Source organism: Spinacia oleracea, chromosome 6 (assembly GCF_020520425.1).
Source record: "Spinacia oleracea cultivar Varoflay chromosome 6, BTI_SOV_V1, whole genome shotgun sequence".
Classification (NCBI taxonomy): domain Eukaryota; kingdom Viridiplantae; phylum Streptophyta; class Magnoliopsida; order Caryophyllales; family Amaranthaceae; genus Spinacia; species Spinacia oleracea.
In genome coordinates, this window is record NC_079492.1 from 65,678,882 (window position 1) to 65,750,970 (window position 72,089).

Sequence of the window (72,089 nt, forward strand, 5' to 3'; positions counted from 1 at the left end):
GATGTTGTCGTTAAGATGCAGATTTTGAACACTAGGAAGGTAATGGTCTTTATATATATATGTGAGCTTGTTCATTGACAAGCATTTTTTGATCTGATACGTTTGGTTTTATTTTATAGCAGCAACCGAATGTGATATGTCGAGTTGAAGCATTTTCCACCTTGTTAGCTACATTTGATGAATCTAGGAGAGAGGTAGTGAAAAGCATGGGGTTTGGGGACCATTGGATTTAAAATTGACCTATATACCGCGACAGTTTTGCTACTGGTTGATTACTAGAGTTATTGACGGTGTCCTGTATTGTGGCGATGGTACCTGTATCCTCTGGGTCCAAACCAGATCAGCTGTGTCCTTGGGCTTCGCGAATTCCATGGGTCTCAAGCCATTGCTGATATGGCTGAAAGATAATGCAATGGAGTTGGAGTTGAAGCGGGTTGGGACCTTGTACGAGGAAAAAGAGACCATTTCGGTGGCCACAGCAGAGGCATCTCTGTTAGATTTTGATGAAAGGGGGAACTTTTATGCGCTAGTAACTGATAAAGAAAAGAGGGAGTTCAGGATCGCGTTCTTAATAGTTGCGTTAGCAGAAATACTGTGCACAACAACGAATGCACAACAATTGTCAGGACCTTTGCTACCGTGCTTGACTGTGGCGGATGAAGCAAAGGACTATAATTGGTGTTCTTTCGTACTGGACTGGACGCTTGATGCGGCAAGAAAATTCCAAAATAAGTTTGAAAAAAACTAATTTGTTGTTGGACGTGGGGGTTGTTTTTTATTCTTGATGGTAAGTAATATTTGTTTCATACCACTAGTAATTGTTAAATTTATCATGTTGTGAATGTTTATCTGCTATACAGTGTTATTACTTGGATCATCTGAACCGACCTCCTCTGAGTTGGGGTGTGTATCCCAGGATAAAGGTTTGGACCCAAGATGATGTTAAGCTTGCTTTGGAAGACGACAAACTAGAAACAGACGACTATGGTGGACTATGTTAGGTTATGATTCATATGACAAAACATAAATCATGCGGAAAAACCATAAAGCCAGGAAAGCATATTATTCACACATAATCATTTAGCATAGTTTAGATGCATATACTTTGTTGCGTGCCCTCCCTAGCTGCGCCCGAACCGAACAAGAACAAGTCTTTAGGACTCCAAGTGTCGTCCCTCCGTAGATAGTCCACAGCACGTCCGGATCCGCCTTAAGCTTGACCAACTAGAATCGCCCTTAAGGTTGCTTAGGAATTTCGGCTATTATGGTGCAAGTGTATGGCTGATTTTTCTTCAAAATCTTACCTTTAGAATACTTCAATTGTTTCTATAAATTATGACCCTAGGCACCTATTTATAGAGGTATGGAAAAGGAAGTATAATCCTACTAGGATTTGGATTTATTAATTAGAATCCAACTTGAACTCTAAATAATAAACTTAATCTATTAGGATTAGGATTTAATCAATACACGAATTTCGATAGGATTTGGATTCGTTACAAACATGAGCATCGTATGGCCACGAGCATCGTACCACCCGCACAGGCCTTACGGCCCACACGAGCAGCCGCTGCTCGCAGCCCAACAGCACGCTCAGCGTGCCCGCGCCAAGGCCTTGCTGGGCATGGCGAGGCTGTGGCAGCTCCATGTTGGGCGCTCGGCTTGCTGGGCGCGGGCCTGGCTTCGTGTTGGGCCTTCGTCTAGCAAGCCTCGTCCGATGCTAATTCGTACGATGCGCTTCCGATTAAATTCCCGTTCCCGGAATTTATTTCCCATACGAACAATATATTTAATATTTCCGATTCCGGAATTAATTTCCGTTTCGAACAAATATTTAATATTTCCGATTCCGGAATTATTTTCCGATTCCGATAATATTTCCGATTCTAACAATATTTCCGTTTCCGGCAATATTTTACGATCCGACAATATTTCCATTTCCGATAATATTTTCCGATACGTACCATGTTTCCGTTTCCGGCAACATCTACGACTTGGATAATATTTATATTTCCGATACGATCCATATTTCCGTTTCCGGTAATATCATCTTTTCCGGAGTATTCATTTCTTGCTTGTGACGATCTCAGCTCCCACTGAAACCAAGATCCGTCGATTCCGAATATCCATAGATGGAGTATTTAATGCCATTAAATACTTGATCCGTTTACGTACTATTTGTGTGACCCTACGGGTTCAGTCAAGAGTAAGCTGTGGATTAATATCATTAATTCCACCTGAACTGAAGCGGCCTCTAGCTAGGCATTCAGCTCACTTGATCTCACTGAATTATTAACTTGTTTAATTAATACTGAACCGCATTTATTAGACTTAATATTATATGCATACTTGGACCAAGGGAATTATTTCCTTCAGTCTCCCACTTGTCCTTAGGGACAAGTGTGCATTTCCTAATTCCTTTGTCGTTCGATGCTTGCTCTTGAACATAAGGTAAGAGTTGTCATCCTTATTATGTCCAGAGGTGTTTCTCGGTTTCAGAGTTCAACTGATCAAATAAATAGATAATCATAGCCTATGATTCATCCGAGCACGGCCATGCATTTTACAGTTTCTAGCTCTCCGAGTGGCCTTGTACAACTTTTAAGCATCTCATCCCGATTTATGGGAGGACAATCCCAATCTTGTGATCTTGAGATTAGACTTCGTTTGATAGGTGATTACCTGAGCTTTGCCTTTATAGCCTCCTTTTACGGTGCGACGGTTGGTCAACGTCAAAGCAACCAGTTCTCAAACAAGTAATCTCAAATCACTCAGGTATTGAGGATTTAGTGTCTAATAATTTTAATGAAATTTACTTATGACAGATTTTCATCTCTTACAGTAAAGTTTCATAGGTCTGTCCGATACTAGTCTTCCCAAAGTAAGTATCTATGCAAATGATTACGACATTGGCATGTCCACATAGTTCAAGAAACAGAACTACTAGTCATCTTGCATTCTAGTCGTCTAACGTTTTCTATGCGTCCATTTTATAGAAAACTCCGACCAGGGACCATTTTCAACCTTTGACATTCAAGTTCACTTGATAGACATTTCTTAGTCACAGGACTGGTCCTAACAGTCTATCTTGAATATATCGTCAAATTTGAAGGGACTCATCATTTGATACTAAACCAAGATTAAATGGAATATGAAAATACATTTCATATATGATAAATGTTCAACCCTAATGTTTTACAACCATGGGCCTCAAACCCATCTTTAAAACAGTTCATGGAATTTCAAAGCTATGCTTGATTTCCAGTGCCACAATGTGAGCGTTGTTTCTCACTTGTTGCATAGGTTTAGTTATCATGCTTTGCCAATCTTAATATCCTTTTCATTGAATGTTCTTTGAGATAGGATGATAAGATATTTTGAGTATGTTTATTTTGTGATCTAGTCTTTCTAGCTACAATAGTGGTTCTACGCATTTTGCAATGAAGAATCATCAAGTCAGCAGACATATGATCCACCCAAGTTCAGTGAAGAACTCCTTAACATAAACAACCCTGTTTTATTTCTTTCTTAGGCAATAAGTACTTTTACTTCAACTGTTTAGGTTGCTAGTGATGCTTTGTTTGGATTTACTTATCCAAGCAGTTCACAGATATGTGGAAGACTTTCCAGCTGTATCTTAAAACATAGAAATTAATATTTAATTTCCCACGCAACAACTCATGGTCTCCAATCCATGTTTCCATTTCAAAACACGATGCTCTATAGCTCGTCCTTGCCAATGGTTAACTCCAAAGGGATCTTTCTTGATCCTTTGCCAGTGTTTATGCGTGTAGCATCAATATTTAGCATATATATCTTTATTTCCTTGAATCAAGAACTAATCCTATGTACCTTTTCAAGTACCATAAGTTTTTTTTGATCTCAATCTGGTTGATCTTTACTTAGATCAATAGAGATTGGTATATGTTCGTCATGCCCAAAGTCATACGATACGTTTTTGGCGATCCTCATATTATATCATACATGATAAATTCTTTTGCAGAATAATTCTCAATTGAATTCTATTCATGTAACTTTAGCTCATTCAATTTCAGTAGATACTGATTCCAGCTAAATTCTTTGACATATAATATAGGTTAGGACTCTTATTTAGATCCTTTGATGTTTAACTTAGTAAATGCTTATACATAGTTCAAACATCTTTTACTTAGATTTATTCACATGGGTCGAATATCTCCAATGGAGTCTTTCGTGTTTGATTTAGTAAATGCCATTACTTAATCTAAAACAATATTATAAGATCTTTGCAAATAGATCTTAATGCCCAGTATGTACTAAGTTTCGCCATGGTCCATCATTGATAAATAATTTTCAAATCTAAGTCATTAGCATTTGAATGTTATTTCACAATAGAGATATATGTGTGTGATACGCATAGGACCAATTAAGTTTTACGTACTCCCACTAAACTTCTTATATATCTATAAGAATTATGTACATTTTATGAAACTAAAATACTTATTGGTTTCACTAAAATACATTTCCAATTCCCAATTTCTTGCTTAAATCTGTACTTAGATTTTATAAGCTAGCTTTCCTTTCAAGCATTTATTTGGATCCACAAATCCTATGACATGTCATGTACATAGTTTATTCCAACATTTGATTGAGGAATACGTTTTGTCATCCAGTTGCCATATGTACCAATATGCAATTATTGCTTGAATTATAGACTTGAGCATTACGATTATGCATGAGGTTTCAACACAATCCATGCCATGAATTTGCTTGTAACCTTTAGCAACTGATCTAGCTTTGTGTGTGAACACAATTCCATGTTTGATGGTTTTTATCCTTAAAATAAACTTGCAACCAATAGGTGTGAAACTATTCTTGCAAATCAACAAAATTTCAATTTTGTCATCAAAATATTGGTTATGTTTTATGGCCTTTAACCATCTAAAACATTTGAGTCTATATATGGCCTCTAACCATTTTAGGGAATCTATATTTGGTCATAGCTTTCTTCCAAATCACAAACTTATTAATGACAAACTCATTAATGACAATAGTTTGACTGCAAGTTGTAGGTTTCTTCACTATCTAATAGAAGAATCTCATAGTTTCATTGACCTGAACTCTATGTTTCTTCACTATCTAATAGAAGAATCTCATAGTTTCAGTGACTTGAACTCCATGCCTACTTGGGTATAGAACATCAAACAATAGAATATCAACAACCACTTGAAAGTCCTTTGAATATTCTGTTCTCCTTGAAGCACTTGTAAAGTCTTCTAAGAGATGTCTATTCTTTAAAGCCACTTCTAAAGTCCTTAAAGAATAAGTTCGGATTTTCTGAAGCACTTTGAAAAGCCTCCGGAATGTCCGTTTATGTTTGTTGTTCGCCTCGAAGACTTTCGAGGTCTATTTTCTCCCACTTGTCATTTTGGAAACGAATCTCCAAAAGGACATTATTTCGAGCAAACAAACATGATGTTCTCAAAATACGTGGTAGAAACAATACCCGTGTGTCTCATTTGAATAAATCACAATGAAACATACATCTATACTTGGGCCTTAGTTTGTCGAATGACAAACACTAAGCTCCCACTGAGTTTAGCAACTCTCTAGATATATATTATTGAAAAGATATTCTGAAATTACTTTTCAATAGCTTTGACGAATTTGGTTTAGTTTGGTGGTAGTTGAGCATTTTGTTTAGAAATTATAGGATAAATTCTTTATGATTATCATTGATCGAATCAAGTACTAATTGACTTCAATCATTCCAACTTAGATATGTCATATCTTATGGAGCTAGATTGTGAAATTACAACTCACAATCATTGATGATCATTTTTGGTCTCAAGTAATCATTAACATGATCTATCCTTGATCTTTATGATTTCTTGCGAAGTGGATTTTATACTTCTGAATCTTTGAACTAGCCAAACAGATTCAAACTTATATCACTTTGAGTAAATAAACCTATGTTCACTCAAATCCATGCGAAATAATAAAGTCATAAAATCTTTCTTTAGCTTTGAACTCTATTGTCTAGGCGTTCTAACAATAGTTCATATCTTTTGTTACTTTCAACAGGTAAGACTAGCTTGTCTTGAATTGATCTAGAAATCAATCAACTTTCAAACGTCCATCAAAATAGAGCTTTTGAATGTTTAACTTGTTGATATGGTCTAAGTAACAATGCTAAAGGTTTGTGGAACTCAAATCAAAAGGTTGATTTGAACCTAGTAAAGCTTTTATTGTTAAAGAGTTGTTTGTTTTAATCAAGCATATTGACTCAACCCGTAAATGACCATTTCATTCAAATAAACAAACAAACATTATTTTTGTTTTTCTTGAATGTGAGTCTTTCTTGTTTGAAGTAGAAGTTTAGGTATGCTGATTATGGGAAAAAATAGCCATTAAGTTCCAGCCTTTGAAAGGACTTAAAACAAACTAGATGACCCTACAACTAATGTAGCAATGCCATGCTTCATTTCCCACTTGTAGGTCATTAGTGTAGCCTAGCTTCCATTGTTTGAGTTATTACCGAAGTAAGAACCTCAAGCGGTATATGATACCAAGGAAGTTTGATTGCTAGGTCACTTCTGTTTAAACATTAACTTTTAGGTAGAAACGGAATTGTAAATTCCTTTCATTTGCTCCTCGTTTTCCTATTTCTTGTACCCTTTCTTATAGTTTTAAGAATTGAATTCTTTAGTGTTGACTTTTATACTTTGTTAGACATGTCCAATGTCAATCCAACAAGGTTCTTACCATTTTATGTTGAATATTAAGTTTCAACTAGATGATCTTACCAGAAGCTTCTTAAGTTCTCTAAGCATCGATCTATTCGAATGTCTAGGGACTAGACTCATTCGAGAATTAAATGGACTAAGATTTTAGGTTGCTAACCATTGGTAAAGCTGAGCGTTTAAACTCAATGCTTTATGATCTCAAAACTACATTGTAATTTGAGTTCACAAGCACCAATCGGTTTTCCATTCGACTTGATACTCGAAAACAACCATAAAAGTCGCTATAAGAAACGTACATTTAAATTGCTCATTTTCTCTCTTTTCCGTGAATCATTCTTTGATTCACTACCAATCGAGGAAATTTACTGTTACCTTTCTAAAAGGATTTACTGCAGTGCAAGATATTTAATTATAAACAATAATTAAAACATACATTGAAGCATGCAAAGTCTAAACATTTATCATGAATAATAACTTGAAAATTAAAGCAATCATGCAATTCAAACAAGTTATTAGCATTTTATTCGAATTTATTGTTCCGGCAGGTGTGAATAAAATGATTCCAAGATCCTAAAACCATTGAAGAATTAAGCACATTATGTATTTTGACTCAATTCTAAAACATTTTAGGTAAGCAAAAACCTTTTGCTAATAGTCTAGAAACTACTCTTGGTTGATAGGTACGTCTAAGAACTTATTAGGTAAACCTATCGATTTTGCCACGACATAAAAGGACTCCTTACTTATATCGTTGAGTTTCACCAAAACTAACATGTACTCACAATTATTTGTGTACCTTACCCCTTTAGGACCAATAAGTAACACCTCGCTGAGCGAAAACTATTACTAGATTGATGTAAAGGATATCCAAGCAAGTGTTTATTTTGGCATGGCACCTTTTAACTCAATTTTTAAGTTTGGAACTTAAGGCTCTTACTATGTTGGTTAGATTTTATGTGAACTAAAATCCTTAATCATGCAACATAATCAAGCCACAATCTCATGCATAATTAAGACATATTTAAAGCAATAGATAACTTAAAGCATGCATAAGATAAATGTGATCTAGTATGGCCCGACTTCATCTTGAAGCTTCAACTTCAAAGTCCGTCTCGAAAATGGTAACTTCGTCTTGAATTTCACCGTGGGAGGCGTCATTTTCTTCAAATAGGATAAGCTATAATTAAACTATTTACAACTATTTGATGGTACGCAGACCATATTTAAATTGAAAAACAAATTTGGTGCATTAGACCAATTACATTCAAATTAATGGTACGCAGACCATATTTTCTATCCTATTTGGGCCATACTAGTCACTTCATAACCTGCAAAACAGTACATATACAATATATACCATTCACCCATTCATTATCATGAATGGCCTACATAGCTGGTTAGTAAAACACGTTATGCATCACATAAATATTTGCAGCAATTAATTAAGGGCACCAATAATCTACCAATTATTCAGTCCTTATTAATTCTAATCAAGTTGTTTAACCTTAAAGGATTTGTAGACCTAATCAAGAGTTTATGACTAAAAATTCTCCCACTCAAACCAATAAATTCATATGCTTTACTAATTTTAAACATAAAAATGTATTTCTAGTCTAACCGGAAACATACAAATTTAATTAAAATTTAAAGCTCATATAGATTTATAATTGAATCCATTAATTTAATTTATTTCAGTTGAATTAAACGAATTTAAATTAATTCAAGATTTAATTTTAGTAAAATAATTAGTATAAATAAAATTTATAATAATTATAATATTCAAAATTAAAATCCAAGAAAACAATTTAAATTACGAATTTTAAAATTAATTAAAATCGTTTCCAAACTGAAAATTAAAAATTAAATTCAAAGCGCATCAATCGGGTCAAGACGAGGCCATGGGCTTGCGCCCATGCCCCGTCGAGTCCACGAGGCAGCACCGCCCCTCACGAGTGATCGCACAGCAAGGCACGAGCAGCTGCCACGCGCAAACGCAGCAAGCCGAGCCACGCTTGTGGGCAGCATCGCTCGCTGCTTCGTAGCGCAGCAGTTGCTTGGCGAGGCTGGGCGAGGCAGCGCTCGTCGCTGCGAGGCATCCCTCGCTGCCCGCGCGCGCACGCCTGCCTTTCTCGCTCGCCTTGCTTCTTCGCCCATCCGCCCATGCATCATCGCAGCACTCGACGCAAGGCAGGGCTGCTGCCTTGTGCTCGCGTGCTACTCGCCTTGCTCGCTGCATTCGTACCGCATGGGCGACGAGCTCCCTTGCTCGTCGTCGCATGCCCGCACTATACAACACCCCTTAAGGGTAACACGTAGCGTACATTGCTTTGTGCGTGCAAGTTTTATGAGCGAATTGCATAAAAATTAAAACTTTTATTTCCAAAATTAATGACAAATTAATAAATCATATTAATTTCATAATTTTAGGGCGAAAAATTGAAAATTTATTAATCAATTAATTTCCGATTAACATGGATTCAAATCTAGGTCATAAAAAATTTAAAATTTAACAAAAATTAACAATTTTTATGGTAGTTTTTAATCATTGGTACCTAATTAAATTATTAATTAATTATGAAAATCAAATTAATTCTAAATTATTCGAATTTCAACAAATTAATCATAATTACAAATTAGGTTGTATAATTAACAAGGCTAGGCATTCAGACTTGTTAAACATATACTGTAGGTCAATCAAAAATTCAAGATTTATCAACAAGAATCGCAAATATTTAATTTAATATCTTAAATTTACAAACTTTTGCGTTCGAAAAACTAAAACCTCCGAAAAGTCATAGTTAGGCTCTGAATTTGAGAATTCTGGGTTCGGCCGAAAAATTTAGAATGCCTTTTAGATGCGGAATTGACACAAAAATCACTCGATTTGGATGAGTAACGAAGAAACTGCCGAAAAACTGCGTACATATAATTAAATAAACGCAATTTGCAATTAATTAACAATTACGAAAATTAATCACCCCTTTTAATTCTTTGCAAATTTGTAAAATTTAACCATATTATGCAATTTAGATTATGAAAATAATAAGAGGCTCGTGATACCACTGTTAGGTTATGATTCATATGACAAAACATAAATCATGCGGAAAAACCATAAAGCCAGGAAAGCATATTATTCACACATAATCATTTAGCATAGTTTAGATGCATACACTTTGTTGCGTGCCCTCCCTAGCTGCGCCCGAACCGAACAAGAACAAGTCTTTTGGACTCCAAGTGTCGTCCCTCCGTAGATAGTCCACAGCACGTCCGGATCCGCCTTAAGCTTGACCAACTAGAATCGCCCTTAAGGTTGCTTAGGAATTTCGGCTATTATGGTGCAAGTGTATGGCTGATTTTTCTTCAAAATCTTACCTTTAGAATACTTCAATTGTTTCTATAAATTATGACCCTAGGCACCTATTTATAGAGGTATGGAAAAGGAATTATAATCCTACTAGGATTTGGATTTATTAATTAGAATCCAACTTGAACTCTAAATAATAAACTTAATCTATTAGGATTAGGATTTAATCAATACACGAATTCCGATAGGATTAGGATTCGTTACGAACATGAGCATCGTATGGCCACGAGCATCGTACCACCCGCGCAGGCCTTGCGGCCCACACGAGCAGCCGCTGCTCGCAGCCCAACATCACGCTCAGCGTGCGCGCGCCAAGGCCTTGCTGGGCCTGGCCTTGCGCTGGGCCTAGCGAGGCTGTGGCAGCTCCATGTTGGGCGCTCGGCTTGCTGGGCGCGGGCCTGGCTTCGTGCTGGGCCTTCGTCTAGCAAGCCTCGTCCGATGCTAATTCCTACGATGCGCTTCCGATTAAATTCCCGGTTCCGGAATTCATTTCCCATACGAACAATATTTAATATTTCTGATTCCGGAATTAATTTCCGTTTCGAACAAATATTTAATATTTCCGTTTCCGGAATTATTTTCCGATTCCGATAATATTTCCGATTCTGACAATATTTCCGTTTCCGGCAATATTTCCGATTCCGGCAATATTTCCATTTCCGATAATATTTTCCGATACGTACCATGTTTCCGTTTCCGGCAACATCTACGACTTGGATAATATTTATATTTCCGATACGATCCATATTTCCGTTTCCGGTAATATCATCGTTTCTGGAGTATTCATTTCTTGCTTGTGACGATCTCAGCTCCCACTGAAACCAAGATCCGTCGATTCCGAATATCCATAGATGGAGTATTTAATGCCATTAAATACTTGATCCGTTTACGTACTATTTGTGTGACCCTACGGGTTCAGTCAAGAATAAGCTGTGGATTAATATCATTAATTCCACCTGAACTGAAGCGGCCTCTAGCTAGGCATTCAGCTCACTTGATCTCACTGAATTATTAACTTGTTTAATTAATACTGAACCGCATTTATTAGAATTAATATTATATGCATACTTGGACCAAGGGCATTATTTCCTTCAGACTATCGGTGAGAAGTGTAACCTAATTTTGCCTTTGAATTGTAATTATGGAGGTAATACTGATATTATGGATCCTTCTTTGCAGTCTATAGATGTGGCCTATGGGGAGCCACATCCCAGGCTTCCAAGGGACTTTGGCGGACATGGCTTCCAAGGAACTTCGCAAGTAGATGTAGACGTGGTTGCAAAACAGGTATTAACTCATCATTAGTCATCGTTAGTTAGTATGGTTTCATATTTGTGGCTATGTGCTTAATTGTTTAAAACCCTGTATGTAGGTTTTGGAGTTATTGACCCCATCATTAGATAGGACAATAAAGGAGGCTATTCAGGCAGCTATGCATCAAGAACGGAATGGAAAACAGACTAGCAGTTGGAAAATTAATGATTTTGTGGATCAAATAGAGCGGGGCATGTCTAAAACAAGTGGATCTATTAGTAAAGCAAGGAGTAAGTCAACGGATGAAGATGAAGATGACCATGATCGCCGCAAATATAGTGATGAAGACGTAAATAATGAGGTTGTTATTGATAGTGGACATAAGCGCATCTTGAAATCACGCGTATTAGATGACTTCCTGGTATCCCCGAAGTTTCATGTACTAAAGCCAATGGACAGACGGGTGTTGATTTTTGTCAGAGCGTGGAAAGATGATTCTCGGTAAGTATGCTAATTATTGTATGTTTGTGTTTGAAGTGTTCGAGTGACTTGTATATTTGTGTTTGTTTACAGTCCTGGCCGGGTAGTTATTGCATGTGATGGAATGGATGCAAATTAGAGGGATTGCTATGGGGTTGTGGGGCCGAAAGCGCGTGTTAGTGATGGGTATGTCCGGATGGCTTCTGTCATGTATACGAAGGCATGGGAAACAAAAAATTTCGGAAGAAGCAAGCGCATCATGCTTGACCCCAGCTATGCAGTATGTTTTCTATTATGATGAATTGTGATTGCAAATGGATTGTGTTTGTTACTGATTACTTTTGCTGCAATAATTCATTCAGCTGAGGATTATGTTAAAGAAGAATGACCATGCGGAAAACGGTCGGAAGTATGGCAAGGCTTTGCTGAATCACCCATTGTCTGACATTGGCAAGGTGAGTAAAGGCCATGTACTTCTGTGTACCAGGTTTTTGGTTTAGTTTAGGGATATTGTAGTAAATAGTTAAGTATGGATTATTAGTTGACTATGGCCTATGGGTGGTCTTTCAGTTGTTCGTTCCCGTGTTAGAAGCGCCTCAGGATAATCCTGGAGAAAGTCATTGGTGGTGCATTGCTTTCGACTTTAAAGCGAAGGCCATATGGATAATTGACTCATTGTACAGTGACCCATACTCACAGCACGCTGACATTATATCAAACCTGGTAAGTCTTGTTCCAATAAGTGGTGTTTGTATGTACATTGCCCAAAATGAATAAGTCAAGTTTTTGTCACAGATCCATGCAGTTAAGGTGCTTGTGCAGTTAAGTGATTCCCGTTGGCAGGTAGGGAAGATGTCTAAATGGGAAAAGCACATTGTTGAGGTGCTTGAACCTAAAGACAAGTAAGTCTTCTTTACTATAAAACTCAGTAACCTTTGTCAAATGGTTTCTTGTCCTTTATTTATAATTGATTTTCAAATGGTTTGTTGTGATTAATTGTGTGTGATTAGTTGTGTGTATGTGCTCTACAGCTCGTCATGCGGCGTGGTGATGTTGTGGGGTATTAAGATATGTGTTAGCCGATTTGTTAGCAGGTTCGGAGTGGTGAGTAAGCTATAATTAAGCTTTAGAATTTCTGTCTATGACAGTGGTAAGGATTATCCTTGTTTGTTAACGTTGTTTTCCTTGTTCATTTTGATACAGTCCAGAATTATAAATGCAAGGACGAACTTGCTACTTGAAGATGCCCAGTCAGACCTCAATGAAATCAAGAGCACCTTTGATCAGCTGCTCCCAAAGGGAAAGAAGCGAAGGGGAGTTACATAGTGATGTTCTAGTTTGTTGGTAAATTAAAACAATTTGTGTTGATGCATGTAAAATAATTGAATATCATGCCAGTTAAATTTTTAGTTTGGGTAGTTGTGACTTGTATTTTGTAACAGTTGTGACTTGTATTTTGACTTGTATGACTTGTGTGACTTGTATTTCCTAACAACTTTTATGACAAGCACGGATTATGGCTAAAGTTCCATAGTAAGTAATATTCCTTACATTCATGGTTCATATTTATTAAAGGTCTTACAGTAAAATTGAAATGAAGATGATATTAATATTTGTGAAACGAAATTAATAATCACAAATTAGAATGAAATGGCTTGGATAGATGTTGATATTAAATAATATAAATGCCCGAAACCCTAAGTAATACTTAACGTAATATAAATGTCGTAAACCCTAGTAACCCTAGGTAATACTTAACGTTGATAATAGCAGATGTTTAATTAAACAATGAATAACGTAAAACATACTAGTAATTATATTAATAACGACAATCGTCTTCTCCATCATCACTAGTGGACATTCCTTCTGTGGATTTTGATACAACGTCGTCGTCCCGTACACTGTCGTCGTCACTTTCATCACTAGTAGTCGACATTCCTTCCGTGGAGTCTGCTTTGTATTTATGTTGATAACGACGCCTCGCATCTTCAATTGCGTACACGTACCCCACGGGGTAGTCATCTACACGAAATGGGATGTCTCGTACCAGATTTAGATTATCCTTTTCACTGCACCCATTTTCAGTGAGCATCAATTTCAAAAACCACTTGTACTCACCTTCATGATCGACCAAGTGATATGGGTCAAACGATATAAGTGGGGAGAGCCATTTAACAGTGGTTTCTACATCCTTTGTGACTAAGAACTGTCGTCCAAGAAATAATAGTCCCCATGGCCGCTTTCCGTCTCTACACCCATCTTGTTTGAGTAGGTTGTCAACCATGGCAACCCACTCCTCTGACGGCATGAACAACTCAAATAGACGACGCAAATACCTTTGGTATAAAGGGTACGGTGAAAAATCTTTTAAGGTTTGTTGTAGTGTAACAACGTTGACGCACAGGGCTATTTTGCATAGATCCAACAAGTAAAACATAAAACAGTATGCCTCTTTGCGGAAGTATCGGACTTTACCTAGCTTTAATGGAGTTAGAAATGGGTAATGTGGGTGGAAAAATATATCTTGAACCGCAGCAAGATCACGACGCGCAATTGTTGCTAGTTGGTGGGAGAACATCATTCTTTGGCTTCGCTTGTACAAGAACATGTCACGAATTATTCCGTTTATGTCATGTTGCCCATCATTCTTGAGTGCCTTCACTTTCTTCATTAGTCCCTTCGGTGTTTCGATCTTCTTCCGGGAACTCGTGTATAACTTTGGTACTTTGGTATTTTAGTGAGGGATGTCATTGTTATGATAACAATGAGTAACAAGAAGAGTACGTGAATATGATTAAGAACTACGTGAATATGATTACTAAGAAAAAGAAGACGATATTATTTGAATATTCCCCAATTGAAACGAACTTATAAAGATAACTCAAGTAGTACATAAATTAAGTAAAGTGATGGTCTATAACTTAAGATAATTCATGATGGGATATAATTAACTTCATTTATTTTGGGATATAGTATATAAATTAAGTAAAGTGATGGTCTATCACTATATATAATTTATGACACCAAACCCTATAACTAGAGATAAATAGGGTTTTTTCAAGTAATAAAGGATGTGTCTTGTTGTGTATTTAAGTTTAGTTTGTTGACAAAGTAGGACTTGGCGCAACATAGAGAGGAGGGCATGGCTATTTTACTACACAACCCTAGTCAACAACAACTCATTAGTCTATGACAAGGTGTCTTATCTCGTCAAATAAATGTGAACGTACTCTTCTTTACAACTCATTCGTCTACACTCTTTAGTGACAAACTAAGAGATAAAACTTATATGATGGTGTATAGGGTCTTCTTTAGGACGGCTTTAGAAACGTACGTCTCGTCAAATAAAATTAAAGTTAGTCACACTTATCTATGTGCAAGTCGTGTAATTAATACTAGGTGTCTCGTCTCGTCAAATAAATGTAGAGTTAGTCACACTTCCTTACAACTCATTAATCTATGTTTACACTTTGTCTCAAGATATAAAGTAAGAATATAAGTAGATAAATATGAAATGATCAAACAGTCAAGTTTTTAACCTTATAGCCATAAATTTGTAGAGTTAGTCACACTTCCTTACAACTCATTAATATATGTTTACACTTTGTCTCAAACGGTCAAATTGTGATATATTCTATGAATATGGTTGACTAGGGTTGTGGAAACTAGGGTTGACTAGGGTTGTGATATATTCTCTCGACTTTCGTAATAAGTTGTAAGAAATATCTAGTGTGCAACTAATACTAAAGGGGTGTCTTGTCTCGTCAAATAAATGTAAGGCTAAAGCTAGTCACACTTTATTATTGTAGAGTTAGTCACACTTCCTTACAACTCATTAATCTATGTTTACAACTCATTAATCTATGTTTATAACTCATTAATCTATGTTTACAACTCATTAATCTATGTTTATAACTCATTAATCTATGTTTACAACTCATTAATCTATGTTTACACTTTGTCTCAAACGGTCAAGTTGTGATATATTCTATGACTAGGGTTGACTAGGGTTGTGGAAACTAGGGTTGTGATATATTCTCCCGACTTTCGTAATAAGTTGTAAGAAATATCTACAGGGGTGTCTCGTCTCGTCAAATAAATGTAAGGCTAAAGCTAGTCACACTTTATTATTCGTATTAAATGGTAAGGACTAAGCTAGTCACACTTTCTTATTCGTATTAAATGGTGTCTTAACTCATCTCGTCAAATAAATTTTAAAATAGTCACACTTATCTAGGTGCAAGTCGTGTAATTAATTCTAGGCACACTTCCTTACAACTCATTAATTTATGTTTACACTTTGTCTCAAGATATCAAATAAGAATAGTAGAAAACAGTAAGTACGATTCGTTAATATTATCGAATACTTTGCTTAACTAGGATTCAATAAATTAATACATTAATAAACAGTAAGTAAGTAAGATTCAATAAATTAAATAAGTAATTCGTAATAAGTATTAATTTCCCGAAATATACCGAGCTTAGAGCTAGGTGCAAGTCGAGAAATTTGACCTTAATTTATGTACTATATCCCATCATAAATAAATGAAGTTAACTACTACTTGATTTATGTACTATGTACTACTTGATTTATGTACTACTTGAGTTATAGAACATCACCTTACTTAATTTATGTACTATGTACAACTTGAGTTATCAATTGTGGAATATTCAAATAACATCTTGCGTAGATCTTGTTTTAGATCTAGTTTTATGATTTTTATGACGGTTGTAAAGTGAAGACTAGGTCAAAGTAAGTCACACTTTCGTAATAAGTTGTAAGAAATATCTAGTGTGCAACTAATACTAAAGGGGTGTCTCGTCTAGTCAAATAAATGTAAGGCTAAAGCTAGTCACACTTTCTTATTCGTATTAAATGGTGTCTTAACTCGTCTCGTCAAATAAATTTTAAAATAATACTCACACTTATATAGGTGAGATAGGGTCTTGTTGAAACCAACTATAGGATTATTATATAGATTCTTAATTCTAATGTTTCCGTTATTTTGCCTCGTGTAGTTATTAATTTAATTACGTGTACTAATTCACAAGGTTGTCGTGTAATCAACGTACATTACTAGTTAGCTTTGGGTAATCAAGGTTGTCGTGTAATTAATATTAAGCGGTGTCTTTGCTCGTCTTGTCAAATAAACTTAAAGTTAGTAGCACTTATCTAGGTGCAACACGTGTAATTAGTAATAGTATCTCATCTCGTCAAATAAATGTAGAGTTAGTCACACTTCCTTACAACTCATTAATCTATGTTTACACTTTGTCTCAAACGGTCAAGTTGTGATATATTCTATGACTAGGGTTGACTAGGGTTGTGATATATTCTCCCGACTTTGGTAATAAGTTGTAAGAAATATCTACAGGGGTGTCTCGTCTCGTCAAATAAATGTAAGGCTAAAGCTAGTCACACTTTATTATTCGTATTAAATGGTAAGGACTAAGCTAGTCACACTTTCTTATTCGTATTAAATGGTGTCTTAACTCGTCTCGTCAAATAAATTTTAAAATAGTCACACTTATCTAGGTGCAAGTCGTGTAATTAATGCTAGGCACACTTCCTTACAACTCATTAATTTATGTTTACAATTTGTCTCAAGATATCAAATAAGAATAGTAGAAAACAGTAAGTACGATTCGTTAATATTATCGAATACTTTGCTTAACTAGGATTCAATAAATTAATACATTAATAAACAGTAAGTAAGTAAGATTAAATAAATTAAATAAGTAAGTCGTAATAAGTATTAATATCTCAAAATATACCGAGCTTAAAGCTAGGTGCAAGTCGTGAAATTAATACTAAAGGGGAGTCTTGTCTTGTCTCGTCAAATAAATACTTAGGGGGCGTCTTGTCTCGTCTCGTCAAATAAATGTAAAGCTAATGCTAGTCACACTTTCTTATTCGTAATAAATGGTAAGGACTAATTGGAATTAATACTAAGGGGGTGTCTCGTCTCGTCAAATAAATGTAAAGCTAATGCTAGATGCAAGTAAACTTTTTCGTAATAAGTAAGTAGTAAGAACTAACTAGGTGCAAGGCGTGTAATTAATTGTAAAGCTACCCTAAGGGAAAATTTTACGACCACTTTTTAAAGCTACCCTAGCAAGTCAAGACTTTACAACCACTTTTTAAAAACGTATCCCCTTTACTCACTACAAGAAAATGATGTACATAGTGACGCTTTGTCTGTGACGCTTTAAAGAAGCGTCACAATATATTTGCAACTCCAGAAACTGGGAATTATATATTGATGGTTTTACGCGCCTAAACAAAGGCAATATACCAAAATAAACACGTTTTACTCACGTGTTCTCACTCCCCTCTTTTCAGTTTTCACACACCATGATATCATCCTCAACCTCCCTCTACTCAGACTACTCTCAACTGAATCGCCCTCCCTCACTAGCTATTCTTCAGCAGAATCCCATATTAATCTCAAAATGATCCCAAATTATTCTCTGCAAAATGATCTCTTCAACTCAATTCTCTCTCATCCCTTTCAAGTGTAAATGGGAAATCTGGAGAAGCACATAATTCTCACTCTTCACCGCTATTTCATGTTTAATTACAAGCTTCTTTGGATTTCAAGATTTGATTTTGTAATTGCAATATTGAAGTTTCATTTGAACCCAATCGCAACACCGTCAACATAGCCATCGCCGCAAATTTCACTGGTAAGGTTTTATTTATTTACTAATGTTTTATCTTAGATCAAGTTGATTGTTCAATTAACTTCTGCAATTGAGTTTTAGGGGAGAGGTTTTGATGAAACAAGTATGGGGTTAAGGAGGGGAATGCTTTTATGGGAACCAGGGACACAAAAAATCTACAGATTTTGGGCTTTTGAATTTTAAGGGGAAACATATGCTAATTAAAATTTCTGCAATTAGTTTTTCTTTGTTGTGAACTTCCATAGTGAATTGAGTGTATATTGTGAATATGAGACTTTGGCTTTTTAGTTATATACACAGATTAAGCATAGGCTTCGTTTGTGTTCCTGGTTGTGCAAGCACAGAGCTATTTCATTAGGGTTATTATCTAGTTGAACTTGTAGAAGTTAAACTTGTTGAAGTAGGGGTCTATTGAACTTGCTGAAGTTATACTAGTTTGATACATTGCATATTTTATGTCCTGTGATCTTTTCAGGCCAGAGAAGGCAATCTGCAAGGGGTTGCGCAAGATTAAGATTGTTTGCCATGTTTTGCAAGCTAGGAGAAGTCAGCAAATATTTCTTCGAGGTTCCAATTGACAAAATTAGTTGTTTTTACTGTCATATATGTGGCATGTGTGTGGGTCTTAAGTTCTTGCTTCTACTGCAGGGTTGCCGGACAATCTTGGTTGACAAAGACAAAATCCTAAGTTATATTTACTGGAGTTTTTCAACTGGATGTACTGTCTGTTTCATGATACTGTCTTAGATAATTAATGAATCTCTTTGAATTTGACTTGATTTCTCCGGATGTTGTGGGTTACTGGTTTAGTGGAATCCTTCGCAGTTGGATCTGCTTAGTGACGATCTGGTGAACCATTATTGTTCAAGTTGGAGTAGGGTTATTATCTGGTTCAGTATATCAAAAATTATGCGTATGACAAATTGCAGTAGAAATTGTTTGATTTTCGGAATGTTTGAAGTTTTAAGTTTGCTTAGAAATTGTTGTGTTACTTGAAATTTAGAATACATTGATGATGAATTTGTTGTCTAATATACTCACTTTATTTGATTTCTTGATGTCAAATGAGCATATTGGGTCGTTGCAGCATATAACAAGTGCTTGTAAGAGCTCTCCTAATAATTAATTTCTGTTATCGATTCAGTGTTAGTGATAATTTACTTGGTATAATTAAATTATATTAGTCAGAAAATTTGTCAAACATTTTGGGACTAAGGCTTTGTTGTTGTGTAGTCAAAAAATTTGTAAAGCAGATTTATTTGCATTATATCTCAAAATTACCACTGCTTATGGTTCGATTCCTTATGTTTGAGTAAGAAAAATAGTTACAAAGATTAAAACACTTCGATTTCCAGGCTTCAAAAAAAAGTTTCTCCATTTGAAAATGATGATGTAATTTGTGAATTTTTTTGAGCATTTTGACATAAGGATTGGAACGTGTTGGTTGTGGTTCTACTTGCTGTCAATATTAGGCTTCTCCTAGAATTTAAGGTCTCCGTTGTACTGCAGGTGCATGACTCTTTTTCTTGTCAATTTTTGGGGTGATATTTAAGTGAATCTCGTTATTTTTGTTGGCAATTAATATTAGGAGGCTTAATGTTTGGTGCAAGTGTTTTGGTGTTGTAGAAATTTTTCTCCGATATATGAATTACTCTGATTTCACATGATTTTTAGTTCTGGTGTGCTCTGGGGTATTTGCGACATTGTTGCTCAGTACATCACTCATTCCACTGCACATAAACGTCTTCAAGTTTTGGTAAAGCTTTCTTCTTTTTTGGAATCTTATTCATTTTAAGAAATTGATGCATTTGGGTAGCTTTAAATGATTCGATTTATTTAATGTCGTCTTGAATTGGGGTTTTAATTGTGATTGTTAATTGAAATAGGTTTCATACTACCTTTGATGGGTAATTTTTATGAATTTGGATAATTTCTGACAAAATTAGGTTTTTTTTGGCCAAAAATGAACAATTTGTACAATGTCTAATCTACAGTGTTGGGTTATTTTTGTTCTTGGATTTCTCAGTCAAGTAATAGGAAAACCAATTTATCAGTTGTTTGTTTTTCGTTCTTGCTTATGTGTGGCTTAGGACTACAGACATATGCCCTTGTACAACCAAAGGCAAGCTTGTGAAGATATAGACTTGAGTAATAAAGGTGGAGGAAAACAATTGTCAATTTTTTTTAATTAAAATCGGCATAGGTAGGGTATGACGAGTAGTCACATTTTGAAGAATAACAAACTTGATTGCGTTGAATTATATTCCTTGTTTGAGAGAAAAAAAAACAGCAATGAAAACTTTGGGTGCTTCCATTTGCGGTCCTAAAGACAGCAATGACAGCTCTGTTTTCCTACCAGTAATAGGTTGTCCTTATAGAGAGACTTATAAAGGGATAGGAAATCAATTCTGGGCACATAATTTTAGTAATCAGGCAATCAGGCATTGGCAATGAACATGATATTTTGCAACAGATATCACTTCCAATTAGTCGATTACATTTTGAATAATTTATCAGCCAAAGGAGTTTGTTGTTTCATGGGGTGCTAATATCAGCAGGTCTTTTGTGGTTGGTAGGACTTGCTATGATTTTCAAATGCGACTTTGCTATTGTAAAGGCCTTGCAAGAAGGGGAGAGAAGCTTGAATATATTGTTGTTGTACTTGAGGAAACTCCACAACCTGACTACACATGACTCGCCTTTCATGTAATATTGTCTCTATTTGTCTGTTTACTATGAGTATTTTTAGGCTAGTATAGGTGGTATAGCTGCTGATCAGCTAAAAGCTTTAGCTTATGTCAAAGCTAACGTCATAATTTATTCTTTTATGCATATAGTGACTAGATATTTTTAGCGGGGTGGAGATTTCTAAAGCGAAAGTTTATGTAATTGACCAACTTTTTTATTGTCATACGACTCACACCTACACGACGACCTTTACAAACTTACTAAATTAGCACTGGACTCAAAATTTACTACAAAGAATGCTTACCGTTTGAGGGTTTTCTTGATATAATTATGAAGTTGGAAAGAGGTCCATCTATGTCCCATGCATATTCCCCATAAACCAATGTCCTTCAAGCCCCAAGGGTCCCCATTATTTCCCCAAGCCCTCCCCCCCCCCCCCCCCCCCCCCAAGTGCATCGAGCTGTATTATGTGTGATTTTACACATGGCGTCAGATCACCGTTTATGGCTTTCCTCACTGATGTTCTTATCCAAATTTTCATCTCATACACTAATCTCACTTTAACACCCCTGTAACATTCTCCATCTCCCCTGCTCATGAGTCATGACGTTATTTTACTTTATTTTTATCTTTTAATTTGTTGATATGTGTTTCTTTAAGGCCTTGATTTCTTGAATTTCCTTATTTTCTAAAATTCATTATTTTTTTGGATCAAATTTAATTAAAGTAGGTACCATGTGATTCATCTTTAATTTTCAGTTTACCTTCATTTTCTTTTAAAAGCAAGATCTGTTGAAACTCTAGTTACCCCTCTTGTTATTTTTGTCGGGCAATGCTTGTGGACAAATTGATTTTCTCGATAGACTTTGCATTCCCTTGCTTTACTAGATAAGCCTACACTTTGAAACCGCTAAAAGTTGTATGTATTAATTAGTTTTTTTTTATATAATCCTTCCCATGTGGGTTCTTAATTTCTATTTTACGTAGTAGGATGGTGATGAACATTTCTTTATCAATTGAAAGTGTATTACTCTCACTGGCTAGCATATTTGGCCTGAGTTTTGTTGCCCCATTCGGTCATTTCTGGTGTGTTTGTCGTGTCTTCCTCTTTGGTGCAGCAAGACAGTGAATTGATTTCTCATAGCCCTGATATCCTAATTTCATGTTAGTATTTTGTTGATTTTTACTACTAGTAAACATGTTGATCTTAGTAAGTTCTGTCCTGTTCCTGTTATTGTTCAGAATCGTGATCCTTCGCTTCCTGGTTTTTTTTTCCTGTTGCACAATGTTTGCTTATACGTAGTGCAAAGTAATATGGAATTCTTTGCAATAAACTCAAAATTTATTGCAAGGTAAAGTAATATGGGAGTCTAACAGAGTCCTTTCCTTGCTAGCCTAGTTCCTTAGGTGTTTTTCTTCTGTTTTTTTAGATAAGTAACCAAAGGCCTTAGAAGTTTGTATTGTAGGCAATGCAAAAATCCGAAGCTATTACATCCTCTACCTCACTAGGAGCACTCACAACCCAAACTTTAAGAGTAATTAATTGGATTGAGGTGAGTCATAGTATGTGCTGCCTCATTAGCTTCTCAAAAAACATGAAAAAAAACAACTGAATCAAACAAGCTGGATAAATGCTTAATCTCACACAGTATAGCACCTGAATATGATCCATCAATCTGACCATCCTTCAGCTTCTTTTCACAACAGTCAAATTGTCACACTCCACCACTATTCTTCTTTCACGACATTGCCCAACCAACTAGAGACATAGAGCTATGCCCTTAGCTTCAGCTACATCTACTGGCCACGAGTGCTTCTCATGAAAGCAAGCTGCTCTCCTCACACTTCTACTACAAAAAAGGGAATAGAGAACTGTTGAAATAGGCTTTAGAGGACGCCTGAGGACCGTTCTCCTGCTAAGCGATCTCTATAGTTTAGAGGACAGTTGGAATAGGCGTTCTATATACATATGAATAGAGTAGGGTGGTCTTAGTTAACCGTCCTCTATTCCCTTCCTTAAATCAGAAAATACAGAAGGAATAGAGAACGGTTGAGACACTTAACTGTTATGTATTTATTGAAATAGAGGACAACTAGCTTAGATAGGCGTACTCTATTCCTCCTTTTTTACGTAAAGATAGAGGACGATTTTCTTAGATAACCGTCCTCTATTCCATCTTTTTTTTATAAAAAAAATATATATATATTACAAATTCTAATTCTGTATATATTACAAATAATGGCCAAATCAGCTCTAATTCTAATTCTAAAACCATCCTCTATATATTACAATTAGAATTTCAGAATTAGATAACCGTCCTCTGCAGTAGCTTTAGTAACGCAAGGGAATCAGTTTCAACCTCAAGGGAGCTGTAGCCTGCTTCATAAGCATACTCATGCCAAAACCGTACTGCTTCAGCTTCAGCTTGAAGAGCTGGTAGAGCAGCATCAATCCTCATGCCTGCAGCCATTAGCACGTCACCTACTTTGTCTCGGACCACCATACCCAACCCTGTCATTCTCACCGATGTAGCAGCGTCTGTGTTCAGCTTGTATGGAGTAGTTAGCGGGCCCTTCCACCGGCTGCTAGTTTGCTCACTCACAGGAGAAGGGGCGAGCTCTCGTGTATTAGTTGCTTCGTGTTCACCAAGCATGCCAACTTGCCAAGGGTTCTTGAGCAGCTAGCATTGGGTCAGTATTAAGTTGAACTGGCAGCTTATTGAAGCAAAGAATACCATCAGAAGAACAGAGTAATATTGGAAAAGGCGGTAATAACCTACATTAGTAATTTAGTACTTACCCAACTCTTAGAAGAATATCCCATTCAGGAAATTGCTCGCCATTGCTATTACAAAAGCGGGAAACAGTGAGAGCTAACTGTCAAAAAAAAATGTGAGGAAATAAATCACTTCATAAAAGGTTTCTGTCTTGCATTTCATTTTATCAAATCTCGCTGAGTCATTGTGAAGTTATGGAGGAAAAAAAATTGATGGCAAACCAGTGTTTGTTTGTTTGCTACAGGGCTCACAACTTAAAATGATGACTAAAGGAAACCATGTTACAACTAACAACTCAGCAAATATATTTATATAGTAAGCTAGCAAGACAAACACAGACACCAATCTTTGCACATTTTCGGCATCTGAAAATTCACACTCATGAAGTAAATCAGAATAAGAGGAAGCTACCTTTTCTCCGCTATCATTGCCGAAACCCTGATTTCAAGCCCAACAAATTTTGCCTCGGGGGTAAGAGGTATCTTTTCGTAGCTCAAAAATCGGATCTATTGTACGTCATATCAGAAGAATCCAAAATCATGTACCTAAAGTAAAACAACAAGAGTACACGTGTTACTAACAAAGTCACCAAAACCAGCAAAATCTCACCCATTTTCCAGAGCCACAATAGAATAAGTGGTAATAAAACATGAAGAAAAAAAATCTCCATCCTCCAATATCATCAATTACAGGTTGCAACACCTTAAATCATTCAATGAAAGCAAACATATGCAACAGAAAAAACACAAAAACTCAACTCTTAGCATCCCATCAGCAATTAAAAGTATTTTGTCTTTAACAACAACCACGATCATTTTAGCTATATAGATAACATAAGGACCCCTTGCAAGAATTTTCCCCTTTATTTCTTCGCTAATAAATTTTAAAATAATTCCACGTGGCATGTAATACTCATGTGATGTATGTGGGTGAATGGAATCAAGTGGTTATCTGTAACATGGAAGTTCGAGATATGGCTGGTATACACTTCAATAGCATCACAATATAGGAGCTGAAATTTGAGCCTCAAGGATGCGAAGTAGAACTTGTGATATGTTTTGTGTTAACTTTAATGATAGTTAGTTGTTATCTCTTAACACTATAATGAGTGAAACCACAAGTATACTTAGAAAACTGCACACTGAGTGTTTAATGGTAAAACCTAGGCTGTGGGATGAAAGCAATGCAAACCTCACTTTTTACCATGTCTCATTGCATATATTGTACTTTTGAAAAGCTTACAGTTGAAATAAAAGTTGAAGATCTAGTGGTGGAGTGATTTCACTTAACTGTTCCCACAACTAGAGGAACTTCAGTATCTGAATTCAACCAACAACTAATTCTTCTGAAAAAACCAAATCAAAGGCACTTTTATATCACTAGGTGAGGACTTTGCGGACTTGACATCAAGGCCTTAGTAGACCTGCATCATCCAAAAAAGGGGAAGAGAAAATCAGCAGCTGGTAATAAAACATAGCATAAAATCAAACTATCATTAAGTGATCAACGACGAAAAGATGTCGGCCATAAGACACTGATTAGCGGGTGTTACAGATGTAGAAGAAGCTCCAACTACAAGAGAGAGGTGCAATGGGAAGCCATGACAATAATACCACCAAAATAAATATATGTACAAGGCAATAAAGGCAAAACAAAATCATACATCACATATCAGCATCAAAGTTCAGTAAGTGGGATTGTCGAGAAAATACCATTGATCTAAAGATGCATTTTTAACTTGGAAAAGACTATAGATCACTGTAAATTCAATATTATTTCACTCACTTCATTTTTCTTTTCCCCCCTATTTCTATCTCTTAATCCCTGGAGCCTGCTTGTGTAGGGTATCAACCATGGCTACTACTCCAAACCAAGACATCTATTACCCTACCCCCTCTTTTTTTCTGTAACTGATAAATTTCAACTTTATTCTTCCCCAAACATGTTAACTAAAAGAAAATCAGTTTCTTTTTTTGTAAAATAGAAATTTTATTACAAAGATGAAGTAAAACAAGTAATATCCAAACAACGAAACAACTCCCACATTTTAAGGTGCACAAACCGCAACCTTGGAAACAAAAAAACCCAAAAGCAAAACTACAAAGAACAACAGCAACAACCAACGCCAACAGCAACAGCAAAAGAACGCTGCAACCACTACGACGAACTGAAATAGGCCACCGGAACACCAGACCTGACCTGCAACATCCCTCTGCACCTGACCAGCACCTGCCAACCTAAACCAGACCAGCATGCAGCCTGAACCAGAGTAGCCCAAGAGCCTGAACCAGAGCACCCAACAAAACCAAGGACAGGAGGACATCAGCTAGCAGAGCACCCTCACCAACAACTAAAGCAGATGGAGATCAACACTCACAACAACACAAAACAAAAGCACAACCAGACTACAGCAACAGTACAAAACAGCAACGCAACACAGAAGGCAAAAAGAAAATCAGTTTTATTAGACTAGAAGTTCGTAATCCATTCTTCGTCAAGCAATTCGACTATAATTCTACCAAATATTTAATACGTATAAGGAGTTTACCACAGAAATTCCTTACTCTTTTCTAATTTTGCAATTAACAAGGTAGAATTCTTTAATTCACAATTCTAGGTTATTAGTTGAATTAATAGTATGAAAAAACAAAATTAACCACACTAACCTCAGAATTTGGAAGCCGGCACCCACCGAAGGTTGGGAAGCAGTCGGAAGGCGGCCGGTGCAACAGAGCGGTGGTGTAGATGTGTAGCGGCGACTCTGCGTGCGTGGACAGCTGCTTAATTTTGTGGGTTTTTGCGGGAGTATCAATCTATCATGCTTCAGTAGGGTTTTAATTGAATAAGCATAACAAATTAATTTAAGTAAAAATATTTTTTTGTTTTTTTTTCCTTTTAAATTGTTTAATTTTTTTTTGATGCAAAAAAAATGGTTTAATTTTGTTTAAGTGAGGATAAACGTCTTTACTCAAATAAAAAAAGAAGTTTATTTTTTTTTTTGTTGTAAAATAATTTTGTAAAAGAGTACAAGTCGGTTATATTGGACACAACTTTCTATTATATTAAGTATTTAAATTTAAATAATTATTTTAATATAGAATACAAGACGGTTAGGTAAGGTGACCGTTTTCTATTCTTTTCTTCACACAACTGTTATGGGAGAAATGCGTTCTCTATACTCCTATAAAACGTTTAACAAACTTAACAGTTCTATATTTAGCGTTTTCTATTCCCTATTTTGTAGTTAATTCCTTCATGGTCACGAATTACCACCCCTAAGCTGCACCATACCGCCTCACTTATAGCTGCATCAGTGTTTACCTTTAGCCACCCATGATCAGGCGTTGTCCACTTGGCATTTGCTCGGTCTTGCGCCTGCCCAACCTGCAATCCCTTACTTGTCACTTTGAGCTCGTCTTTCATCGAGTGAAAAGCATCAAGCAGGTTGTGTGCGCCTGCAATTAGTACCCTAGGGGTTCTTCCCTCCCCACCTAATCTCACACAGTTTTGCTCAAACCAGATGTTCCACAAAACCACAGCTATAACCTCCACTTGCTCCTTATTTATACACTGCAACACCCATTTGAACCAATCAGCAAAATGTAAAAAATAGCGTCAGTCCGCTACGTTTTCTAAACCCGTTGTCTCCCATATAACAGCAGCCCACAAGAACTCTTGTGTAATCCATCCTCATCCCCACAGTTGCATCTCAAACAGGTGACCCCAATGTTCTTAATTCTTTCAAACCTACACAAGTGGGAAAAGCACGATGATAAGCTCTCCAAATAAAAGATTGTACCTTAGGTGGTATATTGTTCTATTCTTCTATTTTGCTTTCCCGTTGGTTGCAGACAGATTGCTTCTGGTGCATTTGTTGCTGCTGTTTCAGATTCGTTTTTTTTTTCATTTCTGTTTTGCTTTTATCTTGAATGCAGGCAGATTGCTTCTGTGCATCTGTTGCTGTTGTTTCAGTTTTGTGCTTCCCTTTTGATGCTTCTAGTTATTTTGGTTGGATGTTGGTATGTTGTTTGTTTACTCTCCCTTTTATATTTTAGATTTTAGTCCCAAACTATGATGGAAGAGTTGTGAAAAATATTTACAGTTTACCAGATGATATATACTTTTCCATTATGTGTAATTTTTTCATGAAAGTATTTTCTCAAAGAAAATAGTGTTATAATGCCTTTTACATTTCACATATACGACATTATTTTTCTTTATATGTAGATTAATGATGATTCAGGTGGCAAAGCTAACAATTAGATCAAGATATCAAAGCTCCGATCTCAATCACATGGATTTAGGAAATACCTTGGTTAGGAAAATTTCCAATTAATACCTTTTGTGAAATACTACCTTTCCATTTTGTAAAACACCTACCTTTTGATACACATTTTTCCATTAGGGAATTTTCCCCTTTGGGATTCTAAAACTGTAGGAAAACTATATAAACAAAGCTCATTTTCCTTTTTCTTCTGCATACTACACATAAATCATGAGCAGTATCTATATTTTGTTAAACACGATAGGTAGTAAGTTATAAAAGTGTGTGTTGATATGGTCGTAGTTGGAGTATTATTCACGACTGTATAGAACTTCTAAACTAGGAGCTGAATCGAATAATCTAATGATTAGGATTTTTTCTTGCAGGTTTGTCATTCTACTTATCAGAAGAGACGTTACATGAGGCCTTTGGACCCTTTGGTGAACTCGTAGAAGGTATGTCAATGTTGTTCTGTTATTGTATACGTTTCTTACAAATTTTTCTTTTATTACCTTTTAATCTCGATATTGAGCTGCTATGCTAACTGCTAAGTGCCCGCAAACAGCACAATATGGATACAAAATTAGAATTATACTTTTAAAAATAAGCTAGCTTCATGAGCAATAGAATTATAGTGTTGTGAATGGTTGAATGTTGAGTTGTTTTGTTGATGGGGTCAGTTTGTTTGTTGGGTTTCGCAGGGGGCTTGGGGTTTGTTTGTGCTCAGGGGTTATGATGATTGGTGTAGGCAGTTGGGGGGTGTGTTTTGGCCTACAATCTTTAGGGGTCATTTAATAGTTGTTCATGTAATGCTATTGTGGTGGCTGTTTTATTTTTGTTGCGGGGAGGTTCTGAGAGGATGGTGTGGCAGGTCTGCTGCTAGTTTTTTTTACTGCTGAGCAGTTGCACTTTGCTGTCTGTTGTGAGTAGTGCTGCTCCAAGGGGAGTAACTGGGTTTTTGCTTCTGTTCAACTCGCATTGTTGCTGTTGTTGAGTGACAGATGCAGGGTCCAGGTTTGAAGACTTGTTAGATGTTCTGTTAGACGGGAAGCTATTGTTGCAATGGCTTGAAGTTTAGTGGCTTCGTGCATTTTCATAATTTAAAAGGAAGAATTATAGTGCTATGAGTTAAATCACTTCCAGAATTATTTATTGATGATATATAATTTGTTGAATTTATATATATAAATGAATCAAGTTGTATACTCTAGGTCCTAGGGAGTTGATCATTATTTCCCTCGAAACAGAATTTGAATTAGGCCTACAACTACGCCATAACGGAAATACATAGCCTAGCCTAATGAGTAACCCAAAAGTAAGCAATGGGGAATACAAATTCAAGGCATATTCTTCATTTTGTTTACTTGTAAATTTTATAATTTGTATAGTCTCCAATCATGATTGTAGCCATTTTGAATGCGAATACAAATCGAATTACTGATGACTTATGGTGTTGTATAAGATAGTTTTGAATGCTTTCATAAATCATTGAGAGATTGAATTCGAATAATAAAAATGCCCAGTAGCAAGACTGCAAGAGGGTGACTAGAAGATTTTTAATACTTCTTAATTGCTAATTAGTCTGGGACCAGAATATATTTTCTTATCTCATAGGTATTCAGTGAACACTGGTCAGTAGCCTGCAAATCCATCAGGCTTGTATGCATGTATCTTCTGTTTCATAATACGTGATAGAAATTATTTTAACTTGAAATTGATTGATCCAAATAATAAAGCGTTGCACTTTCTTGAACTTTATCTAACTTAATTTATATGACATCCTATTTTATATAACTTAAGTTTAGATATGGAAAATTTGTAATTATTAATCCAATCTTTGCCCGGTTTTCTTTAATTAAGCCTACCTATGCGATATTTCTAAATAATCCAACCTTTATTACCCAACTACTATTATTAAGCCTGGATGACCGGTTACCTGCTACAAAGTCAAGGAAAATTTGAAATTATTAATCCAACCTTTGCCCGATTTTCTTTAATTAAGCCTACCTATGCGATATTTCTAAATAATCCAACCTTTATGACCCAACTACTATTATTAAGCCTAGATGACCGGTTACCTGCTACAAAGTCAACATTAAAAACGTTGACAACCTAAAGTTGGTTTCCCTCCTAAAATATTGGACACGTCATCATCACTTGCCACCTAAACAAGGATTTCATTTTTTTTTTCAAAAAACCCTTAACCCTTCTCTTCTCTGTACCGTGTTTCAATTCCTCTCTCCTCCATTACTGCTGCTTCAACCACAATTGTACTGGTTCATGACATCATCAGCGATTTTCTTGTGGAAATAGGTGACTTCATCCACGCGCATTCAAATTTCGTGTCCAAAATCGTACAATTGAAGGTGAACTTACGAACCTTAGCGTATTTGTTCCTTTTTTGGTAAATTTTGAATTTTGGGCTTCCTTGATGATCAGTTCGTAAAAACCCGAGCTGTTGCAATAATATAGTTTTTTTTTATGTTGTGGGATGTTGGTTATTGTGGTCTTGTTGAAAATTTAGAAAGAAAGAAAAACCTTGAATTTGAAGAAGATCCAGATCCAACAGGCAATTGCTTTACCCCAGCCATAACAATTGCTGATTATTTTTGATGAACTTCGAATGGAGAGGTATGACCGTATGAGGGATCGACAATGGTGGAGAAGAGGTAGAAGAGAAATAATGGAGAGGGGTGCAGAGATGAAGCAGAAAATCGCAGAGGAGAGAGGAACGAAAATTAAAATAGCAATTAAAGAAAAAAGGGGAAAAAAAATTTAAAAATAATTATAATTGTTATATGCCACGTAAGGGTGAATACCGCCTATAGCAGGTTAGTAACTTGTTAGGCTTAATAAAAGTAGTTGGGTCATAAAGGTTGAATTATTTAGAAATATCGCATAGGTAGGCTTAATTAAAGAAAATCGGGCAAAAGTTGGATTAATAATTACAAATTTTCCTTTAGATATTCCATTTATAAAGAGGTTGAACACTAGGACTTTAATTGCATAAGAGGTTGAACACTCTGATCTTAATGTCCTGCGTAGAAATCTCAGATCACTAGGACTTTACTGATATATTTCCCTATTCCTTAGATCACTAGGAAATCCTCTTCCTTGTTTCACATTATGTTGAGAAAACCAATTCCCCTACTCCCCAATCACCAGGATTAAATTAGAGTAGATCTGAAAGAATAATAAGCGAGATTTAAGCTAAATACTTGGAAACTTTCACCTGACTAATCTCCCTCAACTGTTAAAAAATGCGTTTATGTTCGCTACAATAAAAGTCTATTATTTGCAGCCATAACATCAAGAAAAGCTCGTAGTCATAACAAAAAAGGAAAGAGAGACTTGAGAGAGTAATACCTGAAATGAAATGAACAGATTATGCACAGTGATTTTCTTGATTTTGTTGATCATACCTGAAATGAAATGAACAGATTTCCGTGAGACTATATAAGATGACTTCTTATATAGTGATTTTTTGGTTATTCCAAAATAGTGTTATAATGCTTTTTACATTTCACATATGTGACATAATTGTTTTTATGTGTAGATTAACGATGATTCAGGTGGAAAAGGTAGCAATTAGATCAAGATATTGAAGCTCCGATCTCAATCACGGGGATTTAGGAACCAACATTTTTTTGATGTAAGGAACAAAATAATATATTTTTATTTCTAGTGTGATTTGATAAGACAAAAATTTGATGTATGGATATATAATATAGGATCCTATTGTTATTTTGGTATGTTCTTAACTAGTTTGATTATTGGACAGTGCAAATATACACATGGATGTTTTTAAATTAAAATTAAGAATGTGATTACAAGTAAGTTTGATTATTGGGCGGTGCAAATATGCACATGGATGAGTGTTTGCTGCTGTTTTGTTCTGTTGTTGCAGTCAGCTGTTTCTGTTGGTTGGTTGTATAGGGTTGCTGCTATGCTTCCTTCGGCCTTCTATTTGCAGATTTATGGTCTGCTTGGTGCATGTGTGCGTTTCTGTTGCAGTTTGGGTTTCATAGACTGCGGGTTTTGGGCTCTGTTGTGTTGAAGGTGTTGTTGGTGTGTTTTTTCTTGTAGGTTGTCTACTCTGTTCTTTACTGCTCAATGATTCTAGGTTCTTCTGATGGATGGATGCTTTTTGGGTTTGTTAGCTCTTAGGGTTGCGGTATGTGCACCCATTGCTGTGGTTTTTGTTTCTTTGTTTGAACTTTTCTTGTAATACTTCCTTTTGGTAATAAAGTTTCTCTATTTTAAAAAATATAAAAATATATGATTGGTAGGTAAATTGTGACGCTTTTTTGCATCAAAAGTGGTTTGGTGGGAAATAATGGGGAGATAAATTGTAACGCTTTTTTGCATCATAATCGTTTTGGTGGGAAATATGAGGAGGTAAATTGTGATGCTTTGTTGCATTACAATCGATTTTGCTCAAATGTAGCTCGACAAAAATTCACCACTAAAAGCGTCATTATATTGAAGGAGTGGCTTAAAAAAGCGTCACAAAATTCGAACTTTGTGGCCACTAAAAGCGTCATTATATAGTGGCCCAAAATATAATGACGTTTTTAAGAAGCGTCATTATAGAAAATTGTGACGCTTTTTAGCGCCACTTTTCGACCAAAAAGGCGTCACTATGAGTCGTGTTTTTTGTAGTGACTCTTTAAACTATAATTAAAGCTTCTCTCACTAGTAGAGAAATCGTCATTTGCAACTCATCAATTACAACTCACGCAAGTCATACGAGCTGCAACAAGGGTTTGGTCAACGCGGGTCAACGTTTAATGAGCTATTCGCAGCAACTTTATTGACCGCGGGTTGTGAAAAGTCTAATTTTTTTTTCTGGAAGGAATTTGCAGCGAGCACATACTCTACAAGCTGCGATTAGGCGAATATATTGCAACTTTTCCCTTTATTGATTGCTGCAATTAAGTACATTCGCAACTTCCCCCTGTATAATCTATATTAATTGGTTGCAATTAGAAACATTCATGCTGCTATCTTCTCGACCAGTACATTCTCACTTTAGATCTAGATCTAGAATTCCCAAAAAAAGCACAGTCCATGGTTTAAGAATCTCCATAGCTCGGATCAACAATTCTCAATCGCCAATATATGCTCCCTTCTACACAAATCTCACCGCAAATATCTCATCGTTGTGCCGCCACCGGAAAGTTTTTCCTACTCGCTCCTTTGCAACTCTCACTGTCGGTAACTACCTTCCTCTTCATCTTTGTTCCTTCGCCAGCCATAACACGCGTTTATGAGATAGGGAAACTTGTAGTGTTTCGACTTTGTGTCAAATCGTCATTCATGGATACAGAGAAATAAAGGTGGGGCGGAAGAGAGAGAAAGACGCCGAAGTCCTATTATGCTCGTTGTTTTACCTTCACATCGTCGATTGTGGTAAGAATTCAATCCTTAAACCCTTAGTTTTCTTCGAAATTGTTTGATTAATGTTTAGCTAATGTGATTCTTTTTAGGGTTGATTTGTTGTTCTACATTTGACATGTTAATTTGATGTAAATTTCTGGGTTTCTATTGGTTTAGAGATTGATTTAGGTGATTTTAGTCTGTGTCTTTATGCCTCTTTCTCATACCCCATACCCCAAACCCCCGCTACTGAATTTTGGAAGCTGTATTTGCTATTTTAGTTACCCCCTTAGAGCCACTGTTTTGGTTTTTCTCTTAGGGTCATTGTTCTATGAATTATGAGTCTATTTTGTTGTCTTTCTGCGTCTCACAGGAAAAATTTATATTCGGAATTTGTATTTAGCTGCAAAAGTGTAGTCAAAATTTTCTTGCCGTGTTTGGTACCTTAAGTTCTTTGGAACTTTCAGTTTTAGGTTGGTCATTGTCAGTGTCTGAGTAAGGAGATGTTTCTTGCTGTTGTGTTATGCATTTGGCAACCACTCTTATATAATACGAAAGTTGTAGCTACATTGCTTTATATAATACGAAAGTTCTAGTTACATTGCTGTATTTGTTCCCTTTTTACACGGAGTATGATTCATCTTTTGGGATACAAGTAAAGGTGTAAACTTCAACTACATGATTATTAGTAGTTCATTTCAGGTTTCACAAGTACTAACCAATATCCCCGTGAATTGCGTATTGGGTTCGTGCGTACTGATACGGTTGAGTTGTTTCGGGATAATTTAATTAGGTAAGGAAATCTACGAATTAGGTAAAATTGATTCTTACTAATATTGTTTTACTAGAAATAATGTCTTGTAAAGAAACTATTCCTTTGAGGTTAAATTATCGGTAAGTAAAAGTATACAAAATTTGATATTTTAAGAATACAAATCATCTGAAATTAGAGGATGTGAATAATGCAAAAATGGATACGCTATCACGAGATTTCTGTCCCACATCTATTTGAAAGGAAAAAGAGCAAGGTTGTATATGTCTCGACCTCATGAAATCAAGCAATGGAAGGGCATGTAAGGATGTGATGAGTCAAGGGTCATTGAATTCTTATATATGTATACTGATATTACAAGTTTCTGGTTAGGATTGATTTGATCTTTAACCTGTTAAAATTTCACTTTTATCGTGCTTATACTGAGATTGCTTCTTTTGTTTCTGTTTGAGTTTGTAGGTTGAAAGATTGAATGGCGCAATATCTCACATATATCTGAAGCTACAGGTGACAATCCTTCTTGCCTTTTGTTTTCTTCCATTATTTCTGATTTCATGTTCTCTTTAAAGCCATTTTTTAGAATTGCAAACTCCAGTTAACTATGAACCAGTTAAGGTTCAGGTTTCAGAGGTTACAGTACAGACTTTTATACATATTGAACAATATATAAGCTAAACCATATTTCATTTTCGGATGCTAGCTTTCGCCAGTCTGGTTTATCTATGTAGTCAACCAAATTCTCTGTATAGTACTGAGCCATGATGAGTTTGCTGGTTCCTGGAAACTCATTACTTCTTCTTTATCTAAATCATCTCTCCATTGGATTTTGTAGGTTGGAAAGAGATGCTTTGCCTCTTTTTAGAATGTCGAGGCAGAATTTCAAGATCCTGCATTTGATGAGGTATACTTTGCCAACATGTTTTTGTATAGGAGTATGGATGATCAGAACTTTTGTCACCTCCTTGGACTAATTCTGTCGTTGAATAGTTCATAATAATCACAATTTCATGAATTGTTTTCTCATTATTACCTCAAGTGATATTTAACTCTCCATAATACTCCCAAATATGTAAAGTATGATACCACTTGAAAATTGGGTGTTATAAGTTATTCAAGGTAGTATTTTTATAGATGCCTAAAAATTAGTATTCACCATGTTAGTTGTTAAGTTGTTTTTTATTCAAGTTAGTATGATATCACATGATAAAATGCGGTTGAGATTGTTCAATGAGTAAATGGTCATCTTCTGGACACCATAGTTATTAATGTTTGTTTCTTATTGGTATCGTGATACTGAGCTTCTGATTAGTCTGGGAGGTGAAAGTTTGTGAAAATTTCCCCTTTGGGATTCTGAAACTGTGGGAAAACTATATAAACAAAGCTCAGGTTCCTTTTTCTTCTGCACACTACACGTAAATCATGAGCAATATCTATATTTTGTTAAACACAATAGGTAGTAAGTTATAAAAGTGCCTGTTGATATGGTCGTAGTTGGAGAATTATGTACAACTGTATAGAACTTCTGAACTAGGAGCTGAATAGAATAATATAATGATTATGATTTTTTCTTACAGGTTTGTCATTCTACACATTAGTAAAGACGTTACGTGAGTTTTTGGACCCATTGGTGAGCTCGTAGAAGGTATGTCCATGTTGTTCTGTTATTGTATACGTTTCTTACAAAGTTTTCTTTTATTATCTTATTAATCTCGATATTGAGCTGCTATGCTAACTGCCAAGTGCCTGCAAACAGCAGAATATGAAAACAAAATTAGAATTATACTTTTAAAAAATAAGCTAGCTTCATGAGCAATAGAATTATAGTGTTGTGACTGGTCGAATGTTGAGTTGTCTTGTTGCTGGAGTCAGTTTGTTTGTCGGGTTTTGCAGTCTGCAACTATTCAGGGGTTATGCTGAATAGCCATTCAGCCCTCATTTCCTTTGCAGTATGTACAATGAAGTGTGTAGATGTGCATTGCGATTTCTTAATGCATGAATCTTTCTTTCATGTCTCCCCATCGCTCTTTCTGTTGTTGTGCTCCTGCTTGCTGGTGTTCTTGTCCAGCCGTGGCTTCCTACAGTTTTTGTGTTTGCTGGTTAGTATGAAGCTTGTTTAGTGTGCGGGTGTGTTGCGTGTTGGTGTGCAATTTGTTCTGTGGTGTGCAGTCTGTTTTGCTGGTGTCCAGGTGCAGTCTGTTTTGCTGTTGTACAATACAGTGTGCATTCTGTTTTGCTGCATGCTGTTTTGCTGCAGTTTGTTTTGCTGTTGTACAATAGTGTGCAGTCTGTTTCTTAGTCTGTTTAGCTTGTTTTGAATAGGCTTACGACACGGTCTCTGGATGATACAGAACTCAACCAAGTGAAGGCTGAAAGCAACCATGATATGAAGAAATCATTAACTTGGTGGGATCTTACTTGGTTCGGTATTGGTGTTGTCATTGGTGCTGGTATCTTTGTACTTACTTCTCTCTGTTTTATGTTACACCGAGTTTGCTGTTGAGATTCCTGTTGCAGGTACTTTTTTCTTTTCTTTTTTTTTTAATTATTTTTTTTACACAATGGAATATCCCTGACAGCTCCCTGCCCCTTGAATTAACCTAGGCAGCAACGAACTCGGAATCAATATTTATGACTGAAGGAAATAATGCCCTTGGTCCAAGTATGCATTCTATGTTAAGTCTAATAAGTGCGGTTCAGTATTAATTAACAAGTTAATAATTCAGTGAGATCAAGTGAGCAGAATGCCTAGCTAGAGGCCGCTTCAGTTCAAGTGGAATTAATGATATTAATCCACAGCTTACTCTTGACTGAACCCGTAGGGTCACACAAATAGTACGTAAACGGATCAAGTATTTGATGGCATTAAATACTCTATCTATGGATATTCGGAATCGACGGATCTTGGTTTCAGTGGGAGCTGAGATCGTCACAAGCAAGAAATGAATACTCCGGAAACGATGATATTGCCGGAAACGGAAATATGGATCGTATCGGAAATATAAATATTATCCAAGTCGTAGATGTTGCCGGAAACGGAAACATGGTACGTATCGGAAAATATTATCGGAAATGGAAATATTGCCGGAATCGGAAATATTGCCGGAAACGGAAATATTGTCAGAATCGGAAATATTATCGGAATCGGAAAATAATTCCGGAAACGGAAATATTAAATATTTGTTCGAAACGGAAATTAATTCCGGAATCGGAAATATTAAATATTGTTCGTATCGGAAATGAATTCGGAAAACCGGGAATTTTATCGGAAGCGTATCGTACGAATAAGCATCGGACGAGGCCTGCCGGACGAAGGCCCAGCACGAAGCCAGGCCATCGCCCAGCAAGCAATGGCGCGCCACAACACAGCCCAAGGCTGCGGCAGGCCTACCGCAAGGCAGGCCCAGCGCGCAGCTTAGGCCATGGCAGCCTCGTGGGCTGCGGTAGCTCGCATGGGCTTTGTGGGCGTGTGGGCTGTGCACGGGCATGGCCTGCATGCTTGCGGGTCATGCTCGTGTGTGTGTTTGTGTCCATGCATAATTCCTAAAACTATTAGGATTTGATGTATGATTAAATTCCTATTCCTATTAGGATTATTTAATTAAATAGAGTCCTTGTAGGATTCTAAGTTTAATTAAATCGTATCCTACTAGGATTCCAGTTCCCTTTCCAAACCTCTATAAATAAGGGCCTAGGGTCATAATTTATACATACAATTGAAGTATTCAAAGGGTAAGTTTTTGAAAGAAAATTCAGCCACACTCTTGCACAATAATAACCGAAATTCCTAAGCACCTTAAGGGCGATTCTAGTTGGTCAATCTTGAGGCGGATCCGGACGTACTGTGGACTATCTACGGAGGGACGACACTTGGAGTCCTAAAGACTTGTTCTTGTTCGGTTCGGGCGCAGCTAGGGAAGGCACGCTACAAAGTGTATGCATCTATACTATGCTAAATGATTATGTGTAAATAATATGCTTTCCTGGCTTTATGGTTTTTCCGCATGATTTATGTATTGTCATATGTATCATAACCTAACAGTGGTTTCACGAGCCTCTTATTATTTTCATAATCTAAATTGCATTAACATGGTTAAATATTACAAATTTGCAAGAATTAAAAGGGGTGATTAATTTTCGTAATTGTTAATTAATTGCAAATTGCGTTTATTTAATTATACGTACGCAGTTTTTCGGCAGTTTCTTCGTTAATCATCCAAATCGAGTAATTTTTGTGTCAATTCCGCATGTAAAAGGCATTCTAAAATTTTGACAAAATTAATATTTTTCGGCCGAACCCAGAATTCTCAAATTCGAAGCCTAACTATGACTTTTCGGAGGTTTTAGTTTTTCGAATGCAAAATTTCGTAAATTTAAGATGTTAAATTAAATATTTGCGATTCTTGTTGATAAATCTTGAATTTTTGATTGACCTACTGTATATGTTTAACAAGTTTGAATGCCTAGCCTTGTTAATTATGCAATCTAATTTGTAATTATGATTAATTTGTTGAAAATTGGAATAATTTAGAATTAATTCGATTTTCATAATTAGTTATAATTTAATTAGATACCTATGATTAAAAACCACCATAAAAATTGTAAATTTATGTTAAATTTTAAATTTTATGACCTAGACTTGAATCCATGTTAATCGGAAATCAATTAAATAATAAATTTTCGATTTTTCGCCCTAAAATTATGAAATTAATATGATTTATTAATTTGTCATTAATTTTGAAAATAAATTTTTAATTTTTATGCGATTCGCTCATATAACTTGCACGCACAAAGCAATGGACGCTACGTGTTACCCTTAAGGGGTGTTGTATAGTGCGGGCATGCGACGACGAGCAAAGGGAGCTCGTCGCCCATGCGTTACAAATGCAGCGAGCAAGGGCATGGTGAACGAGCACAAGGCAGAAGCCCTGCCTTGTGTCGTGGGCTGTGTGCAATGGGCGCATGGGCAAGGGCGAAAGCAAGGCACGAGCAGTCGCGTGTGGGCAGCAAGCGAGCTGCGCCACAGCGCGCACTGCCTCGCGCAAGCGTGCGGAGCCTCGCGCGCAGCGAGCGCAAGCTCGCATGCCACGAGCGCTACGCCCAGCATCGATCGCTCGCGCGCAGCGAGCGCCAGCTCGCATGCCACTGCCTCGTGCAATGAGCGCAAGCTCGCGTGCGAGAAAGGCAAGCGCACAGCGAGCGATGGCTCACATGGATCGAGCGATGGCTAGCGAGCGCAGCGAGCGATGGCTCGCATGAATCGAGCGCTGGGGTGCGCAGCGAGCGATGGCTCGCGTGCATCGAGCGCTGGCGCGCGCAGCGTGCACCAGCTCGCGTGTTCAATTGATGCCTTGCGATGGTGAGCAGCAGCGATGCGACGCAGCGCATGGGCTGCGCGCACATGGCCATCGATGGCTGTGTGCGTGTGGCCCAAGGGCGTGCGTTGCGTGGGGTTGTTGCGTTGCGATTAGATCGTTTTGAAATTTTAATTTGAAATTTTCAGTTTACGTAATTTTAATTAATTTTAAAATTAATAATTTAAATTATTTTCTTGGATTTTAATTTTGAATATTGTAATTATAATAAATTTTATTTATTCTAATTATTTTACTAAAATTAAAATCATGAATTAATTTAAATACGACTGAAATTAAATTAAATTTTTGGATTCAATTATAAATTTACATGAGCTTTAAATTTTAATTAAATTTGTATGTTTCCGGTTAGACTAGAAATACATTTTTATGTTTAAAATTAGTAAAGCATATGAATTTATTGGTTTAAGTGGGAGCTCCTTTTAGTCATATACTCTTGATTAGGTCTACAAATCCTTAAGGTTAAAACAACTTGATTAGAATTAATAAGGACTGAATAATTGGTAGATTATTGGTGCCCTTGATTAATTGCTGCAAATGTTTATGTGATGCATAATGTGTTTTACTAACCAGCTATGTGGGCCATTCATGATAATGAATGGGTGAATGGTATATATTGTATATGTACTGTTTTGCAGGTTATGAAGTGACTAGTATGGCCCAAATAGGATAGAAAATATGGTCTGCGTACCATTAATTTGAATGTAATTGGTCTAAAGTACCAAAGTTGTTTTTCAATTCAAATATGGTCTGCGTACCATCAAATAGTTGTAACTAGTTTTAATTATAGCTTATCCTATTTGAAGAAAATGGTGCCTCCCACGAAGATTTTCAAGACGGACTTTGAAGTTGAAGCTTCAAGATGAAGTCGGGCCATACTAGATCACATTTATCTTATGCATACTTTAAGTTATTTATTGCTTTAAATATGTCTTAATTATGCACGAGATTGTGGCTTGATTATGTTGCATGATTAAGGATTTTAGTTCACTTAAAATCTAACCAACATAGTAAGAGCCTTAAGTTCCAAACTTAAAATTGAGTTAAAAGGTGCCATGCCAAAATATACACTTGCTTGGATATCCTTTACATCAATCTAGTAATAGTTTTCGCTCAGCGAGGTGTTACTTATTGGTCCTAAAGGGGCAAGGTACACAAATAATTGTGAGTACATGTTAGTTTTGGTGAAACTCAACGATATAAGTAAGGAGTCCTTTTATGACGTGGAAAAATCGATAGGTTTTCCTAATAAGTTCTTAGACGTGCCTATCAACCAAGAATAGTTTCTAGACTATTAGCAAAAGGTTTTTGCTTACCTAAGATGTTTTAGGATTAAGTCGACAAACTGTGCTTAATTCTTCAATGATTTTAGGATCTTGGAATCATTTTATTCACACCTGCCGGAACAATAAATTCGAATAAAATGCTAATAACTTGTTTAAATTGCACGATTGCTTTTCAAGTTATTACTCATGATAAATGTTTAGACTTTGCATGCTTCAATGTATGTTTTAATTATTGTTTATAATTAAATATCTTGCACTGCAATAAATCCTTTTAGAAAGGTAACAATAAATTTCCTCGATTGGTAGTGAATCCAAGAACGATTCACGGAAATGAGAGAAAATGAGCAATTTAAAATGTACGTTTCTTATATCGACTTTTATGGTTGTTTTCGAATATCAAAATCGAATGGCAAACCAATTGGTGCTTGTGAATTCAAAATACAATGTAGTTTTGAGATCATAAAGCATTGAGTTTAAACGCTCAGCTTTACCAATGGTTAGCAACCTAATATCTTTGTCCATTTAATTCCTCGAATGAGTCTAGTCCCTAGACATTCGAATAGATTGATGCTTAGAGAACTTTAGAAGCTTCTGGTAAGATCATCTAGTTGAAACAGAATATTCAACATAAATAAAATGGTAAGAACTCTGTTGGAATGACATCGGACATGTCTAAACAAAGTATAAAAGTCAACACTATAGAATTCAATTCTTAAGACTATAAGAAAGGGTACAAGAAATAGGAAAACAAGGAACAAATGAAAGGAATTTACAATTCCGTTTCTACCTTAAAGTTTATGTTTAAAGAAAAGTGACCTAGCAATCAAACTTCCTTGGTATCATATACTGCTTGAGGTTCTTACTTCGGTAATAACTCAAACAATGGAAGCTAGGCTACACTAATGACCTACAAGTGGGAAATGAAGCATGGCAATGCTACATTAGTTGTAGGGTCATCTGGTTTGTTTTAAGTCCTTTCAAAGGCTGGAACTTAATGGCTATTTTGTTCCATAATCAGCATACCTAAATTTCTGTTTTCAAACACAGAAAGACTCACATTCAGAAGAACAAAAACAATGTTTGTTTGTTTGAATGAAATGGTCATTTACGGGTTGAGTCAATATGCTTGATTAAAACAAACAAATCTTTAACAATAAAACTTTACTAGGTTCAAATCAATCTCTTGATTTGAGTTCCACTAACCTTTAGCATTGTTGCTTAGACCATATCAACAAGTTAACATTCAAAAGCTCTATTTTGATGGACTTTTGAAAGTTCATTGATTTCTAAATCAATTTAAGACAACTAGTCTTACTTGTTGAAAGTAACAAAAGATATGAACTATTGTTAGAACGCCTAGACAATAGAGTTCAAAGCTAAAGAAAGGTTTTATGACTTTATTATTTCACACAGATTTGAGTGAATATAGGTTTATTTACTCAATGTGATATAAGTTTGAATCTGTTTGGCTAGTTCAAAGATTCAGAAGTATAAAATCCACTTGGCAAGAAATCATAAAGATCTAGGTTAGATCATGTTGATGATTACTTGAGACCAAATATGATCATCAATGATTGTGTGTTATAATTTCACAATCTAGGTCCATAAGATATGGCATATCTTAGTTGGAATAATCGAAGTCAATTAGTACTTGATTCGATTAATGATGAATCATAAAGACTTTTCCTATAATTTCTAAAACAAAATGCTCAACTACCACCAAACTAAACCAAATTCGTCAAAGCTATTGAAAAGTAATTTCAGAATAACTTTTCGTAAAATACATCTAGAGAGTTGCAAAACTCAGTGGGAGCTTAGTGTTTATCATTCGACAAACTAAGGCCCAAGTAGAGATATATGTTTCATTGTGATTTATTCAAATGAGACACAAGGGTATTGTTTCTACCACGAATTTTTGAGAACATAATGTTTGTTTGCTCGAAATGATGTCCTTTTGGAGATTCGTTTCCAAAATGACAAGTGGGAGAAAATAGACCTCGAAAGTCTTCAAGGTGAACAACAAACATAAAACGGAGATTCCGGAGGCTTTTCGAAGTTCTTTAGAAAATCCGAACACTTATTCTTTGAGGACTTTAGAAGTGGCTTTAAAGAATAGACATCTCTTAGAAGACTTTACAAGTGCTTCAAAGAGAACAGAATATTCAAAGGACTTTCAAGTGGCTATTGATATTCTATTGTTTGATGTTCTATACCCAAGTAGGCATAGAGTTCAGGTCAATGAAACTATGAGATTCTTCTATTAGATAGTAAAGAAACCTACAACTTGCAATCGAACTATTATCACGTAGATTAATGAGTTTTTGACTTGTAAGAAAGCTATGACGAAACCCAGATTCCCTAAAATGGTTAGAGGCCATATATAGACTTAATGTTTAATTGGTTAAAGGCCATAAAAACATACTCAATGTTTTGATGACAAATTTGAAATTTTGTTGATTTGCAAGAATAGTTTCACACCTATTGGTTGCAAGTTTGTTTTAAGGATAAAAACCATCAAACATGAAATTATGTTCACACACAAATCTAGATTAGTTGCTAAAGGTTACAAGCAAATTCACGATGTGGATTGTGTTGAAACCTCAAGCAAAATCGTAATGCTTAAGTCTATAATTCAAGCAATGATTGCATATTGGTACATATGGCAATTGGATGACAAAACATCTTCCTCAGTCAAATGTTGGAAGAAACTATGTACATGGTATGTCATAGGATTTGTGGATGCAAATAATGCTTGAAAAGAATAGCTAGCTTATGAAATCTAAGTACAGATTTAAGCAAGCAATTGGGAATTAGAAATGTATTTTAGTAAAGCTAGTAAGTATTTTAGTTTCATAAAATGTACATGATTCTTATAGATATATAAGAAGTTTAGTGGGAGTACATAAAACTTAATTGGTCCTATGTGTATCACACACATATCTCTCTATTGTGAAATAACATTCAAATGCTAAATACTTAGATTTGAGATTATTCATCAATGATGGACCAAGGCGAAACTTAGTACATACTGGGTACTAAGATCTATTTACAAAGATCTTATAATATTGTTTTGGATTAAGTAATGGCATTTACTAAATCAAACACGAAATACTCCATTGGAGATATTCGACCCATGTGAATAAATCTAAGTAAAAGAATGTTTGAACTATGTATAAGCATTTACTAAGTTAACATCAAAGAATCTAATGAGATTCTTCACCTATATTATATGTCAAAGAATTTAGCTGGATTCAGTATCTACTGAAATTGAATGAGCTAAAGTTACATGAATAGAATTCAATTGGGAATTATTCTGCAAAAGAATTTATCATGTATGATATAATATGAGGATCGCCAAAAACGTATCGTATGGCTTTAGGCATGACGAACATATACCAGTCTCTATTGATCTAAGTGAAGATCAACTAGATTGAGATCAAGAATACTTATGGTACTTGAAAAGGTACATAGGAATAGTTCTTGATTCAAGGAAATAAAGATATGCTAAATATTGATGCTACACGCATAAACACTGGCAAAGGAACAAGCAAGACCCTTTGGAGTTAACCATTGACAAGGACGAGCTAAAGAGCATCGTGTTTCGAAATGGCAACATGGATTGGAGACCATGAGTTGTTGCGTGGGAAATTAAAATAATAATTTCTATGTTCTAAGATACAGTTGGAAAGTCTTCCACATATCCGTGAACTGCTTGGATAAGTAAATCCAAACCAAAGCATCACTAGCAACCTATACAGTTGAAGTAGAAGTACTTATTGCCTAAGAAGCAATAAAACTGAGTTGTTTACATTAAAAGGTTCTTCACTGAACTTGGGTGGATCACATGTCTGCTGACTTGATGGTTCTTCATTGAAAAATGCGTAGAACCACTCCTGAAGCAAGAAAATACTAGATCACAAAATAAACATACTCAAAAGATCTTATCATCTATCTCGAAGAACATTCTATGAAAAGGATATTAAGATTGGCAAAGCATGATAACTAAACCTATGCAACAAGTGAGAAACAACACTCACATTGTGGCACTGGAAATCAAGCATAGCTTTGAATTCCATGAACTGTTTTAAAGATGGGTTTGAGGCCTATGGTTGTAAAACATTGGGGTTGAACATTTATCATATATGAAATGTATTTTCATATTCCATTTAATCTTGGTTTAGTATTAAATGATGAGTCCCTTCAATTTGACGAAATATTCAAAATAGACTGTCAGGACCAGTCCTGTGACTAAGAAATGTCTATCAAGTGAACTTGAATGTCAAAGGTTGAAAATGGTCCCTAGTCGGAGTTTTCTATAAAATTGGACGCATAGAAAACGTTAGACGATTAGAATGCAAGATGACTAGTAGTTCTGTTTCTTGAACTATGTGGACATGGCAATGTCATAATCATTTGCATAGATACTTACTTTGGGAAGACTAGTATCGGACAAGACCTATGAAACTTTACTGTAAGAGATGAAAATCTGTCATAAGTAAATTTCATTAAAATTATTAGACACTAAATCCTCAATACCTGAGTGATTTGAGATTACTTGTTTGAGAACTGGTTGCTTTGACGTTGACCAACCGTCGCACCGTAAAAGGAGGCTATAAAGGCAACGCTCAGGTAATCACCTATCAAACGAAGTCTAATCTCAAGATCGCAAGATTGGGATTATCCTCCCATAAATCGGGATGAGATGCTAAAAAGTTGTACAAGGCCACTCGGAGAGCTAGAAACTGTGAAATGCATGGCCGTGCTCGGATGAATCATAGGCTATGATTATCTGTTTATTTGATCAGTTGAACTCTGAAACCGAGAAACACCTCTGGACATAATAAGGATGACAACTCTTACCTTATGTTCAAGAGCAAGCATCGAGCGACAAAGGAATTAGGAAATGCACACTTGTCCCTAAGGACAAGTGGGAGACTGAAGGAAATAATGCCCTTGGTCCAAGTATGCATTCTATGTTAAGTCTAATAAGTGCGGTTCAGTATTAATTAACAAGTTAATAATTCAGTGAGATCAAGTGAGCTGAATGCCTAGCTAGAGGCCGCTTCAGTTCAAGTGGAATTAATGATATTAATCCATAGCTTACTCTTGACTGAACCCGTAGGGTCACACAAATAGTACGTAAACGGATCAAGTATTTGATGGAATTAAATACTCTATCTATGGATATTCGGAATCGACGGATCTTGGTTTCAGTGGGAGCTGAGATCGTCACAAGCAAGAAATGAATACTCCGGAAACGATGATATTGCCGGAAACGGAAATATGGATCGTATCGGAAATATAAATATTATCCAAGTCGTAGATGTTGCCGGAAACGGAAACATGGTACGTATCGGAAAATATTATCGGAAATGGAAATATTGCCGGAATCGGAAATATTGCCGGAAACGGAAATATTGTCAGAATCGGAAATATTATCGGAATCGGAAAATAATTCCGGAAACGGAAATATTAAATATTTGTTCGAAACGGAAATTAATTCCGGAATCGGAAATATTAAATATTGTTCGTATCGGAAATGAATTCCGAAAATCGGGAATTTTATCGGAAGCGTATCGTACGAATAAGCATCGGACGAGGCCTGCCGGACGAAGGCCCAGCATGAAGCCAGGCCATCGCCCAGCAAGCAATGACGCGCCACAACACAACCCAAGGCTGCGGCAGGCCTACCGCAAGGCAGGCCCAGCGCGCAGCTTAGGCCATGGCAGCCTCGTGGGCTGCGGTAGCTCGCATGGGCTTCGTGGGCGTGTGGGCTGTGCACGGGCATGGCCTGCATGCTTGCGGGTCATGCTCGTGTGTGTGTTTGTGTCCATGCATAATTCCTAAAACTATTAGGATTTGATGTATGATTAAATTCCTATTCCTATTAGGATTATTTAATTAAATAGAGTCCTTGTAGGATTCTAAGTTTAATTAAATCGTATCCTACTAGGATTCCAGTTCCCTTTCCAAACCTCTATAAATAAGGGCCTAGGGTCATAATTTATACATACAATTGAAGTATTCAAAGGGTAAGTTTTTGAAAGAAAATTCAGCCACACTCTTGCACAATAATAACCGAAATTCCTAAGCACCTTAAGGGCGATTCTAGTTGGTCAATCTTGAGGCGGATCCGGACGTACTGTGGACTATCTACGGAGGGACGACACTTGGAGTCCTAAAGACTTGTTCTTGTTCGGTTCGGGCGCAGCTAGGGAAGGCACGCTACAAAGTGTATGCATCTATACTATGCTAAATGATTATGTGTAAATAATATGCTTTCCTGGCTTTATGGTTTTTCCGCATGATTTATGTATTGTCATATGTATCATAACCTAACAATGACACACTACTAAAATCTAAAATTGCCACTAATGGAATACAAAGTATTAAAGTTTGATTTCCAAATTTCGTGCTAATACTCTAATAGAAGGATAACAAGTATACTTGTTTGTTCATGTAGCTTTTTTGTTTGATTTGTAATTTCTTTATAAGGAATTTAATCATCATATAATATAAAGTTTCAATTCGAAAAGCAAAAGAGACAAATAAAACTGTGCAGGCCTCAATTGTTTCTCAGAATACAGGACTAGTTAACATGCAAGTTTAATGTTAAGTTTTCTTGTTATTTTTATTTGATTTATAAATTTCTTTATAAGGATATCAATGATAATAATACTAGTATAATTTAATTCAATTATTGGGTTTATGTGAACGCATAATTTTATCGTAGCCTGAATTTTAGCCTAAATATGTCCATCACGATCCAACAAGCCTAAAACGTGCATAACCATATAGGAATGAGTCTTAGAAAGTTTAAACATAGCCTATAAAACATGTAATTAGTTTAAAATGAGTCCATAGGTTCATGAGTTCGAAAATGGGAGCGAAAATGTCTCATTTTAGCCTAAATATGTCAATAACGACCCAGCAAGCCTAAAACGTGCATAACCATATTGGATTGAGTCTTAGGAAGTTTATACAAAGCATATAAAACATGTAATTACTTTAAAATGAATCATTAGGTTCATTAGTTCAAAAATGGTAAATAAAATGTCTCATTTTAGCCTAAATATGTCCATAACGACCCAACTAGCCTAAACCGTGCATCACCATATTAGAATGAGCCTTTGGAAAGTTTAAACATAGCATATAAACACATGTAATTAGTTTAAAATGAGTCCATAGGTTCATGAGTTCGAAAATGGGAGCGAAAGTGTCTCATTTTAGCCTAAATATGTCCATAACGACCCAACAAGCCCAAAACGTGGCATAACCATATTGGAATGAGTCTTAGAAAGTTTAAACAAAGCATATAAAACATGTAATTAGTTTAAAATGAATCATTAGGTTCATTAGTTCAAAAATGGGAGCGAAAATGTCTCATTTTAGCCTAAATATGTCCATAACGACCCAACAAGGCTAAAACCTGCATAACCATATTGGAATGAGCCTTAAAAAGTTTAAACATAGCATATAAAACATGTAATTGGTTTAAAATGAGTCCATAGGTTCATGAGTTCGAAAATGGGAGCGAAAATGTCTCATTTTAGCCTAAATATGTCCATAACGACCAAACAAGCCTAAAACGTGGCATAACCATATTCGAATGAGCCTTTAGAAAGTTTAAACATAGTATATAAAACATGTAATTAGTTTAAAATGAATCATTAGGTTCATTAGTTCAAAAATGGGAGCGTAAATGTCTCATTTTAGCCTAAATATGTCCATAACGACCCAACAAGCCTAAAACGTGGCATAACCACATTGGAATGAGCATTTATAAAGTTTAAACAAAGAATATAAAACATGTAATTAGTTTAAAATGAATCATTAGGTTCATTAGTTCAAAAATGGGAGCGTAAATGTCTCATTTTAGCCTAAATATGTCCATAACGACCCAACAAGCCTAAAACGTGCATAACCATATTGGAGTGAGTCTTAAAAAGTTTAATCATAGCATATGAAACATGTAATTAATTTAAAATGAGTCCATAGGTTCATGAGTTCGAAAATGGGAGCGAAAGTGTCTTATTTTAGCCTAAATATGTCCATAGCGACCCAACAAGCCTAAAACGTGCATAACCATATTGGAATGAGTCTTAGAAAGTTTATACAAAGCATATAAAACATGTAATTAGTTTAAAATGAATCATTAGGTTCATTAGTTCAAAAATGGGAGATAAAAATGTCTCATTTTAGCCTAAATATGTCCATAACAACCCAACAAGCCTAAAACGTGCATAACCATATTGGAATGAGCCTTAGAAAGTTTAAACATAGCATAAAAAATGCTATTAGCTTAAAATGAGTCCATAGGTTCATGAGTTCGAAAATGGGAGCGAAAGTGTCTCATTTTAGCCTAAATATGTCCATAACGACCCAACAAGCCTAAAACGGATAGGTTCATGAGTTCGAAAATGGGAGCGAAAATGTCTCATTTTAGCCTAAATATGTTCATAACGACCCAACAAGCCTAAAACGTGCATAACCATATTGGAATGAGTCTTAGAAAGTTTATACAAAGCATATAAAACATGTAATTAGTTTAAAATGAATAATTAGGTCATTAGTTCAAAAATGGTAGATATAATGTCTCATTTTAGCATAATTATGTCCATAACGACCCAACAAGCCTAAAACGTCCATAACCATATTGGAATGAGCCTTTAGAAAGTTTAAACATAGCATATAAAACATGTAATTAGTTTAAAACGAGTCCATAGGTTCATGAGTTCGAAAATGGAAGCGAAAGTGTCTCATTTTAGCCTAAATATGTCCATAACGACCCAACAAGCCCAAAACGTGGCATAACCATATTAGAATGAGTCTTAGAAAGTTTAAACAAAGCATTTAAAACATGTAATTAGTTTAAAATGAATCATTAGGTGCATTAGTTCAAAATTGGGAGCGAAAATGTCTCATTTTAGCCTAAATATGTCCATAACGACCAAACAAGCCTAAAACGTGCATAACCATATTGAAATGAGTCTTAGAAAGTTTAAACATAGCATATAAAACATGTAATTAGTTATAAGATTCAATTTCTCTTAAATTAGTTTTTGAGTAACTAATACCAAGTTTTTGTTTTTTGAAGGGTTATGTACAAAGAGAAATGCCATACTCTAATGAGGAGTTTGAAGAAACTCGAGAACATTGGGCAAAGTATTTTAAGGACAACTATTTGATGGATGCCGGCGAATGAGTTTGTTGTCTAGTAATGTTATGTTTTATGTTTTTGTTATGTGTTGGATATGACGTTTGATGCTACTTGGAGCATATATATGGTTTTTGGAACATATATGTATGTTATGTCTTATATACAGGTCTTTATAAATTCCCGTTTTGTTCGGGTTTCACAAATTACAAGGGAGACTATGGCAAAAAAAATTCAACCTATTAAACTATTTATAATGTTTTTATTATAATTTTTTGTCAAAATAAAAGGATTGTCCAGGGATAAATATATAAATATGCATCTGATCGGAGCTATTATATTTAATTTTTTTTTTAAAAAAAAGCATTAATTGCTGCGCGTGTGCTTGCACTGAGCTGCAAATGACAACTAATCGCAACGCGTATTTCTCAACAAAGCGCTGCAACTAATTGTTATTTACAACTTATAGGGGTCGAAACGCGTTGCAACTAATACACTATTTTCAACTTATACAGGTCTACCCGCGCTGCAATTAACTGATTATTTGCAGCGTCTATGACCGCTACAAAAAAACTTACGGTATTTGCAGCCATCACAATTGCAGGGCGCGAAAACGCTGCAAAAAGCCCGTTTTACCCGCGCTTCAAATGTGATTTTTTCTACTAGTGTCTCTCTATTCCCTTTCACTCCCTAGTAAAACAACATGCCACAAAACATAGTGTCCAATGTGATTTAGGCCAAATTTCATCGCGACGACGGCGGTTGATTTATCATCCTAAAACTGTGTGTTACTTCAAACGTTCAGGACCTTCGGAGGGAGACGAGTTTGACCTTAATACCACGAAGTACAACGATTCATTTACTGAAATGAGTTTAAGTTATAATGTGCTAGAGGATGAAATCAAAGAAGAGCTACTCGCATCTTTAGAATCTCGGAAAATGTTTAATTATCAATCCGCAAAGGGTTATTAAGCTTTCGGATAACTCGACCGGTCTGGCGTACTTGCCCGTCCTTGAAGACCTGGCAAACATACATCGAGGGGTTTGTTGTTTCGTGAAATGGTACTGTCATTATCACCACGGTACTACGGATGTAGTACCAAGGGAACTTGCCCCAATCATGAACATGAAGCCTAATATTGACCTGGCCATCATCCCGACGTACACCTTGCCCAAAGGGGCAACCACCATATTTGTCGGTCCTTAGACCGACGCTGTTCATCTAATGCAAGTATCCGACACGATCACTGAAGTTGACATTGAGGTGCATCTTTGGAGAACATCAATTATGGATCGAAGGTATTACTACATTCAAATTTCATCCCAGCTGGATTCAAAGGACGACAATAAGCTTGTGGTTCCTAAGGGGTCGATGTTTGTTTGTTGGAATGTCAAAGACATGAAGAGGCCCTCATTTGTTGATAATTTTCAGATGTTGGTAGTGACACATTCCCGTTGGTATTTGTCTTGACTGAGTGTCTCATTTCCAGAGACATGATCAACGACGCCCTCGCTACACTAGAGGACCGGTACAACGTACCGTGCTGAAGTGTTCCGGGACGAGCACTGTGTTGGAGGTCCCGGGGTGGCTGTTGTTCTGTGGAAACCATTCGATATTTATCCACGATTTTGGCTTAAAGAATATAGGGTTGAGGGTTCATTGCTCGGAGCTACTTTTAAGGTAATAATTTCATATTCTCTTTCTATTGGTAATAATTTCATATTTTATTTCTATTCGTAATAATTTCATATTTTATTTATATTGTTAATATTTATTGCTTGTATTTATTGTTTAGCTATATCATCATACACCTTGTTTGTGACTTCTATTTTAAATATTTATTGTTTATATTTATTGTATAGCTATATTATCATACGTATTTACTATAAGTTAGTTATTTCATTGCCAATTTCTTATAGTGATGGTTACTTATTATAACCACAAATAAGTAATTTAATCCGGACTTGTGGATACATGAATTTAAAGTATTTGGTTACTTAGAAGGGGTTTGACTAAAAGTATTTGGTTACTTATAAATAAGTAATTTTAATCGTACTTGTTAATTTGGATGTAATTATGGACAGTTGATACATGGATTTAAAGTACCTAGTTACTTATTATAACCATAAATAAGTAATTTAATTCGTTTATGGGCAGTCCTTAAACCAACTAGGAGCAATAAGAAGGATCCATATCCGAACCCCAATAAGAAGGATCCCTATCCCAACCCCCCTGGAATCATCATCTGAAGAGGAATGGATGGTGACACGACGGCTAGGTACAGGCCCGGGGATTAGATCTACCGCGGTTGATGACGACCCCTCAATCCATGATTGCAATACCTAAACGGGGATATGCCCGACCGTGGGTGGATGGATGCGTTTATTAATTACGCTACTTTTAACTCTTGTTTTTATGTTGTGAACGTAATATACGTACTAGTAATGTACGCAAATATTGAACACTGAATGTAATTTACATACTAATAATTATTGTTAACATTTTTTGTTTAGCTATATATTGTAATACTTCATTTTTTAATCTATGTCGTTTCATAATGGAGTTACAGTATGATTTTCTAGTTTTAACAATGTGCTTGCTTGTGACTTGTTTATTGCATACTTGTTTACTATGATGTGAGTTACTTGATTACCATAAATAAGTAAATTTAAAACCTCTTAATGGACAGTCGTTAAACCAGCCGGGAGCAATAAGAAGGATCCCTATCCCAACCCCCCTCGAAGAGGAATCACCTGATTTTCCAGACATTGACTTTCAGACTTATCTGGATGAGGAAGAAGAGGAATCACCCGACTTTCCAGACTTTGACTTTCAGACTTATCTGGATGAGGAAGAAGGGTATGATGTCATGGCGTCTTGGTACATGGACTCTGGACTTGATGATGACTCCTCAATACATGATTGGAATATCTAAACGGGGATCCGATCGACTACGGGTGGATGCGTTTATTAATTATGCTACTTTTACCTCTTGTTTTTTAATCACTCTTATTATGAATTACGTACACTATCTTTTATGTTATGAACTAAATGCAACGTTTATTAATTATGTTTAATAATTATGAAAACTAATGAATTGTTAATAATTATTATTGTTTTCACCGTTATTATTCACACATAGGGAAACACCAAAGTTAAATATGGAAATCGTCAAGGACACCTCCCTCTTTTATAAACATATCTATCTTTTTAAGACATCTCTCTATTTAAACACATCCCTCTCTACCTCTTTCCTTTTTATTTAAGACACCTACCTCCATAGCTCCCTCTTTCCTTTTTATCTTATCTCCACTTTCTTTCTCCCTCATTTCATCTTTATCCACATAATGCCTATCACTTTCTGTTCCAGTTTCATTTTTGACTTCAACAACTACACATGTGGAACTCCTTGGTAAGTAACCTAGAAAATTCTTAACTTAGTCTATACAATTTGTCTAGTTAATATATAAACTTTATTTTGTAATGAATGAAGGTTATTCCTTGTACTTTCAACCCAAATCCCACCGACCAACTCGTCGGTAGTCATTTGCTCCGCCCAAACACGGACGCTTTTTGGAATGTCAACATCACATATGGCTTAGATTCCCCATATACAATCGTCGGTGATGGGTGGGAGCGTTTCCTTAGGGATAACCGAGTATGCGTCGGAAACAGTCTTCATTTCCATTACGCCGGCTTCGATCAGATCATGGTGGATGTTGTTACCCCCACTGGTGTGTTCAAGATATATGAAGAGCAACTCGAAGAAGAGGAATCGCCTGAGCCGGTACGACGGCGTTTTCGTGGAAGTCTAAGGGTATGTTCGTAATTATTTGTTATTTACGTGTGGTAATATGTTAACAAAAGAATTATTTATGTGTTTTTACATCATTACATTTAATTTGATACTACTCCCCCACAAAGAGTTACATTTAATTATATAGTTATTTTATTGACAGTTACTATTTAAACGCTAAACCCAAGTACCAATACCCCTTGTTGTTATCAGTGGTTTTTCATAATACCTCCCTTTCATCTCCCCCTTTCAAATTTCTCTTTCAGAATCTCCCCCCTTTCATCTCCCCCTTTCAAATTTCTCTTTCAGAGTCTCCCCCCTTTCATCTCCCCATTTCCATCATCAATGGGTTATCATAAAAACCAAAATCAAAACATAGCCTCCCAATCTTCCTTAAGCCAAATTTCATCCGAACGTATGAGATTGTTGTATCATCCGAAATCTGTGTGTTACTTCAAAGGCTCAACGTCAACCGAAGACGAACTCGATTTAAACTACACACGCCACTATGATTCATATTATCACTTAAACGTGGGGGTGCAACTTCCAGTTCCAAACGATTTAATTCGTGGCGAACTTCTAGCATCAACGTTGAAACGACGGATTTTCACTAACCCTACCAGAATTATGGTGCAATTAGACGGCACGACGGGTCCGTCGTTCGTGCCACTTCTTGAAAACCTCGGTAGAAACTTTCATCCTGCTGTCCCCCTCTTTGTGGAATGGTTTTGTGACTACAACGATGATGCTGTTTTCTACCATATGATCTTGGTCCTATCAAACCTTTTAACCCATATATTAACCTAAAATCTCCGATTTACACACTTCCCTTTCGAAAAGCCTTCATATTTATCGGCCCTTATACTGACGCCATTCATCAAATGGAAGTACACCGAACTGTGACGGAAGTCACCATTGATGTATTCCTTAAACTCACCGAGACAACTAAACGACGGTATTACATAGTCAATTTTTGTTCTAGTCGGGATAAATTATAAGGGGGTACACATGTTGTGCCGAGAGGGGCGGTGTTTCTGTGTTGGAATGTGAAGGACATAGGCAGGCCATCATTTGTTGACAATTTTAGTCTACTTTTTCAGAAATACTCACCTATGGTGTTTGTTTTAACCGAATCTCGCATTAGTAACAAAATGATGAAGGTTGTTTTAGATCGACTACCGGGGTTATATAGTTTTCGTCTATTTGGGGGGCAATCAGGAGGCTCGGGCGGGGTTGTGATACTCTGGAAAAGGTTTGAAGTGCACCCGCTCTATGCTGATCGGGAACTTGGTCAGATGGCTAATGTTACTTTTAAGGTAACTTTCATTAAACATGAAGGTGTAGTTGTTTGATTTTATTGTGATTGGATTTCATCAAACATGCATGTGTAGTTGTTCGATTTCATTGTGATTGGATTTCGTCAAACATGCGGGTGTAGTTGTTCGATTTCATTGTGATTGGATTTCGTTTCCCATTTTAGATTCATTCTATTTTATATTCATTCTATTTATATTCTTAGAACCTTCATTCTATTCATTGTATTGCCATTCTATTTGTATTAAGTTTTGGACGTTCATTCTTTGTTGTTTTAAGATCAAGTGTATGACTTCAGTTACATAATTCTACTATTTATTCTTTGGAGTTTACAGTCTTTGAATCAACCTGGGGCTAGATCAAGGATTCCTATCTCTATCGTGCCCTCTCGTCCATCCTGGAGGTCCGAACAAGAGGTGGTTGAAGAGGAAGATGAAGACGATCTTTTTGAAGGAGAGGAAGAAGAATATGAAGACGATCTTTTTGAGGGAGAGGAAGAGGAGGATGAAGACGATCTTTTTGAGGGAGAGGAAAAGGAGGATGAAGACGAAGAGGAAGAGGAAAAGGAGGATGAAGACGAAGAGGAAGACGAGGAGGTTGTGTTTAGCAATCTTTAACATTCTTATCAAATCTTAATCTTTATTTGATCAATCTTAATGTTATTGTCATTTCGGCCCTTACGTGTTTAAAACTTAAAGATTTAACGTGTTATGTATTAAAATTTAAAAGGGGAGTCGGGAGTGCCCCTTCGTTTAGTTAAAGTTGTGTTTTGTTTTTAATGTAGTGCATCTATTGTGGTTTTAATGTAGTGCATCGATTGTGTTTAGCAATCTTTAACATCCTTATCAAATCTTAATCTTAATGTTATCAATCTTAATGTTATTGTCATTCCGGCCTCTACGTGTTTAAAACATAATTAAAAATTTAATGTTTTATGGATTAAAATTTAGAGGCATTTAATTTAAAAGGGGGAGCCGGGAGTGCCCCTTTCGTTTAAAGTTGTGTTATTGTCATTCCGTCCTCTACGTGTTTAAAACTTAAAGATTTAACGTTTTATGTATTAAAATTTAGAGGCATTTAATTTAAAAGGGGGAGCCAGGAGTGCCCCTTCGTTTAGTTAAAGTTGTGTTTTGTTTATAATATAGTGCATCTATTGTGTTTTTAATGTAGTGCATCGATTGTGTTTAGCAATCTTTATCATCCTTATCAAATCTTAATCTTTATGTGATCAATCTTAATGTTATTGTCATTCCGGCCTCTACGTGTTTAAAACTTAAAGATTTAACGTTTTATGTATTAAAATTTAGAGGCATTTAATTTAAAAGACATACTTACGCACATTATGACTTCCTCCATACTAACACACACTCTTTGGTTTACTACTAAAACTAGAAATCACAAAATACTACTACTGATTTACTTCCGTAACGCAAGGACGGAGAGTGGTGGAGTACGGAATAAATCGTACTACACGACTTGAACTACGCACATTAGTTGATATGACTTCCAGCTGCCCATAATGTTTCTCATGCAGGAAATATCTATATATGTAACTTCCATGACAGAATATCAAGATCTTACCCATGAGACAGAAATCATTTGTCCATAGATGAGGTTCAGTGATGCTTAAACTTTGAACCACGTCTATGCTAATTTGTTCACGCCATGAATTTCTCTCTTGCGTGTCTTCAGTAGCTACGTCTAATCCCCGCAAAGTAAGAAGGCCTTTTTGGGGATGGTAACTAGCCAAACAAATAGATTCGAAATACGATTTTCCTGGCTTATGTTCCCATCCATAAATTTGTAATGGCCAGTGAGTGTTGAAATATTCAGTTGCTCTTGTGGGCAACAGAATGAATGCGGAGGTTCCAATTTTTACATTGTAATGGAATATGTAAGGCAAATAATATTTAGAACCTTCAGATAAATAATCACTGTAATCCGAAATAACATACAATCCATCACGGCATGCCACCGGGTCATCGAACATCAATCTCCTGTCGCCTATGTGAAGATTGGCATGTTTCATAATGAACTCACCATTGGTAAGAATGTGGACGTCATACCCAATATTCCATTGACCTCCTTCATCATCAACATCAATGTGCATTGTGAACAATAACAGGGTATAATCGATTGGCTGATTATTAATTTCCATTCTAAAACCATAACCAAAAACTAAGCAAGCAAATTATCGGACGTATTATAAGTTATCCTTGTTACCTTTACTTCACGAGGCCAGTCGATGTAACTCCACTTTTGCATTGCTGGATTACCGATAAAGATCATTGAAGATTCCTCTTCCTCTCCATATGTCGTGCCCAAAACTAAACCATTACTAGATGCTAGGAGACGACGACAGTTTTTTTTCCAACCATATCTTCAATTCCATGGGAATATCACATACGTTTAATGTTTCTGGAAGAAAACAAATCCAAACACGTGTGTCCACTCCAAGTCTCCATGACCATTCTTGGATGATCAAGGATTCTACTTCCTTAGCTAGTGAATTTTGACATTGATTATGAATGAAAACCTTATTAGAAAGGTAGTTGTGGCATTCTTAAGACGTAGCCGCAAATCTAAGTAATGGTTTAGCAGATAACAAAGACATTATCTCAAAATGAATTTGATCCATTGACATTCCTACGAAAGAAAAAGGATATATAAATTACAGGCAATAGAAAGGGGAAAAAAACTGAAGATGATAAGGATGTGTAACACAAAGTTATAAATTATGACGAGTTTTAATTTATCCCGCTCTATTAGTAGTTTTATGGATTTTCTAGTTTTAATTTAAGCAACATGTGATTCTTATTATATGATAATGTGGCTATAATACAATTCTACTGAATTATTGGATTCAATTTTCCCGTTAGATTATTGGATTAACCTTACTCGTGTTGAGTTTGTTCACTTTGGCATATTATTTTTGAATTGGTTTGATTGTCTTGGCATATTACTCGTAAGTGTTGAATTATGATGATTTATTATTTTTCACCTCGTTTTGTTGCAATAGATATCCTAACCTATAATCACAGGCTATTGAATTATCAAATATTACATTTAAAGTATCTTAATTGTTTATATGCAATTGATCTTAATTGTTTACTACACTTCATTCGATGAGTGTGATTTGTTATCCATTTGTTATCCATTTATATGCAAGTGATCTTAATTGTTTACTACACTTCATTCGATGAGTGTGATTTGTTATCCATTTGGGTGATTTGTTATAAAATATTACATTTAAAGTATCTTGTATTATCTGAAGAATTGGTTAATTCACTTTGGCATATCACTCGCGTTGAATTATGATGATTTGCGATATTTCGTTTCATTTAATAAATTATTCAAATTTGATATTTACATGCATTTGTTATGCATTTGTTATCCATTTATATGCAAGTGATCTTATGTTACATATTCTTATCCAACAAATAATCTACACTAGCATAATAAATATAATCATTTAAATATATAACGTCATTTAAATATAAGTTTTTAAGTCGAATTGTGAGTTGCATTTGAAGTTACTTGTGACTCCTAGTAGTAATACAGATAAATAATAATGATAAACACGAGATTCAGTATTAAGTGACTCCTAGTATAAAATAATTGGATTGATCACCTTGAAACCTAGCTAAATCAACACAAACCCAACATAATTGATAACAAATTACAGTAATCGAATGAAGTCAAATCAACAAATAATTATTAATAACAAATGTGACTAATTTAATAACAAAAGTAACAAAGATATATACCTGCCTCTTTGAGACCCGGCTCTTTGAGATGAACAAAATGGATTTTGAGATTAAGAAAATGGCGGAAGAGAGATAGGAGTGTGCTCTAGTGTTTGTGATGTGTGAGAGAGGAGGAGAGAGAAATCACTTTACATGTATACATAATAAATGAGTTTAGTTGGTTCAACCTTCTTAAATGTGAAAATGGAAAATGTGAATGAATGTGAATAGACTAGGAATTTATTAAATGGGTCTAACAAAATGGGCTGTGGTAATTGTGTGTTTAACTTGGAATAGCGAATTTTAACTTGGATACTGTAAAGTCTGAAATCTTAATTAAAAATTATCATTATTATTAATTCGTCAACTCATTGCATTAAAGACGGTTTTCATTTCCGATACAACACTCTTTGTTCTCTGCATTAATAATGTACCATACTTTGCATCTTCCTCTTCTATGCCTCTTCTCTCTCTCCTCTGTAGTTTCTCACTCCTCTTTAACTTTCTCTCTCAAAAACACTCTCATTTCTTGCATAACTTCAAGCACATATGGCTGATCTTTACCCTAGCACGTGGTCTTTTAGTATCCCAGTTACACCCGATATAGTAACTAATATGGTATGTTATTTTCTATTCTTGCTCATTTTGAATTACTGATTGTAATTGAAATCGATATCAATGGGATTCCTGATTATGGTTTGTCTGATAAGGAAATTAGGGATTCCTGATGGGATTCAGACTAGGGTTTAGTAATTTGTTTGATACTCTGATATTGTTTATCTTAGTTTGCTTGATCTAATAGAAACGAGGGTTTTGGATTCCTTATAAGGAAATTACAGGTTTTTGAATTTGCGAAATTGTTTACTCTTTATGTACTGGTCATATTTCTGCTGAATTATAATAAGGAAATGAGGGTTTCTGCTTATAGAAACGAGGGTTTTGGATTCCTTATAAGAAAATTACGGGTTTTTGAATTCGCGAAATTGTTTACTCTTTATGTACTTGTCATATTTGTGCTGATTTGTAAAAGGAAATGAGGGTTTCTGCTTATAGAAATGAGGGTTTTGGATTATATTCCTGATAAGGAAATTACGGGTTTCGGAACTTTCGAAATTGTTTACTCTTTATGTACTGTAGTCATATTTCTGCTGATTTATGATATGTAATACTGTGTTAACTATGTAGATTTAATAATTATGCTGTTGATTATCTGTTGATTATATAGGTGATGAAGTATTATTTTGATCCTAAAGTTGATTTTATTTGTTTCTTTTATGTGTATTTGGGTTATGATGAGTTTTAATTTATCCCGCTCTGTAGTTTTAGGGATTTTCTAGTTTTAATTTAAGCAACATGGCTGCAAGTGGACTAAACTAATTACCATGTGATTCTTATTATATGATAATCACTACTACAAAAATGGGCAAAGGAACCATTGTTAGGGCACCGCATAAGTCGCTTATTAGGTTTCTTAGATAAAGGAACCAACTATCTTAGAAGTGTGGTTTCTTAGATAAAATATAAGGAACCTTATACCTGAAATATATGGTTTCTTAGATAATATTATATTTTAGAAAGAATCAAAGGAACCAGAGATCTATCTAAAGCAGTTTCTTACTTATATATAGTTTTTATTTTATTTTTTTTATTTTTTATGGAACTTACCTCTTTATGGTTGCGTTATTTTTTTTATTGTTTTTTTAAAGTAATTCGACCTTTTTTTTTCGACCCTTATAAACTTGTTCTAATCTGAATTTCACTTTCTCTCTCCTCACCAGTTTCATTCTTTGGTATCTCCGTTTTACATCTCCAACCTTTTTCAACATTAAAATTTCAGAAATTAAAATCTAAGAACTCCTTTATTTTCTCTCCTTTGCGATTCAAGCTCATCAATGGGGTCAACCAATAGTCGCGAAAGTTTGAAGTTCTCATATTCCGGCGGTTATTAGGAGCGTCAATCTGAAAGTGAAGAGGATGAAGATTATGACACATCTGAAGAAGATCAAGAGGAACAATAACACCATGGCGGCCTTCAGACTACTCCTTCGTCGTCTTTACCGTCATGTGGGCGGTACTACCGGTGGTGATGATGATGAAGAGGTGGAGGGGGGGTAAGTTTCAAGAATTGCGTTGGTAAAAAATTAAGGCTGCTTTCCTATTCTTCATTATTTACACTAATTCGTAGGTACTCAATTTGTTGCAATGGATATGAGAAAAGGGGGAACAAGTTTTACTTAATTTGCGATCTATACTTTGCCTTTTTTTTTCTTTTTAATTTTTGTTTGTTGGTAAGTTGTTGTCCTGTAATTTTGTGTTGGAAATCACCATCATCTTGTTTGTGGAATTGATAATTTGGGTTTTGGTTATACCCTTTTCTCATCATTTATCTTGCGTATATTTTAAATCTTTGCCCACAAAAGGTTCTTCTCCTTGATTAATTTGGTTGAAGCGTTTTGTCACCGAAGGATACACTGATCCAGTTCTAAGCGAGTTACCGGTTCAGTGGCACCGATGTCAAAATTCAAGGATTAACAGCAACAAGTATTACCCAATTCAAGGAACAACATCAAATTTCAAAAAATAAAAAAATAAATAAAATGGTACCCAATGTAAGACAAATTCAACGAAAGTAGCAAATTGCACAGGCTAATTGATGATGACGACCATGTGGGATGGCGGTAGTGATGATGATGGCGATGTAGGATGCGGTTGATGATGAGTTGATTGGGAGCAAAACCCTAGTTCTACGGGTTTTTTTGAACGAATAATATCGGGATATTTAAAACTTAATAATAAAAAAAATTAATTCAAAAAAATCAAAAAAATCAAAACTAGATATTTAATAAATCATCAAAGAAACCGTAGATGATTAAAATAGAGTCTCTTAACAAAATCAACGGAACCGCACTTTTTAACAAAGTGGTTTCCTAGTACAGTCAAAGAAACCGCATATTTCATCAATTCGGTCTCGTAATCTTTGTATTTAAATTGACAGAAAAGGATCTAAGAAACCAGTTTTCTGTCAAAATCGGTTTCTTAGATATATCAAAGAAACTAGGCGAAAACTCCGGTCTCTTATGCTAAGAGACCTACTACCTAGGCACCGTATAAAGTGAGGTTTCTTTGCCTTGTTTTACACGGTTTCTTAGGCTATTTTTGTAGTAGTGAATGTGGCTATAATACAATTCTAGTGAATTACTGGATTCAATTTTCCCGTTAGATTATTGGATTAACCTTACTCGTGTTGAGTTTGTTCACTTTGGCATATTATTTTTGAATTGATTTGATTATATTGGCATATTACTCGCGAGTGTTGAATTATGATGATTTGTTATATTTCACCTCGTTTTGTTGCAATAGATATCCTAACCTATAATCACATACTATTGAATTATCAAATATTACATTTAAAGTATCTTAATTGTTTATATGCAATTGATCTTAATTGTTTACTACACTTCATTCGATGAGTGTGATTTGTTATCCATTTGTTATCCATTTATATGCAAGTGATCTTAATTGTTTACTACACTTCATTCGATGAGTGTGATTTGTTATCCGTTTGGGTGATTTGTTATCAAATATTACATTTAAAGTATCTTGTATTATCTGAAGAATTGGTTCGTTCACTTTGGCATATTACTCGCGTTGAATTATGATGATTTGCGACATTTCGTTTCATTTTGTTGTACTTGCTATCTTAACCTAATAAATTATTTACATTGTCAGTTTTCCGGTAAGCATGCTCGCATTAGGCGTGGAAGACCAAGGTCTTACGAGAGCGCTGGAAATGCCTTTGAACCCCAAGTTAAGAAAGCGTTGGACTATTTGAAAATGCTACAAAATGAGGGATGTATGCACCTCATCACGAAGACGTGCATTAGGCTAAAATCAATGGTGGTCTAACTCTTTCTTTATATTCATTTATGTTGCTCTTAAAACTAAAACTATATATTAGTATAACTCTTTCTTTACACTAGTGTGACTTTTATTTTATTGCAGTACATTCCAATGGAGTATGCTCGTCCCTATTTGGACATTGGGCAAGAGCCAGAAATGGAGTTTACTCTTGGTTGTAAGGACATGATGTACAATATTACGATAAAAACGACGCAGAGCCATGATGGAGCTATGTCTTGGTGCTCATTCAAATACATGGATGCTTTCTTCAACGAGTAGGGCATTAAGGGGAATGATGTCATTATTTACTTTGTTACTAGCAAAAATCCTCTAAGGATTGAGGCAATCATCTTCCCAGCAGTGATTGATTAGTATATTTGTTGATCATTTATCGAATATGTTAGTCCTATAATACTTTTAGTATTTTGTATTTTGTATGCAAGTTGATGATTGTGTGGTACTTAACTTTAAAACCAGCCAAATGGATAACAAATCACATTCATCGAATAAAGTGTAATAAACAATTAAGATCACTTGCACATAAATGGATAAGAACATTAATCGAGTTTTATTAGGTATTTCCGTTTAGAACATTAACAAAAAGTAGTATAAATTAATAAAGAGATAATAATAATATATTCATTAAAATAATAATTACATGAAAGCTAAAACTTGTATTTACAACTAATTGGTGATTTCGAGTTGCTCTTCAGTTCTGATCGGTTCGGGGTGATTTAAATTTTACCGTTACTTTGGGGTTACATATCGGATAATCGTGTTTTCTTTTTCCGATCTCGTTCGTCAATTCAGATCATTTTCTGGCTCGTCAATTCGGTCATCATTTCCATTTGTAAGCACACATTTTGGATGTCTTGTCCACTGATTTGTATTAACTCCTTCCTTCACTTGTAGAAGCAAGGTGTCATACATTAACTTTCTTCTTGAAGTAATTCGTATCGTCTAATGTACACCTTCCCGTGGTCATCAATTTATCTAATTCACATTTTCGACTAACTCATCGAATGAAGTGTAGTAAACAATTAAGATCACTTGCACACAAATGGATAAGAACAATAATCGAGTTTTATTAGGTATTTTCGTTTAGAACATTAACAAAAAGGAGTATAAATTAATAAAGAGATAATAATAATATGTTCAGTAAAATAATAATTACATGAAAGCTAAAACTTGTATTTACAACTAATTGGTGATTTCGAGTTGCTCGTTCCTGATATGTCCACCGATATCCGACGGGTTCGGTATATTAGCACTGCTTAAAAAAAAGGTATTTTAGAATACCTTCTTTTTTTAGACAGATACGAAACCACGGTCGTACCAATCCTCGAACCCATGACCTTGGGGTTATAATTTGTAAGCATTCCCACTAGGTCATGGAAAGTTGGTGAGACATAAGCTTTGAAAATTAGTAATAACATTAAATGGCTAATGTGGGCCTTATTTTGGATGTCTTGTTTTGACTCCTTTACCTTTCTCCTTGCTTCTACAAGTGGAGAAAATACCATTTTATATTTACTCTTTTCCCAGTGGTATTGCATTAAAGTAAATAACATTTTCCAATAAAACACTCTAACTACCCCATCCTCCCATTCCTCTCTGTCATTTACTTTTCATCTCTTTATCCTCTCTCTCCTCTGTGTACTTCACTTTTTCATTTCTGATCTTCTCTCTCTTCTCTGCATTTTCATTTCTTTCTTTTTGTTTTTGACTCGTCTCTCTCTCCTCCGTGCACTTCACTTTTTCATTTCTGATCTTCTCTCTCTTCTCTGCATTTTCATTTCTTTCTTTTTGTTTTTGACTCGTCTCTCTCTCTCCTTTCTTCCTTTTCGTGTTTCTCTCTTCTCTTTCTTCTCTCCGCCCTTGCACCTACGATGGGTTTCCCTATAATGTGGTATTTCTTCATCGATGTTACCCCCAATATCGTAAATCATGTGGTAAGTTATTTAAATTAGGTTTTTCGAATTGTGTGATAATGTCCTGATATTATTTATCTTAAGTTGCATGTATATTAGGGAATTTAGGGTTTTATCATTTGCGTTTCAATTGTCTCCTGGATTCGCGTTTCAATTGTTTATATGAACTTGAAATATCTTGTTGATTTATATTAGGGAATTTAGGGTTTTATCATTTGCGTTTCAATTGTCTCCTGAGTTCACATTTCAATTGTCTCCTGAGTTCGCGTTTCAATTGTTTATCTGAACTTGAAATACCTTGTTGATTATATGTAGGTTTTAGGGTTGCATGTTGATCCTAATATGTAGTAGTTGATTTTCTCTATTTTAAGGTAAATCAGATGGACTTTTAATTAACTGATTCTTAGGGAGTAAGAAGTGGAGTTATAGTTAGCTCGAGTTTATTGATTATCTAGTTTTAATTTGACATTCACTTCTGTTGGGATTAGCGAGGGTTAGTGTTTATAATTCTTTATAGGATTTTTTGGTATTTACTACCTTGAAAATACATCACTTTTGTATTTACTACCTTATGAAAATTTTATTTTAAATTACTACCTTAAAGTTCCAATTTATTTTTATTTACTACCACTTTACAATGTTCTCATTTTAAAATTGAGATATCTCTTTCGTTTCTTAATCATTTTAAGTGATTCAAAGCCCATTCTTCTCATTTATGTGTATGGATTCCATAGAGATCTTGCTTTTAAAATTTTGAAAAGGGTAAAACAAATTAAATATTATATGTAAAAGTTTAAAATATATATGAATTATCAAACGGATTATTTTGAAATGTCGTTCTCAATGAAATCCCTATAGAGCAAGGAGAATAATGAACTTTGAATCACATTAAACGATTAAGAAACGAAAGAGATATCTTAGTTTTAAAATGAGAAAACTGTAAAGTGGTAGTAAATAAAAAAAAAATTGGAAGTTTAAGGTAGTAATTTAAAATAAAAATTTCATAAGGTAGTAAATACAAAAGTGGTGTATTTTTAAGGTAGTAAATACCAAAATTTCCTTCTTTATATGTTTCTTGTGGATTTTCACTAGAATTTGACTTATTTACAGTTTACTGTTTAAAATTCTTTAAACATAGATAATCTATAAATGGATTGATTTAGGGACTTTCTTGTAAAACTAGAATTTGACTTAGAGTTTATTAAGGACTTTGTTAATACGCTTTGTTTATAATTTATTTGCTGAAATTAAAACTGGATAATCAATAACATGACTTTGTTATACTAGGTGCTTCCTGAAGGTTTCACTCCCAACACTGAAAAAGACCCTTTTGAAAATGGCAAACTCTACCGGGGTCTGGGAAATATGAGCTGGGATGTGAGTTACATACAACAAGAAGACACGGGAAGGTATTCAATGCTAGGTGATGGATGGGAGGTATTTCTGATTGATAATGAGGTAGTTGTTGGAGATACCCTAGAGTTTCGATACTTGGGGAAGCAAGGAAATTTTTTGGTTGATGTAATGTCAGCAGACGGTACATACAAGGCCGCTGACTCGGAATGGGATGATACGGACATGGAGGATGAACAAAATTCTGATTGCACGTGGGAGAGGAATCAGAATGATATAATCTCTGTTGATAGTGATAGTGATAGTGGTAGTCATAGTAACGAGTCCAGTGTGTTAGTGGTATCTTTGTCTAGTGATACTGATGATGAGGGCGATGTTGCTGCTAGGTCAAGTGCTAGGGGGAAAGGAAATGTTGCTGCTAGGTGATAGGCTAAAGTCGTATTACCTAATCAAAGATAAACCTAAATCCACTAGCTAGGTAGAAAGGGAAGTCAGGATCGAATCCACAGGGAAATAGTGTTCTTTCTATTATTAATCAACTAAACTGGACTATTGGGAAACAGGAATTGGTTGGTGGTTTGTATGCTAAGGCTACGAACAATAATTAAACGAATAAGAATTCAGGAATTAAAGAATCTAGGGCATAGGTTCACCAACAAATAACAATCCAGGACGATAAACAATCACAATAATCAACAAAGTAATTAATTAGACTAGCATGCTCTCTCGAATCGATACTAATCAAAGACTTAGAATTAACGGGCTCTCGCTACGTATGAATCCTAACTCTACCTATTGACACAAGCCTAAACATCAAATTGCATCTCTCGAATCTTAACTTGATATTGCCAAACTATCACAATTAAACCTGCGCAAATCTAATTGTATAGTAGAATAAACCAATCAATAGGAATCAATTACAATGCCAACAATCACAATTATCCAATCATCCCTTCATATTATTCATAGATCCCCAAACCCTAGAAATTAGACTACTCACACATAGTAAAGGTATCTAAAACAATAATAATCAATGGAGACATAATTAGAATAATTTATAAGCAAGTAAAAGCAATTAAATTGAATAAACAAACATTAGATTGAAGTAGTACCTAAATGAAGAACCAAAAAGGAACTCAAAAGTTCAAGCTTTAAACACAAATAATAAAACTAAGTGTATAGAATTTGAGAGAAAACTAAACTAAGATGAAATAAAACTAAGGGCTAATACTAGGAATTAAGATGTCCCCTAAAATAATGAAGCCTAGTATTTATAGTTTGCCCAAAACAATAAAAGAAAACCGGAAAGCAAAGCGCGAAAAACCGCCCAGGGTTGTCGTCGCGAAATCCGCCCGTCGGGCGTAGGTCTGCCCGCCAGGCGGAGAGAGACACTTGAGAAATCTTCGGCACGCGCCCGGTCGGGCAGGAGCTGCCCGTCGGGCGAGGAGAGAAAACTTGCAGACTTTACTTTGAAGGGCGCCCGGTGACCACCGGGCAATACTCCGCCCGTCGGGCTCCTGCTGACTGCGGCATCTTCTGGTTGCTCGCCCGGTGGGCGAGAGGAGATCAACAGGGCGGAAAGCTAAATAAACCGCCCTTCGTCCGCAACACCGAGTCTAACTTTCGGGGCTCAACCATGAGCATCTAAGGCTCCCGCAAGTCGACAATAGTCGTCCCGAACTCCCTCGGGATCACGTAGTGGCCTAAATCGTCACGAAACGGGTCCAAAAAGACCAATTTCTCACTAAGTAGACTTGAAACTCAAGGCACACTCAAAAACATATATTAGTACTAAAAACGGCTCCTAAGAGCTCATTTGACGCATAAAAGTACTAAGGGACGGGGGTAAAAGCATTATATAAAACACACATATCACTAGGTCAAGTAATGTTGCTGCTAGGTCAAGTGCTAGGGGGAAAGGAAAAGTTGAAAATTTTGATTCTAGTGATAGTGATACCGTGTTCAGTGCATTTGTTGCGGTACGTATGTCTAGTGATGATGATAGTGAGAGTAGTGAGGGTTATGTTCCGTTTATTGTTCATAATAGGCGGTGAAGACCTAGATCTACCGAGATCGCTAGAAATGCCTCTAAACCCCAAGTTAAGAGAGAGTTGGCCCATTTGGAAGACAATAACCTTGAAGGATTTACGTACCTCGTCACGTCCTGGTTCATTACAAAAAACAAAATGGTGACTTACTCTACCTTTTTACATTCATTCTGTTTATGTTTCAAATAGTTCAAACAAAGTATTATAGATCATGACTAATTGTGTTGAAAATTATTGTCTCACGAATTTTGCTGCAGTACGTTCCAAAAGAATTCGCACGATTTGAATTGGACTTTAAGCAAGGGCCAGAAATAAAAATTGATCTTGTTGTAGGCGGGGACAAGCGCTACACTATTCTTATTACAACGAAGAGGGCCAAGGGCGATATTTGTTCGTGCTGGTTCAAGTGTATGAGTTCGTTCATCAAGAAGGAGAACATCAAGGAGAATGATGTTATCACTTTCGTTGTTGGTGGCATATGAATACGCCTTCCAGTCGTTGAGGCAACCATCTTCCGGAGTGACTAAGGTATCGGTTGGTAATCTAGCAAACCTTATAATACTTTTGCTGAAGTATGTAAGGTGAATTTGGTGTGAAGCTTGTGTATGTATATGTAAGGTGAACTTTGGTGTAATGCTTTGGTGTTATGCTTGTATTTTGTATGTACGTTGAACTTTGGTGTTATGCTTGAATTGTGATCTTATGATATGCTTGTATTTTGTATATCAAATCAATTTTGGTGATATTTTTGAATTGTGATCTTATGATATGCTTGTATTTTGTATATCAAATTAACTTTGGTGATATGCTTGAATTGTGATCTTATGATTAGAATCTATTACTAATATTTTATAATTTTCCATAATTAGAAGTTACTATAATTAACCGTCATTATAATTAGATGTTACTATGTTTATAAGTTTTTATGTTGAGTAGTTACTATAGTTAGTAGTTATTATATTTAATTATAATTAGATGTTACTATATTTAGAAGTTACTATGATTAACCGTCATTATAATTAGTATGGTGAACTTTGGTGTTATGCTTGTATTTTGTATATCAAATCAACTTTGGTGTTATGCTTGAATTGTGATCTTATGATATGCTTGTATTTTGTATATCAAATAACCTTTGGTGATATGCTTGAATTGTGATCTTATGATATTGTGAGGGGGTCGAAAAAGCACGAGGCTAATGCGTGACCTCGTCCCTCGTGGGTGTGACGATTCTTTTTATTCAATCAAGTGTAATTGGATTTCCTGTGAGTTTACACCCAATTGACTAGTAATATAGGAGTCGCCATTCAGTTTTTAACGACAATGAGAAAAACTGACAAAACCCGGTTATCGTGACATAAAGGGAGTGCAATTATGTTTGACCACGACGACCGTAGGTTCCCTTGTGATCCCTGGTGTGGGGATCTCTCAACATACACCCGCAAGATAGAGATTGAGGGTTCGGGGGACTGCAACTACCGAGAGGAGTACTCGCTCGTCGATAACTCCAGAGGCAGGATATCCTTACTAGCTCAGCATAGATAATTGAAGGGACATGCGTTAACTATTAAACTAATCTGAGTTAATTTTAGCAATATGCAACATATAATACTAGATCGATCGCGATTATCTGATTTAGATTGCATTAAGGGACCTAGCATGATAATCCAATTTCCCAAAAATATTATATTTGTTAGGCGTGATAGAACAATCAGATTTAGTTAGTTTAACAGTTCATAAAAAGGGCGAGGAAAGCAATTAAACCATAGAAAAGGGACATATTACGACGCACCCTTGAGAGGTGCGTCACGGTTCTCAGAAAACTAACCACTTTGACTTTGCTATTTTTCCTTTTTATTTAACGAATCTCAAATTATGGGACAGGATACGTTCTGTTAGATTTATGGATCGATTGCAACAGAACGCGTGAACAATTTTGCAGCGTGAGGCTTAGGCTAAGGGTTGGAGTCAATACTCAGAATATGAATTGTGTGTGTTTTCACGTCGAACTTAAGGCCCTATTTATAGAAAAGAGTTCGTGGAAAGATAGAATTGCAGAACTCTAATCCACGAGGAATTAGGAAAAAACACGTACCAGGTATACGTTATGTTAGTTAGTTTAACAGTTCATAAAAAGGGCGAGGAAAGCAATTAAACCATAGAAAAGGGACATATTACGACGCACCCTTGAGAGGTGCGTCACGGTTCTCAGAAAACTAACCACTTTGAATTTGCTATTTCTCCTTTTTATTTAACGAATCTCAAATTATGGGACAGGATACGTTCTGTTCGATTTATGGATCGATTGCAACAGAACGCGTGAACAATTTCGCAGCGTGAGGCTTAGGCTAAGGGTTGGAGTCAATACTCAGAATATGAATTGTGTGTGTTTTCACGTCGAACTTAAGGCCCTATTTATAGAAAAGAGTTCGTGGAAAGATAGAATTGCAGAACTCTAATCCACGAGGAATTAGGAAAAAAAACGTACCAGGTATTTTCACGGCCCAGGCCTGGGCGCCGAAGATTTCGGCGCCCAGAGCCAGGCGTTAAAAATAGGATCTGGGCTGTTTTTCTTAGTCAGATTCGGATTCCTAGAATCCGGAGTATTTGAGATTTAGTTTAGTCTTTTAGTGCGTATTAACCTTGTGACGGGATGCGTCTGGGCCCGTTACGAACTCTAGGCTCGTTAGGATTTTAATTAATACGTAACTCTTATTTTCGAAACATATTAGGAATAGGATTCCTCTTGCAATTTGTATCTCATTTAGGATTTATGTTGGAGTGCAACACCTAATTCTGACAGGTTTCTATCTTTTATGACTTGCCATTTTTAACAACTATCCATTACGGCAGTTACTATTTTTAACAGGTTTCCATAAATAGCAGGTTTCTATAAATAGCAGGTTTCGGGTGAAATGAAAAGGGGAATTGAGATTCGTTATTTTATAGGAGATGCGTTGTCAAGTGGAGATTTACGTTTTCATCATCGAACCTTCCCTTTCGGGAATGGGGAAAAAAGTAGGTGTCTACAGTTAGCCCCCACTTTGACTGAGTCTTGGAGTAAGACGATGGTCAAAGTATTAGACGGAGTGCGTCGCACAAGTCATGGTGACCTGTTTTGGCGAGGGTCTCACGAGCCCCCGAGTGATAACATTTGACTTAAGGGTCATCACTTGAAGTGTCGCCATATCCCTCACGTGTCATTGGGATTTGTCAACGGATAGTATAGAAACTTCCTCACTTTGTCATTGGAAGGATCTAAAGGTGCGCAGAAACTCCCTCACTTTGTCATTGGGAGTAGCTACAGATGTTTTCGAAATCAAAGCTATAAAGTGTAATTGGGCCTGGCCAAGCCCAACCACGAGGTAAAAATGTTTTTAAAGATTCTCATTTTCAGGGCTAGTTAAACGAGAAAACCCCCTTGTTTTTATGGGACGTAAAACGAAGGAAAATCCAGCACATCGCTCTTTTTTGGAAAAAACGGAAAACCAATCCTTTTAATTTTTGGAAAAGGGAAAACCAGATAAAGTTATCGCTGCAGCGACTAAGGACCTACGCGACTTGTGACGTAGACCCCGCCGGCTAAAGATGGCCAGCCTGTCCGCTAAGGGTGGACGCCCCGTCCGAAAAAGTGGACGAATCTTGTTTTGAAATTTGTTTTTGTGTTTATTTTTTGAAAATAAGGACCTACGTGGTTTGCGCCGTAGACCCCGCTGGCTGAAGATGGCGAGCCTATTTCATTTTGAATTTTGAAAACTTCATTTTTGGAAAACTGAGGACCTGCGCGGCTAGTGACGCAGA

General features: G+C 35.8%; 1 protein-coding gene and 1 long non-coding RNA gene across 18 annotated transcripts; one reads left to right on the forward strand and one right to left on the reverse strand.

Moving 5' to 3' along the window:
- Positions 1-23,325: 23,325 nt before the first annotated feature.
- On the reverse strand, positions 23,326-26,857 carry LOC130463790 (uncharacterized). Of its 12 annotated transcripts, none has more exons than XM_056833035.1 (5): positions 26,639-26,825; positions 25,263-25,395; positions 24,384-24,517; positions 23,996-24,040; positions 23,327-23,876 (listed from the first exon to the last, which is right to left on the reverse strand). In XM_056833035.1, the coding sequence occupies exons 4-5, from the start codon at positions 24,017-24,019 to the stop codon at positions 23,502-23,504; spliced, it is 399 nt and encodes a 132-aa protein (XP_056689013.1). In that variant the 5' UTR covers positions 24,020-24,040; positions 24,384-24,517; positions 25,263-25,395; positions 26,639-26,825; the 3' UTR covers positions 23,327-23,501. The 12 variants fall into 12 exon arrangements, 5 of the variants coding, with proteins under 5 accessions (XP_056689013.1, XP_056689011.1, XP_056689012.1 ...); XM_056833033.1 differs by having other exon boundaries at positions 23,996-24,068; XM_056833034.1 differs by adding an exon at positions 26,172-26,254 and having other exon boundaries at positions 23,996-24,517.
- A 6,234-nt stretch (positions 26,858-33,091) lies between these two features.
- On the forward strand, positions 33,092-50,364 carry LOC110776632 (uncharacterized). Of its 6 annotated transcripts, none has more exons than XR_002530205.2 (7): positions 33,092-33,648; positions 34,308-34,408; positions 34,847-34,894; positions 35,220-35,288; positions 35,962-36,029; positions 36,707-36,901; positions 50,143-50,364. It is a non-coding gene; the product is annotated as an uncharacterized lncRNA (long non-coding RNA). The 6 variants fall into 6 exon arrangements; XR_008923997.1 differs by having other exon boundaries at positions 36,736-36,901; XR_002530206.2 differs by having other exon boundaries at positions 34,318-34,408.
- The last annotated feature ends 21,725 nt before the right edge of the window (positions 50,365-72,089 follow it).

Excerpts from the sequence above, each read along its gene's own strand:
- LOC130463790 (XM_056833035.1), bottom strand. The coding sequence starts at position 24,019 with ATGGGATATTCTTCTAAGAGTTGG. Across the intron at positions 23,877-23,995 it reads GATATTCTTCTAAGAGTTGG|CTGCTCAAGAACCCTTGGCA; the intron begins GTAAGTACTAAA and ends ACCCAATGCTAG.